The sequence below is a fragment of the Passer domesticus genome, chromosome 1 (assembly GCF_036417665.1).
Source record: "Passer domesticus isolate bPasDom1 chromosome 1, bPasDom1.hap1, whole genome shotgun sequence".
NCBI classification, from domain to species: Eukaryota; Metazoa; Chordata; class Aves; order Passeriformes; family Passeridae; genus Passer; species Passer domesticus.
Window position 1 is genome coordinate 116,545,759 of NC_087474.1, and position 72,089 is coordinate 116,617,847.

The 72,089-nt window shown below is 39.3% G+C and overlaps 2 long non-coding RNA genes across 4 annotated transcripts; one reads left to right on the plus strand and one right to left on the minus strand.

The window, feature by feature from the left end:
- The first annotated feature begins 2,178 nt into the window (after nt 1–2,178).
- Nucleotides 2,179–24,817, plus strand: LOC135289284 (uncharacterized). Its single transcript, XR_010352065.1, has 4 exons — nt 2,179–2,295; nt 17,206–17,549; nt 18,059–18,164; nt 22,252–24,817. It is a non-coding gene; the product is annotated as an uncharacterized LOC135289284 (long non-coding RNA).
- Nucleotides 24,818–44,751: 19,934 nt separating this feature from the next.
- On the minus strand, nt 44,752–53,372 carry LOC135289286 (uncharacterized). Of its 3 annotated transcripts, none has more exons than XR_010352070.1 (3): nt 53,332–53,372; nt 50,983–51,081; nt 44,752–47,301 (listed from the first exon to the last, which is right to left on the minus strand). It is a non-coding gene; the product is annotated as an uncharacterized LOC135289286 (long non-coding RNA). The 3 variants fall into 3 exon arrangements; XR_010352072.1 differs by lacking the exon at nt 53,332–53,372 and adding an exon at nt 53,164–53,301 and having other exon boundaries at nt 51,000–51,081; XR_010352067.1 differs by lacking the exon at nt 53,332–53,372 and adding an exon at nt 53,164–53,301.
- Nucleotides 53,373–72,089: the final 18,717 nt, after the last annotated feature.

Sequence of the window (72,089 nt, forward strand, 5' to 3'; positions counted from 1 at the left end):
CCTATTATTTTACCACTTGTCATTATACCACCTATCCCTAGGTGGTATGAATGAAGTTTGCTTTTTTTTCAGTAGAAATAAAATGAAATTTTGTTGTCCCAGAAATGTGATTATCCATACTGCATTTTTTGAAAATCATGCAGCTTGAGTGATAAGTCTCATATGGGAAAAGAGAACTAGCAATGGTACCTAGAGATTAGTAGGGCATAGATTTGCTGCAGTAAGGCCACTAGAATAAGTGCAGACCCTGACAGATTGTAATTTTAGAGGAATAACACAGCATGAGAAATGACAGTAGAAAAGTAAAAGAACTGGAAATAAATGGAGAAGAGAAAGTGCCAAGTGAATAGTGCCTCTAAATCCAGCAAAGAGTAGTAAAGGAAAAAAAAACAACCCAGATATCCAGAGGAGTGAATAAGCCTTTAGTTATCCATAAGTGGTCCCATTACCAATTTAGAATTCATTACAAGCATTAGCATGGCAGCCATCAGCATCGTTTCTGGAACCTCCCTAAATGCTTTCTTTCATCCTTGTGAAAACCTCCAAAGCATAGCAATACAGCACACCTGGCGCAGCGCCAGCTTGCAGCTTCTCAGCTGCATAGCAAAAACAGAATTATGCTACCAGAGAGGGGGGAAAGTGGGGCCAGGCCAACGTCCTCTCCTGTCACTGGGATGGGCAGAGATGGGACAAAGGCTGGCCACGGGGAGGGAGGCTCGTTGCTGCGATGGATGAGGGGACGAGCTGTGTTCTTCACCCCTGACCTCCCACTGGCGCCCACTCAGCAGCAGGAGTGACAGCAGTGGTCAGGAAGATCTCCAGGGCTTTGGCACAGCAGCCCAGTTTGCTGAAAATCTATTGTTATCCCAAATGCGTTGTGGCTGGATTCCCTCTGCTGCCAGCTGAAGAGAAAGGGACACTGACCAAATCTCTTGATATTTTGGGCATCTCTGGTTTCATAATAACTGATAATGCGTGAATTGGTGTTCCCAGTGATGCTAGTTCAGAAAGCAGCAATGGAGATATGTTGAGTTGAGAATGCTTATCAAATTTTGCTGGAAAATATTTTTTGAGAATGGCTAAACCCTTGCAGAAAGTTCTACCAAATTTGACTTATTATTTTATTTGATGAAGGCTAAAATATTTTAATGTGTGGTAAATGTTTATTTGGTCTTGCTTTAAATATTTTATTTTAAAACATAAGTAAAAAATAACAATGCAAAATGTGTTAGAGAACATCCAAACCAAAGTAAAAGATATCTTTTTAAGTCAGACAAAAGTTTCAGTTTTCAAGAAGCAACCTTTTGATTTTTTTTCTAATTTCAGCAGTGGGAGAAATTTTCGAAAAATAGATGGTAAAATGAGAACTATGCCTGTAGCTTCTCTGAGGACCGCTGATCTTTCTTGTGTCCTTGGAAGGCATTTCTGCAGTCCTCCAGTACCTGCAGCAATATTGTTGTGGCATTTTGTTTTACTTAGGCAGTAGTAAACATTACAAATAACTGAATATCTCTCTCTTAATCAAATATTGAATTTGCCTGGGACACTTAGAGATTCAAAAACGTTTACAAAGACAGTTGTATCAATATAACATCCTTCATGGTGACCCTCAGAGTGTCTTCAGGGAAACTATACTAACAGCATAATGTTTTCTGAGAAACATATTGTTTCCCTTGTAAAAAGAAGCAGACAAGTTTGTACTTAGCTGAGGTAAGCTGTTGTTACTCTAATGGTCTATTAGGAAGAATTTTTGAAAATTATGATAGTCTCTGAGGCATTTCTGGTGTAAGACCATATGGCAGCCTAACACTGATATCCTTGTTATTCACAATGAGAAAAGTGTTTTTGTCTGAATTCTGAATCTAAACTTTTTCATTTCAAGAAGTGTAACAGAATTGTTAGTGTTGGACATTTTACAGTACATCACAGAAAGATTGGTCTAATTTCTCTTCTAATCTCATGTTTTCACATCCCTGGGTCAAGCTAGATTCCTTTATTCTGTGAATATTTACATGTCTTATGCTCTGATTATGTTTCCTTCTCTTTCATCTAGATCTCCAAATAATTATGAAGAAATGTTTACTGCAGATTTTTTCAACTTTTATAGTGACAAGTGGCATTCAAAATGCAGCTTAAAATACAGTTTTCTTCCTGCTTACCCCTTCTCTATCCATTAGGCAACATTCTGTGACAGCGATGAATTGGATGAGAAATAATACAGGCTTGGTCTTCATTGGCATTTTCATTAAGACATTGCGCCTTTGAAAGTGTGGGAGAAATCAGCAGCTTATTTGGGTGAGTCTTACCTGCTGTCAAGGAGCAGCTGATGCAGGCTGGAACATTGGTCTTCTCTTTCTTTTTGCTTTTCGTTTCCTCTTGTTGAAGCAGAGCAACATTTTTCATAGAACCATAGAATGGTTTGTGTTGGAAGAAACCATGAAGATCATCCAGTTCCACCCTCCCTGCCCTGGGCAGGGACACTTTCCACTTAGACCAGGTTGCTCTAAGGCCCATCTGACCTGGCTTTGAATGCTTCCAGGTATGGGACATCCACGACTTCTCTGGACAACCAGTTCCAGTGGCTCACCAACCTTCCAGTAAAAAAAATCTTCCTACTATCTAATCTAAACCTACCTTCTTTCAGTTTGAAGCCATTCCCCCTTGTCCTATCACTGCATGCCCACTATATGCCACTCCAGCTCTCCTGCAGGTTCCCTTTAGGTACTGGAAGGCTGCTCTATGGTCTCTCCAGAGCCCTCCCTTCCCCAGGATGAGCAAGCCAAGTCCATGTTTTCACCTAAAAGAACATCTGGCAGAACTTAAATGAAAGAGGTAGTCTCTGAGAGAGCCCTGCCTGGACCTGGTCTGTGTTTGGAGCATTACAGCAAGCACAGTGAAAATAATGTGAGTTCTGGGTTTCCAAAGCTTATGTAAAGTACTCAGAGTAAATGGTGGCTAAATACTGAAGTCAGATAAAACTGTGGGAGGCAGACTTGGGGGTCAGTGTAGCAAAGAAATGGGAGGCAAATGCATTCAAGGGGGAATGTTTACAGTGCTGGTGTGAAACCAGTGTTTTATACCACTGGTGTAAAGAAGTATGATTTCAGCAGTAACATCCTTGTAAGCAAATAGAAGTAACATGGACTTGAGTGAGATCAGAAAAAGTATTAAGTCTTGACCTGGTAAATTTAATGGTGATTGTTGTTATTGCTGTGACCATTATTATTATTATTATTATTATTATTATTATTATTATTGTTTTTAGTGTTTGCCTGAGCAGGCAAAAGAGACCAGGTACTGTGTTGTGGGGAACAGAGCAGCAAGATCTGGATTTTACAAACAGGAGGCAAAAGAAACCAGCAAAATGTAGTGTCTAAGTACATTTTTAAATACCCCGGTATTATTTTTCTAGGATGGCATTAGTGTGTAATTGTATACCAAATGAATCTCTGAGGTGCTTCCTACTTGTGAGCTCATCATCATAGCATATTTCCAGCTTGTCCCATCAGTCCCCCATGGGTTTTACATCTGTTGTAGAAACTGAAAGCCTTATTTCAAGCCTGGCCTTATTCTTTTTAGATATTAAATTGCCCCAGTTCAATGTAGAGGCTTTAGTATTTTCCTTGTTTATGTGCAAAAGAGAGATTCTAGAGAAGGAAAAAAACAACACATAAAAATTTTGTTACTGCTTGAGAAAAGCTTATCATCCAACATGTGCAAATATCCTATGCAACAGCTCAAGTGACTGATAGTATAAGGTCTGTAAAGCATATGGAGGTATTTACCACCACCAGTCCAGGACTTTGACAGGTGTCTCCTGGGCAGAGCAAGGGGCAGTGATTTTGGAGAAAATGAGAATGTCTATGGTAATACAGAGCCTGTGAGGAGAGGCTCATCTGAGAAAGGGAGCACAGGGAAGAGAAATACGAAAGTTTCCTTTGAAGGAAGATTCATTAAGCTAACAGACAACCTGCTAGGTCAGCAGGCCTTGGTTCAAATGAAAGAACCAAAAGCTGAAGAGTCCCTCACTATGCCCCAGTTGGTGTTAAGGTGAAGATGTCCTGTGCCCTCAGGCAAGGATGCCGAGTCAGAGGGTGGCCAAAACCCAAGAGGATTGCTTTTTGAAAAATCTCAAGGTAGTTGAGATTGACAGGAGATGTTAGCACACACAAGATGGAAACATTCTGATAGTTATCACTGAAAGAATATGATTAATCCATTAGAGAGTGAAATAAGGCTTTTGTAGTGGAGTGACCTGCACAATACAGTGAGGAGGTGGGTCTGGCTCCGTGGATATGTGTAAAGGTATTGATCAGTGTGTCTCGTCCCCCTTAATGCAGCCATCAGCTCTTAGACAGGGGGTTCTTGCATGGGCAAACTGGGCCCTTGCTCATCTCTGCCTCCTCACCAGTTAATCTCATCAGCACCACAAACCCAGCATTGCTGCCGGTCCTCATCAACATTACTGTTTGTTACTTGTTGTCATGGGGCTCGTCCAGTGAGGAATCCATATCGAATGGAGTAGAGAAAAGGTAGAGCAGTACAGCATGGGAGAAGGGAAGCTGGCTGTCTTTTCCTTTTGTGTACTGCTTTTTACTCCAAATCTCTGTAATTGAACACAGCTCCTTCCCTCACAGGAATCCCATTATTTCACTTTGAAAATCTGGTCAGTCATCATTAGGTTAAATCAGGATTCCCTATCCTGTGCCTAATGTGTTATGTGGGGAATTAAGTAATGACACTTAAAATCCCTTCTAATTTTAGTTTAATTCTTCTCTACAATTAAATCTTGCTTTCTTGGCAAAATTATTCTAGATTATTTTGAACAATTAAATTTGCTGCAGACACATGCCCCTTGATACGCAGAGCTTCACCCTCCTCTCCCAATCCTGGAGTGATTTGGAGTCATGTGTGCTTCTTGCCCTCTGAGAGAATATCTGAAGGACAAAAAAAGCTGTCAAGTGACAAGAACAAAGCACAAGGAAGTGCTGCTTGTCCTTGCTCTCCCACCCAGTCCCTAATAAAAAAAACTAATAATGCCCATTTTAGGTAGCTGTTTGTACAACTCTACTCTCATTATTTCAGTAAAGCAGTGCAAGCTGCCAGCTGGATCTTTTGTACCTCCAGACACACTTTGCAGAAGAGCTCTTTGCTGCTATTTTGAATGTGAGTTTCCCCCCTCCTCCCTCCTTTCTTCATGTTGCTTCTCTAGATCCTGACTGAAAGGAGAGTAGGGAGAGCACTGCATGCACGGCTAAGGACGACAGGCAGGGCAGGGGGTGAGCTGCAGCAATCCCTTCTATTACTTGTGTCATTTTCTCACTTCCTTACTAATACCCTGATAATTAGAAGGGTTCTTATTAAGCTTATCTCAGTTCCTTGATTTAAATGCTAACTATTTGTAATATCCAGAGGTATCCTGCCAACTGCTGCTCTGAATAGGAGCATTTCTGCTTCCATCCCCAAGGCTTTTCAGCTGCAGAGCCCTTTGGGCAGCCATCTCCCAGCTCCCAGTGTAGTTCTGACAGGGGATGGATTCTGGGAATGTACAGAGTGCCTCTGTAGGGCTGCAGCATGAGTGCTGCATCCTATCTCCTTTAGTGCTGTCCCTACTGGCCTAAAGCCAAGTTTAGCCCTTGCTGAACACAAGAAAAGTCCAAGTGTTTTTTGGCAGAAATACAAACCTCTTGGAGCACTTTGGCGTATGGATGTGAAGTGTTTTACAAGCATCCTTAGAAGCCCAGCACAGCTCTTTGTATCATAAATTTCTGTACTGTGGACAAGCCTTGAGAAAATACCTAGGAGAGAAATGGGAGGCAACTGACAGCATAATTACTGGTTTGAGGGAAAAGGAGGCCAGAAAGGGAGGGGTGAAGAGATACTTGTTGATTGGCCAAAATTTTAATAGTGCAGTTTGACCAGGAATTGGAGCACATTTCCATTTTGAGGCTTGTTTTTCCTTATTGATAACAAAACCTAAAAATTTGCCAAAATCAGAAGAAATTAATTTTATTAAGTAAAGCATTTAAATTTACTAAGTTTTCCCAAATTTCATTTTGGATTTAGATTTATTATGCTACCCTTATTTTACTGTTACTTCCATACCATAAAATCCTCTGATCTCCCTTTAATTTGCATGGGGACAATAAGAGTTGTCTGCAGAGATTATATTGTATTCCTGTCTGTACAAAGTCTCTGCATCATTACATTCTTCAGCATGCTAATGTTGATGCTAGTATTTTCTGCATGAATTTCCACATTTTTATTCTTCAACCAATGCCTTGGATGCAACCACAATTTAATTCCATCATAAGTGATGACAAATGTTCTTTGGTGAATCTGAAAGATGATATCAGAATATACTTTGTGTGCAGCGCTCTCATAAGTACATCAACAATCTATTTCTCTTGGCCTGATGAAAAGGAAAAGTTCCTGCATTAGAAAAATATAAAAATAAAGTGACTACACTGAGTTAAATTCTTGTCTCAGTTTCACTATTATGAATCTGAAGAGATAAAAATAAAGTAATATGATTTTTTTTGTCTTGCTCATCTGTATCACTCAAAGACTCACTGGTTAAATTTCAGTAGCTATGAAACAGGACACATTTGTGAAGCTGCTTGATGGTTAGTGGGTAGCCAAGACAATAAAGCAGTGATAGAATGACCCCAGGTAACAGATTTTATCTTGACAAGGAACTTAGTCCCACCTGCCTTAACAAGTTTAAAAGTAAAATAAAGAGAAGCTGTCAAGGTCTAGGGAGATGTGGGCATCACTTTTGAGTGTTAGTAGGGCAGTTTCACATAGCTGAGGAGGCTCAGGAAAAAAGTTGGAGGTCTCTGCTTAGCTCTGGTTCTTCTATTGCATTCAGACCACGCCAAGGACATCCCACCACTAACTGACACAGCATAGGATATCAAGTAAAATTATAGCAAATGGTTAAGCAGCTTTATACCCACTTCTTGTCAAACAGAGCAAACTCTCAAACATGGGGCAGAGAGCACACAGAGGTGTTCTGCCTCCTGTGTAAACCTGTAGAGACTATATATGCTCTCCCTACATGCTGTTCTTTTACCACATGGGGGTTTTGTGGTGAGTGAACCTAATGATGCTCCCTACTTATTCTTGCTTTTTCTTTGTTGAGGGGACAGAGCAGTCCCTGTGTTGAAAGCTACAGCTATTTGCTGATTTTCTATGGCTTGCAAAGTATATCTCCTTGTTTCCTATAATTAACCATGTACTTGCAGTTGGAAAATGATCCTGTGATATCACTGGTTTATTAGAGGAAACTGGAAGCAGAAGGAAAATCTGTGAAACTATGGGAGGGAAAAGAAACTGAAACTATGGGAGGGAAGAAAAACTGGATGAGAAACAAGTATTCAAGAAGATTGGGCATTCCATGTGTTTTTCTGGCATGGTGGCACTTTGAAGAAAGTATGGATGGTTTTTTTTCTGAACAGAGGAGACAGGCCCCTTTAGTTCTGCATCTAGTTCTGCATATAGTTCTGTCAGTGAATCCTCAGAAAAAGAGAAGAGAAAAACATTGGACTTCAGAAACTTAGAACAACTTCCTGGAGGCTGGAAAGCAATGTGAATGAATGACTCCAGCATGGGGAGAAGCAGCACAGTGCAAACTGTGAAAGGGGGTGCACTGCCTGAGACTTCCCTCCTCTGCTCCTCCTTCTGATGGCTGCTCCTGAGTTCCAAGTTACTCTAGGGGCTGCTTTGTCACAGACCATCTGGCAGCTGCTCCAGGAAGTGCTGCTTACCCTCTGCAGCCAGAAGGAGGTGGGATATCTTGCTCATTTCACCAGGATTTACCAGTGTGGCATATTCAGACTGCATCTGGTTAAGGAAGACTTGCAGGAACATTTTGTCCCTGGAATTGAAGGGTTGTCAGTCTTCAAGGGGGCAGTGGGGCCTTTGAGGAAGGAAATGGTGGCACTGCTAGTATCGGAAGATGATCATGCATAGACTTAATTGCAATGTCTGTTTAAAAATACACTGCTAGAAACTTTAACAAGGTGCAAGAAAATTTTTAAGGCAGTAGCTAAAGACAAACCTTTGGGTTGGTCCCAAATGCTGCATGTGTGGGAGAAATTATTGATACACAAATTTAGGAACACTGAGATGTAGGATACAGGGTACGGTTGATAATGAAAAAACAGTGATATTGATTGCTTCACCTTCAACAAGTAGGGCAGGGAACAATAAGGCAAATGGGGACACTCCCCTGCATGGTGAACTGCCAAATATCAAACATCAGTAAAGATTAAAAATAATTGTCATATATGCTTAGTACTTGTGCTTTGATATAGGCTGAGAAGAAGGCAATTTAATCAATTTGTTATACTCTGTGTGATATGCATGTCTCAGAAGTTTGTTGTTTTGAAGCTGGTTTTGAAAAAAAAAAGAAAAAAGTCAAAGAGATTTCATTTACAGATAATATGCTAAAAGTCAGTATCAGAGGGGCCTAGAAAAATATATTTGTATGTAGATGGTAATAGAATTTAAAGTTATAGGACTAGAGAATAACATGGTAAGGAATTTTGGCCATACAGGTAGGCAGGATTCCTTTCAGTGTATAGCATCAGCATATACCATTCCTGACTCCTACAAAATATTGTCTATACACTCTCAGTTTTTCTTGTGAGGATATCTCGACTAGTATTACTTTGGGTTTGTTTATGTATCTGCAAATTCTCCTTCCTTACTGATGCTCGATTTATTTTAATTGTGGGGGTTTTTTTCTTTTTTTTTTTTTAAGATTATTAATACATAGCACGTCAAGCTTTGCATAAAATCCCTGTCAGAGAAATATATTAGACTATGGAATCTGCCATACAAAAATAAGATAAATACAGTAGTTTGCTATTATAAAAATGTGGCCAGTAACAATTCACAGCCCCAGCAAAAGAAAAACTGATGTTGAAAATTGGCACATTGAGACATTTTCACTGTTCAAGTCCAATTATCTCCTTGGTAACAAGTTCTTTCATTCATTACATATTGTGTTGTCAGAATAAACCATGTACTAGTGCTGTATCTGGGTTTGTACTGCTCCCAAAAATATGGAATATGGAAGCCTAAGTATGCAACCTGCTAAACATTTTCTTATGCTTGCTGGAAAATTAAAATACCCATATGAATCCAAATTTGTCAGACTATAGTGGTCTTCATTTTTCATGTGTAAGTTTCTTTTAAGATACAAGTCCTCAGAAGTTAATGGATTCTGAGTTATTTACTGTCTGATGAAAGAAAAAACTCTGCCTGGCTATGATTTAAAATACCCCTCTCACCAGTAAACTGTGATTTTGCCATGCTAATAACCTCATTCTAATAAACATGTTTTATACATTTCAAGCTTCTACAAAAGTTGAGTGGACTTTACCCAAAGCACAGGTGCAATACGCTGAGGTGATTTACACAGCACCCCAGACTCAAATTAAGTGGTTGCAGCTTTGTCTGCTGAAGGTATAACTTGATGATGTTGATTTTGTGGGATTTTTTTCTCCTGATTCCAGCTTGACTGTAATTAGGATAATGGTTGCTGGGGGCTGAGAGTGGAAGAGGCCATTCATTCAATAATTATCAGGTCTAGTGTCAAGGAAACTGCTATGTGTGAAAAAGAACAAGGCAAAGCTGCGCTATTATAGCCCTGTGTACTCTGCTATCTGTTTTGGGCCAAGATCCAAAAGCATTTTGTGGTCTAAAACAGCATCCAGAGATTTCAGCTGGGATAGGAGCCCATTTCTCTTTGCTGCACAAGCACATAGGAAGAAATATTCTGCCACCCAAGACTTTTCAGTCTTACTACAGCTACAGACTTTAGGAAGGGGATGGAAAGATGAAGGCAACTGGGACTGGAACACAGCATGTATGTGGCTTTGACGTGGCATCTCTCGTGAAGTCATGGCAGCATGGAAAGAGAATACCAGAATATTCATCTCTCAACTGGTTCCTTCTGGACAGACAAAAAAATCTAAACTATAGTTTTTGGAGTGAAGGAATAATATAATATAATGCCGGTACAATTAGAAACCAAGAAAGACACAATGTAGGAATGATGGGCGTGGCTCCCTTATGTAGGAGAGAGTATTACCATTTGCAGCAGGAGTTGTGTGCCTTTTAGGCTAGAGCCTGCCAGCCTGCTTATGTCCTGCTTCTAAGTTATTGGTATTAACTTGGCATGTTCTGTCAGTCATTACCTTCAATGTCAATCCCAAGCTTTTCTTGTTAGTAATAGAAGTGGGAGCATGAGGACAGACAGCACTGTTGTGCATGAAGTAAATAAGAAGTCTGCCCTCCTCTGATAAAAGCTACTCCCTGTTAAAGTGATGTTTGCTGCTGCAGCTGCTGATGGCACCCCATGCAGGGGTGAGTGAGTTGAAGGGAAAAAATTAGTGTAGGCATATACTTATCATAAAGTAATCAATTTTTAGGTTGGTTAGGGAGAAAGTAAATTGAGGAATGAGTCAAAGATGTGATACTAATATTAGTATTCATGTAATGTCTGAAAGACCAAATATCTGAATGTCCTAGAGAAAGCAGTGTCTCCCAAAGTCAGATGAAACATCGAAACCAGTGCATATGTGATTCAAAAATGCTGATGGGAATGCAACTGTATTGACACAGTTACATGTGTGTGAACCCATGAACTTGTGATGATTTTGTACATCACAGAGGTGATGCTTGCTTGAGTCCTGCTGTGTATGGTGCAGCTGACCCACATCTGGGCTTACCCTGGCATGTACAGTTGTGTAGTTTTATCCATAAGCACTCAACGTTCCTAGCCTGAAAGCTCTTCAGCTACACATGATATGTATATGTTGGCTGACAAATGCACACTCTGGAGTGTGTAAATGGTTACTTAGGAACAGTTGTACTTTCCTTTGCCAGCTTCATCTGGAAAGTTGACTGAACACAGACATCTTCTCAATTGCAAGGACTGCCATGATTGTGGGACAGCAGGTCCATGAAGAACATGACATTATTTTTATGCTGGACTTTTCAGAGGAAACTGCCACAATCAGAAATCTGATCTTGGACTCTGTCACTTGGGGTATTTCTGTTTTATCATCTGACAAAAGAGAAAAAAAATCACTTATAGCACTGCTTTTCTGCTCACCCTTTCCAAGTTTAACATCAATGAAACTTGCTATTTTTTTCCTGTGATGACTGAAAAGAGAAGAGTTTCTCATTGAGACATGCTGGGAAAATGTTTTAACACAGAGCAAAAAGCTGCAGCCTATGGAACAGATCTATAAAGGCCTGGGAAAGTCTTTCGCAACTGCATGTTGAAGCAATTTCTCATAAAATGATAAAAGAAAAAGGGGTTGGTTTTGTAATCTTGTTAGGTCCTGACTGCTGTTTCAGTATTACACATGCTGTCACATGGAAGAGAAGCATGACATCAGCATTTAAAAAAGCAACTTGAGTGATCGTTCAAATACTCCATGTAAAGTTAAGGGTACAAAGAATGCATAAGTTGACCATACACCACCCACTGGAGTCTCAGAGAGAGAGATAAGTTAGATATGAAATTAGATAAGCTACATAAGAATTTGGTTAGTCCAAAAAGAACAAAGGTTTCACTCCACAAGGCAGTCATAATGCCACGTAAAATACCACTGTATTTCTAAGCTAGCTGCTGTCCTCTGTAACATCAGATGTATTTTAGGATTACTAGTGTTGAATTTGTGAAGAACTTGAGGTTTAATACAAATATTAGAGTCAAAAGAGATTTACAGATATGCATATTGCAGGGTGCTTTCACAAGATTCTGATACTGGAAGCTAAACAGAAATTAAAGTACTTCCAAAAGGAATTTGAATAGGGAATAGGGATTTTCGCAGCCCTGTAACAAGTTTATGAAATCTGTTTGATGTGTGTTTTTGAGGAGGACAGAGAGCCCTATGTTTAAGTTTTGAAATCATTTAGAGATCCAAGTAGGCACTATTAACCTTCCACACTGGCTTTTCTAATTGCTGTGGATTTCAGTGACTTTCAACCATGAACTAACCCTGTCTTCCGTGATTAAACCGTGACAAAATTCTGACTCATAAAAATACTGCATATCCATGGTGGGATTTAATACTAGGGCTGTAAATTCTAGGCGGGTGGGAATTTATATCAGCTCCATAGAATTTATACAGGTGTCTTTTTCATTGTCTCAGCTAAACACTGATGTTCTCTGCTAAATTAAAGGCATTAAGGGAGTTGGTCCTGATGGGACTGAGGTTATACTCCTGCTGACAAGAAGGGATGATTTTCCCTTTGCAAGTGAAGTTGCTCCATTTTATGTGGTCTTGACTTCCTAAATTAGCCCTTTTCCTGTGCAATTGCTTTGACTTTGCTTTAGTTTCTCCAGCAATGATTTAAGTCTTAGTAGCTGACAGTGTTTTAAATACAACAGTGCTTGATCAAAGCAGATCTAGAATTTCAAAACCTACCTTTATTACTCACTCATATTTTTCCTATGCAGATTATTCTTCCTGCTGGTATGATAGGTCCTGCTGGTGAATGATAGGATTTACCTCAATGGGGTACATGACTCCAGGCTCTTCTCTTCTTTCAAGCCCTTTTCTATGTATTATGCATGTTTCTCTGTTTATTTACTTATGAATGCACTAAACTTTTTGACTGACCTTAGTTCCAAAGTGACTGTGGCATGTATCATCCTTTCCAAGTTAGAGGTATCACAAAAGACAGAGATTGCCCGGGGGCACCTGAAGTGAGATGGACATGAGGGCAAAAGAAGAGACTCATAGAAAATCTTCTTTTATAGGTTCTTCCTCTTATGGAATAAAATGTAACAACAACAACAACAACAACAACACTACTACTACTACTACTAATAATAATAAGTAGTAGTAGTAGTAGTGGTGGTGGTGGTGGTGGTAGAAGTAATCATCTCCTAAGGGCTGGAAATTCAGTGCTCTTTAAAGGAAAAATAAGTAAAAAAAAAAAAAAAAGGTGAGAGATTGTAACTCCTGAAGCTGGGGATATTTCTTATAGCATTTCTTCTTCCCAGCTCATTATCTGTATGTCTCATTGTCCCAGTGCTGTGTCTCCCACAGAGAGTTAAAAAGCGATAAACAAATAGATCTCAATTTAGCAGCAAATCCTTCTGGGAGGATATTGTAAAGCTGGATTTTTTCCATCTTCCAAATTTCCTGGTGATTTTGTATCTAAATGTTTTTCACATATGAAAGTCTTTTCATATCAGCTTGACAGGAAGCATTGCACATACCACACTACTGAAAGCACCTAGAGTTTAAAATGAGAGCTGAACAACCTGGCTTAGCAGGGGATGCAGTAAGAATTTGTTCAGTCATCAAGCCAAATCTCAAAATGACCCCAAACTAATTTGTGTCTGGCTGAATGTTGTCTTTGAATCTTATGTGTTCCAGGGTCTCCTGGAGAAAAAAGATAGAAGTTCATTCCCTCTTATGTAGGGAAGCCCCATAGCTCATGAGATTTGAAAAGAGCATCTGGTGAAAGCTCAGTAAAGGGTTGAAAAGGATGCATAAAAGAAAGAAATAGGGCCCCAGTTCCTCAGAAGCTGTTTATCCTGTCTGCTAAAATGTCTCTTTGGCTGTTTCTCTGAGTCATGCCATGATAGTAACAATGCTCTGTGCTATTACAAGAGAGGTTGGTGAGGGAATAGAAAAAGTAAGGTAGTTCCCTTTGCTCTAAGGCACCCTCAGTGAGTAATACATATGAGTCTTCACATTCAATTCCAGCTATCTTCAATAAAAGGATTGTTTATTTGCCACAGGGTAGAAAAACAAAGGTAAGCCAAAGAAGAAATGAACAAAAAATAAAAGTTAAGCAGACTGTAAACACAATAGACCAAATTACTTCAGGGATACGTTTGACCCAGCTAAATATATTATTAAAAAAAAAAAACCAAAATATTCAAGCTGGGCATGAAAGCTGACATCTTAAAACTTGTTTAGTCCAAAGTCAGACATCTAAATCTGGAATCTAGAATGAGAGTGCTTAAAAAAAAAAAAAAAAAAAAAAAGAAAAGAAAAAAGAAAGAAAAAAGGAATCTTTCCTAAGGCAGTCACATTTTTGCAGTTCTCAAAATGTGAGCAGCACCTGAGGGGAACTGTGTTTTGCACCTTTACAGTTCAAGCACTCCACTTGAAACAACCCAGCACAGAGCTGTAGTGAAACTTCAGGGCACAGTGTCGCTTTGGCATCTCTCCTCCCTGCCTTCCTGCCTCTGGAGATGCAATGAAAATTCAGTAAAATACACAAACGAGCAGTTTTGAATCTGGATTACAGCTTTGCCATAGGAAATGGGTATTTATAAGCACTTAACTGCTGTCCTCATTGTGTTTGTTCCTAATTTGCAGTATTTTTGCCTATGTTGTGGGCTTTCCAGTCTCTTCTAGCTTTTGCCATCTTGCTTGTTTAAACGCTCTCTGTTATCTGTGGAAACAGGGGAATGGGCTGCATTCAAGCAAGGATTGTGAAATATAAGCTGTCCTTTCCTTTCCTCTTGTGATATACTCTTAATTTCTGAGAAAAAGAAAACTTCCAACTCAAGACCATTTTTAAAGGGATTTAAGTCACATAGTTTGGATCTAAAAATTGTACATTATTCATACTTTCAGTTGATTTCAGTGGGAAATGAAGGAGGTAAATAAGAGTTATAAATACTTTTGTCAACCTAGAGCCCATGCTCAGTATTGCAATACATCTCTCCCAGTCAATCAAATGGATCTGTTTTTGCTATACCAGAAACCTCTTATTTTTACTGTGAAATTGCCTTAGCAGATACTGTGGAAACTGCATGATCTGATCTGTGCATTTTAAGCAATATAAAGCCCATTTTTCTCTCATTATTTCACATTCAGTTTAGGTTTACTCTCTTTTTGTATTGTTTATGACATTAATGGTTTGCATTTAATCAAATAATTCCGGTCCAGTTCCATTGTATAAATTTGTTCTCCAAGTGTTCATAAAATCCTATTAGTGTATTTTCTCTCAGCACATTTTGGGATACAATGGCCCATTACTATGAAAATGGGAATAACTGTACTCCCAGGCAGGTGAAGTGTTGCATGGCATAACTGCTGTGCTACTAAATTTTACACTCACATTTTGTTATACAGTATAATTCATATCAGAAATGCAGGATGGTGACTTGTCACACGTGGTATGTGCTGTGGGGTTTTTTTTAAGTTTTAGCAAAAATCAATCTAGCTGCATGAGCTGTGAGAGCAGGAGCTCCCTCCCCCACCTCTTCCATATGTTCTGAATTAACTGCTGCATTCACATGAGCAAAACAGAGCTGGAAATAGAAACTGGAGCCCAGATCCTCCTTTGGCATAAACTGCATAAACTAGTACAGTTACACTGCAGCTAAAATGCATGGGTTGATGTAAATAAGTAAAGATATGGCCCTTAAGATTTCACTTATTTGATCATCTTAGCCACTAAAAGAAAAGCATCTGTGCTTTGCAGACTACAAGCCCACTGTTGTAAAAGAGGATGTCCCTTTGAAAGTGCTGTGCTATACATCTTCTCAAAAAGTCGTGGTAGAAAATTTAAGAAATGTTAAGTCATTAAGTTTTATGAACTTTATATGCTTTCACAATACCATTAAAATTGCTCAGACTAGAATATTAACTATAGAAAATGAGGAATCTCAGCTGTTTTTTTCAATGTGTGGTTAAGTTAAGGACACCATACTAAAGCAACTGGGAAATCCTGAGAGAGCTCTGAAGCCAGGAAGGGTTTACTGAAAGCAATTTGTGCTTGAATAGCCTCAGTTCTTTCTGTGGTGAAATGGCAGGCTCTGTGGATAAGTGGAGAGCAGTGGATGTTTGCCTCAAATTTAGCAAGCCTTTTGACATACCCTGGAAAAACATCCACATAACTTCACTGAGGAGATAAGGTCTGGATGTGCAGTAGTAGTTAATGACAGGAAGTTGAATTGGCAGCAGTCTGATGTTCCTGGGAATGTGACCTTGGTGTTGATCCTGTTCATCATCTTCACTAAAAGCCTGGGTGATGGGCTGGCATGGATGATTCCTCTGCAAGTTATGGATGGTACAAGTCTGGGGGTTGCAGCTGGCATGCTGCAGGGCAGGGCTTGCCAGGGAGGAACCTCAACAAAGTGGATGAGTGGGGAGTAAGAACACTGTGAGGTTCAACAAAAGCAGAGGTAAATTCCTGTGCCTGGGATGGAATAAACACGTGAATGGACACCAGCTGCAGTTTACTGGGGTAGCAGCAGTTCTCCAGAAATGGGCCTTCCAATCCTGGCAGTGTTAAATGTGTCAACACTGTGTCTTTAAGGGAAAGAAAGCTAATCACATCCTGGGCTACATTAGCAAAAATATATTCAGCAGGCTAAACAAAGTGATTTTCCCTTCTGTTCGGTACTGACAAACCACACTTGAAGTGCTGGGTCCAGCTTAGCAGCACTTCAAAAGAATTGTTGACAAACTAGAAAGAGTCCAGAGGAGGGCTGCTAAGGCATTGAGGAGATTGGAGGATGTGACATACAAGGAAAGTCTACATTTGTGTCTGCGTGTATCTAATTGCAGTCTTTCATTACCTGAGGAAGCATTAGAGGCAGCACAGAGCCCAATTCTTCATGCACAAAAAGGGGATGAGAGATACAGCAATGAGTTGCAGAAAGAGAAATTCTGACTAAAACATTCTCAACACAAAGTGTGTTGAGACAGATTCACATGCATGGAGGTGTATCAGCAAGGTCCATCCATAGCTGCTTGTGTACAGAGTAATTTCTAGGGAAAAAGAAGAGGGTAAGAGAAGGAGAAAAGACAGGTGGAAAGAAGGTGGTGGGTAAACTTCTCATGGGTCAGCTGGGAAGAGAAGTGATGAGGATCCTCAGAGGAACACCTTCCTGCATCCTATGCAGCAGGGTTCCCTTATAGTAATTTTTCCACAGTAACTCTGTAGCTTCCACCATCCCTTGCTCAAACTCTCGGCTGGTGGCTCCTGCTGAGGAGCATTAGCACTGCCTGGAGAGTGCTCTGATGATCGGCAGGTACAATGCCCTGCTTGGTAGCTGAGCTTTGTGGATGTACTTTGTTGGTTCTCTAATGTAATCCAAATGGTACAGCTGGAGGGAAAAGGGGAGAAGGGGAGGAAGAAAAGGTGACTGTCACACCAGCAGAAACCACCTCCCTGCCACAACAACACTCTCACTGTTTGCAGGTGCTTGAGAGAAACAGCATGAAGCAGCTTGCGAGCAACAAAAGAAAGGCACCATGGCAGAGGCTCTGGAAAGCACTACCCTGGCAGCTGGTGTGAAGTGGAGTGAAGCTGGGCATGGAAAAGGAGAAAAGAAGGTCCATAACATTGCAGGCAGAAGGCACTTTGCAAGCCAGCCCGCTAAGGCATCTATGGCACTGTGCAGCAAGGCTTAAAGGGAGAGTCCTTTACTGAGACACTGGGACTGGATCCCAGAGAGACTGTGAAATCTCACTCCCCACGGACACCCAAAGCTTGACTGGACAAGGCCCTGAGCAGCCCCACCCAAAAGTAGCCTTGTTCTGAGTGTGAGTTTGGACTAGGTCATGCCCAGAGCCCTCCTCCAAGTCAATTCCCTATAATCCTCTGTAATTAGTGTTGTGTACCATAAGCAGTGTACATATATTTCAGTTGGTGACTAAAGGCTTAAAATCTTATCTAAAAATTCCTGTAAGAGGAGAAGACAGAGCTCATGCTCACATTGAACATATTTTGATCTTCCTAGCAAGATGATTAAAAAAAGATTACTTTAATTGACATAATTTTTATGGGGACTTAATCTTTTTTCACTTTCTTTGGATTGAGACTTATGAAAAATGTAAAAGATGATTCAAGCATAAGTACCAAAGACATTGAAGATTTTGCAGCTATATTTGACTCAATAGTGAATTCAAGGAAAACTATAATAATGAAGCTTTCTTAATATAATGAAATCTCCTTAATAATACTATTAATAAAAATAAAAGTGTTTACTGCTTGAACTAAATGCAAACTTTACAAAATCATCTACACGTATCAATTCTATTTTCTTTCCCAGGCTTTCCAATAGATATTCTTGGAGAGATCGTCTTTTCCTAGGTTTATGAAAAGGAACAAGAACAGGCGAGTAAATTTATGTAGAATATGCATCTTCAGGGAGTTATGTAAGTGAAACCTGAATTTTTCTATTTACTATAAATCAGAGTTCAGATAAATGAGGCGCTGGAATTCAGTCAATTCATGTTAGGTTCAAATTTAAAAACAGCTTCCAGTACAGTGACCAGACACTGTGCAACCTAGCCAGCTACATAACAAAAAAGTTTCATTAGAGTTACAGGTCCTAACTAGCACTTGAAAACTGCAGGAATTATTTTTATATGCTCTAGAAGGGAAAGTGAAACAGTCATGGAACTGATGTCATTCCTGTACAAGTGCGTGGACTACAACATTTTCGTGAGCAGGAATTTGGGATGGTGTTTTACTCTATATCAGGTCATGGAAAAATTCCTACACAGAGCTAGATCCAGTTTATAAGAAAACTAAATGCATATTTTGCCTATTTAGTGTAATATTTCCATCTTGGTGGCCTTTTAGAAAACGTGGGGATTTGGTTGGGGTTTTTCCCCACTTTATCTGATTAACTACATGAATATGACTGATGGATGTACACCACTATAAAAATTATCAGAACTGTACTTTTCAGGAGAGAATTATTCTGTCCATTTATTTATTTATTTATTTGCATAGGGAGGCACTAGTGGTCCCTACAAATAAACACAAGAAATCAAGAGCAAAGCATGGGATATCAGGGTTATGCTCTCTCCGTGTTTAAAGCTAGCCAAGGGCACAGTGCCATTTACTCTGGTGGAAATCCAGCTGCATACCTTTGCCTGGGATGAAGAAGAAATTCTCTGAAAGTGCTATTTGATATGTGCAGGCTCATTCTTAGCTTACAAGAGTAAAGTGTCTACTTTTTTGAGATAACTAAGAACACCATCTTTTTGTCCTTTACGTTTTGGTTGTACTTATTCTATTTTCGAACCACTAGTGCTTTATGGAGAGATAAACTAAAAGAGGAACCTCTGAATGTCTAATCCTAGATTTAGAGAAGGGAAGGAGGTAGTAAGGATATCCTAAGGCTGTTTTGCTTTGCCATTTTGTCTCCTGGTTTATTGTAAATGAAACTAGTATGAATAAGACTGTTTGGCCACCACTTGCTCAGATAATGGTTGGAGGGCAGCTGAAAAGACCAGCTGGTTTTAGTCCATCTCCTTGATCTGAATCTTATTCTTGTTTTGAATATTAGAAATCTATTCCGACTAACAAATTTTTACTGTCAAATAATGGAAAACTTTGGGGTGCTGTACTTACCAGAGTGATCTCTTGCTTTCTGCTCAGTCTGCCATCAACCATTCACTGCAGCATCTGCTGAAATAAGTTTGATGGAAGAACTGAAAATGGAGGAACAACACAACACACAGTTTTCCTTGCTTTCTTCTTCATTGCAGAGATCAAGAGACGACTGACTAATGTATTCTATTGTTAATTTGCCTTTGTAAGATATTACTCCCTGAGCCTTAAGATAGAAGGATATATCTTCTGCTAATCCAACCCTCTCGAGGCATTTTAGCAGCTAATCTGGTTGAATCAAATCAGTCCTGCTGCATATGATTAATTTTGGGCCAATTTAATTTTTATTAGTCATGGGTTTCCGTCACCTACAGTTGCGTGACTATAATTGCCCTTGAGCACACAGAATTCCTTTGTAAATTTGATTTGAAAACACTTCAGGGTAGCCCTGCCTCCTCTTCATCTATTTGTGCACTGCTGATCTTATCATGCCTAGATTCGTGCCCTCTTAAATATAGGTTGGCAAAATAAGACCTTTACAGGCAAAATTGGTGAGTCAATTTGCCTTCTAATTGTGGGATTTCTCAAGTGAATTTAGTGCTTTAGAATGTGGTGCCTATGGCACCCATGAAAGGATTAGTTTATGAGGGCCAGCTCTTAGAAACAGCCCAACAATAGTGCCTTATCCTCAGGATCACTTATCAGTCAATGGGAGTTTGTTCTCAGGAGGGCCAGAGCCAATGGGTAAACTCCTGTTTATGCTAGCTGAGGAACTCTGTCTTCAATGTTTGGATAAATTATCACTTTGTATCCTGTCGAGGTAGAGTAGTATGGGGAGCTTAGAGGAGTCTTCAGCTTTTACTCAGGCAGCTTTGAGTAGCTTCACTCCTGTCTGTGCAACAGAATAAATTTACTTTCACATGGATATATGTTGCCTGATCTTATGCTTCCCCTTTCCCACCCATAAATCCCCTCCAGTTGAACCAATGAAGCTGGAGCATTCCCAAGAACTGCATGGGTCTTATGGGATCTGGACAACCTGGGAATTCATAACAAGGAAGGTAACAGTGCCTCTAATGAGTTCCAGAAAGAATAATGATTTTTCTGCCATGGTTAGTGAAGAGGAAGTGACAACTCACTTAGTAACAACAGTGTTGGTTTTGAGAGCTGGTTTGGAACTAATGTTCCTGCTACCCCATTACACCACTCCCAGGCACCCATCTGGCTTTGTATGGACTGGATTTCTGCATCTGATGATGAACATTAGGTCCTAGATGCTTGTGTTTGATTGGTGTGACTTGAAAAACTGCTTCTGGTTTAACAAATATAGGGTAAGAAAAAATGAAGGCAAAGCCACACTATCTCTTCTAATAACATTCTCTTTTCACTAAAATCCCATGCAGATGAAGCAGACATCAGTGGTATTAATATTATGGGACTTAGCTGATGCTAAGCAGCATTTGGGAAAACCTTGACTGACTGGCTCAGGCAGTTGCTAATGAGGATATATCACTTACAGGGATATGGCAGAGCAAAGAGGTTTATTTCTCAGTGTGCTACTGCCCCATCTAAGAGATGAGAAAAACATTCAAGCAAATGGGAAACATGAGGAGTTGTAAACCTCTGCCCTGCCTCAGCCCTGATGACATGAAGCAGTTAAGAAAGGTTTCCTCCCTACCTTATCACAGCATAGAGACACTATGATGCTGTGGGCTGCAGGAGGGACCTTTTTTTCATGGAGATCAACACCCAGGGGCAACGGCCTGGAGAGAATACAGCCAAGAGCTGCTATCCTAGGCAGAGCCTGATGAGAAGTGGCTTGAGGCACCCAGGGGGCTTCCCTGTTCAAAACACTCCCCCCGGATGAAAGAACAGAAATGTTGCTGATTTCAGACACACCAAAAGTTTCAGGATGTAGCTCTGCCTGCCTCTGCGGAAGCAACTCATCATCCTTGTTACCCTTGAGACTTCTGGCTGATGTATCCTTCTTCCATTAGCCACCTAATTCTCTGAGGCTTCTCTGGGAAGGAATCATTCTGCTTTTCTCAAAGAACAGGAAAAGAGATTTATTTATTTGTTTAGGTGTTTTTCTGGGCTGTGCTTTTCCCTTCTGACAGTAGAGGTGGTTGGAATGTGTGAATAGAGATAATGTGGACAGATTGATCTGCACTAAATGAATCTCAAGACAGTTTCTGTGAGAAACCTATTTGAAATGTCTTTATTATTTTAAAAGAGAAAACTTCAGCCACAAGATTTTACCAATGACTTATTGTGTTATGGACTCCCATAAACCTTGGATTCCAAAATAGATACAGTCACTATGAAATTATGTGCATGAAATTTTCAGATTTATTCCCAACCTTGGAGTGTATTTGCAAGTATACAATTCTTAATAGTGTGTTTCACCTAATACAACTGAATTCTCGTGCTGTCATTGTGGGAAGTAATGTGGCATTAGGTTTAGTCCCGCTGAAGCTAATGAAGTTCTCTGGGGACTACTCAACGTAGCCAAAATTGTTTCAACCCTAGTGTAATGCAGAATAACAATAATTGTTCAGGATATATGCATTTCACTGTACAACTCCCTCAACTGTTTCAAAAAACCAGTGTTATACACGGTCTTTAAGTATCTGTATTTTTCCATACAGATGGAAAAAAAACCAATAACAAAACCTCAGCTGTAAACTTCGGGGTTAAAACATTTCTACATTTCTGCTCATGCCCTTCATGGTATCTTTCAGAAGGAGGGTAAGCATAACTGGAAACCCGTAAGCACAATTTATATGCATTTTAAATGGGCTGAGCTAACGTTCAGTTTAATTGGAAAGAGTCCTGAATGCAAAGCGAAGCCTTCCCACACTGTAGAAATCCATATGTTAAAATGCTTCTTTTTTTTTTCAGACTTTCACAGCTCTGTAGCCAAGAGTTGCTAGAACAAAGACCCTGTGCCGTCCTGTTTTGAAAATAAAGAAATCGACAAATCTGTTCTTTGGGCCACAGTCACCAGTTCCTCGGTACATTTGCAAATGCAGAAACATAAAGTTGAATAATCTGCTTCTCTCAAGACTGCACATTAGGCAATTAAGGGGGTATGTTTGCAGGCAGACACGCTGGGCATTAGGCACACAACTATTAACAATAGTAAGAATTGGGCATTTAATTCCCTTCATAGGGATGAAAATGTATCTCTGCTGTTTAATGCAAGCCAGTGTAGTATTATGTGATAAACATGGATCAATAGCAAAGGATTTTTAAATTTAGAATGCTGTTCCTATACCACAGAATTGGCAATAGAGAGTGTTTCCCAGTAATAGAACCAGTCTACCTTTGCTGAGACAGGAGCAAAGTTATCTGAGGAAGTAGCAACACTGTCATTTATTTTAATGAGGCTCCAACAAATGCTGTTTCCGCACTCTTGGGAAGGTTCCAGTAATGCTATAAAAAATGAAAAAGCCCTAACAAATGCTTGAACATGTCTGTGTTTATATAACCTCAGATGATGGCATATATACTCTCAGATCAGGGCCCTGTGTTCATGCAGTAGCAGAATTATTTAACTGTGTGTGCCTGCCCTTGTTGAATATTCAGCTTTTTAGTCCAGCTGATAAACTGATTGTCACGTATCCTTAGGTGATTCATCTGTTTGTTGAGCACTAAAACCTCAGATTCAAACTTCCCCAGATGGATATTGAAAAACCTGTTGCTTTTGGGACATTAGGGATTCATTATCTTCATTTCTTTCTATGGCATTTTTATACAACCTTTTGGTTTGCCAGTCCCATCCCAGTTGGTTGGATGAAAAAATCCCCCGATAAATCAATTTTGTTGTGGGGTTTGCCAGTGTGAGTCTGGGGAGAAAGCCATGCCAAAAGTGATGCACAGGCTCCATTTACTTTAAGTTTCTATTTCATCAGTTTAGCAAACCCAATGGGAAATTTAATTTCTAAACATGAACATTGTTAAATTGCAGAAGTTGTATTTAGATCAATGCCAAAACTATTAGACTTCACTGCGAAAAAATAATTTTTTGACTAGAAATATCAGCAGACTTATCAGCACTACTTGTGTTAAATGTAATAACTGTACTTTAATGCACTCTTACCTGATGCTGAAGACCCAGCGTCTACTTCTGACATTTTGAAAAACCTGAGATATTTGTACCTGGATTTTTACAAATATTTTCTTTGTCAGGTAATCACAAAGTCTGGGTTAGACAGATATTTCTGTTAGGGGAGTGCACTTGACCATTTTTTTCCCCTGTCTGTGCCTCTTTTTCTTCATGCTAGTGCAAATTTATGATTAGGGAGAGCTTGTTCAAAAAGCCAGTCTGGGAAAATTAAGATCTAGAAAAGGAGGAGGGAAATTTAGAGAATATAAACAGAAGAAGCAGCAAAAGGAAAATTATGCAATGGTATAGAACCAGTATAAGCATGTGGTGAAAACCTAATGTTCTTTTAGCAGGCATGTTTTTTTGAGTGTGCTAGTTCAGAGTTTCTTTTACAGCAATGAGTTGTCATGCCTTGTCACATACAAAGCTGTGGTTTTATTATAGATTAACTTGTGACATTTTTAACTTTCCCGAAGCAATTTTGAAATGAAAGTTAGAATAAAAGCTTACACAATGTTTGTTCCACGAAGCAGTAATTGATGAAAAAATGTTTGATGAGTAAAAGTTATGGACCTCTCGTTGGCAATTAAACATTATTCATGGACAAATTTCACGCTAAGAAACTGGGGTTGTCGTGTTTTATGATTCAGAAAGAGTGGGCAATGCTTGTAGCAGTGTGAAATGGAGCTTGAGCTCAGCAACAAAATAATTTCTTCTCGTATACCAGCAACAACTTATTCCTGATTCCTCTAAGGAAAAACCAGCTTAAACTGGAAAAGAAAAATCAGAAAAACACAGACTTTCTCTGCAATGTATAGTAAATGACACTTGTTAACACTTGCATTTAAGGTAGCAGTCAGTTTACTGTAGTCCACAGTAAGGTTTATAATCTTCATGGTAGTCTTTGATACTTCTCTTTTACAAGAAACCACCAAAGATAAAGCATAATTGAAGAATTCTGTGGTAAAGATGGTGATCAGTTGCCCTTTCACCTTGTCATTTCTCTATTGTGAGCTTCAAGAGAGGGTGATAAAATATCTTGCTGGCAAAAATGCTACATTGTGTGGGATTTTTTCACTGTTAAACTCTATTTTATAAATAAAAGCCAAATTCCACATGTGATGAATCCTTTTTATTCTGTTGTAGTACAGGCTTGTAAAAGGTTAAACTAAAGTGGTCTGATTCTATTTTCAATGTATATTCTATGGACAAAAAGGAAAAAAAAGCAGATACAATGCCTTTTTTTTATAATCATGTCTTTGTTTGGCAAGTTCAGCCTGTAAAATTGTATAAATTGGAATATCATTCAAGGTTAATCCAAGGTTATCCATGAAATAGTGGCAGATTTATGCGATGTCACCCTTCCCTGTGCTTCTTAGATAAACCCAGTCGTATGCAATACATGACTTTAAATATGTAGGGAAAAAAAACACCAATCCCTTTGAAACCAGCAGAAGATTTACCAGAGAAAACACCCAGGCAGTAAAAATGCTACAAGGGATAAGCAAAACCCACTTGACTGTTTAGATGTTTATTAGGGGTCAATGGCTTAATGCAGAAGCTACTCCTGTTTGCCATAGCAGCATAACAGAGTTGTTTTCTGTCAGAGGCAGTGCCACCCAGCTGAGGTGTCTGGCCAGGTGTATCAGGGGATAGATACAGTGCAAAACGTGGATCCATGCTTTACAAATACCTGTGTCTCACTACTGACAATGTATCTGCTACTATGACATTTCTCAGAGGAATTAAGGAGCCCAGGCTGCTGTCCTGAGCAGACACTGAGGAACTGATTGGTGTAAGCTAGTTAATGCCACAAAATGAAGGGAATTATCTTTCAGAAATAAAGTAGCGATCAGATTCTTCAAATGCTGTGAGTCTAAAAATGAATGACTTAGCCCAATCCTAGAAATAGTCCTGCCTAATTTTATAATTCCTCCAAATTAGACTAGCCACATGCTTACTGCTAAGCTCAAATCTGTCTGCAGGATCTAACATATGTTAAATCATGTGTCTGAGTCCCTGCAACCTATTCTGTTATTCAAAAATGCACCAAAAAGCTGTCCTGTAATTTGCATGATCTACCGGTGACTGAAAACAAATTGTGACTGTGTTGCTGAAATTTTCTTGACCCAGGAACATTTTGTGATAAGTGTGTTTGTACAAAAACCCATCAAGCCCAAAAAGGAGGAGAAATCTGTGTTTCCAGGGAATATTTTACTTTCTTGCAAAAAGAAAAAGCTGCAATGGAAATCACTTTTCTCACTACAGAAATACAGTCACCTCCAAATAACTATTTTTGGAAGTTTCTTGTTATAGCTATAATGACAATCTGTGAAGAGTTACTTCTTTTGAATATGTTGAACATTAGTAATTCCTTTTCTGATTTTGTGAAAATGCAAAATTAAGTGTGATTTTTTAAGTATGTACTCTATTTGGAAGGGAAGTGGTTTATGGTACATTGAAGCTAAGAAATAAAATTCAGGTCACACTTGCGAAGGACTGCCCTGATTTCTTTACAGACAACTGATTTCAGCATGTAATATTAGGCACTCGGATAATTTTCAACCTGAATTTTTACTCATGGCTTCTTGACTTAAGCAGCCTTGTTTCTCCTAGATACAATTGCCTGATGCTTGGTTTTTATACAAGTGAGTGGGGAAAGCTCTTTTATGATGCTGGTGCAAAACCCGATTGAAATCCCTTATAAACTCTCTGGCTTGGGCAGGCCAACCTGTTCCTTGTTTTCTTTCCTAAGAATTACCATCTGCATCAGGCTAAAATGACTGGTAACTCAGGAAAACCTCAGACCCTGATTAATTTCAAGGTTAGCCATCGCACAGCCCTTGGCTTGGTGAGTGTTACTTCCGACACTGCCCCGTAATTGACCTGGACACTGGGCTTGTGGAGGGAGCACTGATAAGGGGTGAATGACAGTTCAGCTGCATGCAAGCTCTGAGCCAGGTGACTGAGTCGCCCAGACCTTATGAATCACCTTCTCTACGTGGGTGATGCTGCAGGCTGTGACCTTTATGCTGAGGGTGCTGAGCTGAAAGCACCGAACCTGTCCCTTTCAGTGCCCGGTTTGCTTCCAAATGTCACTGGTTTTATAAGGTAGCAGAATCACTCTTTTGACAGGTCCAGAAGGCAAAAGAGTAAAAAAAACAAAAACCGAAAAAAACCAAAAAACAAAACAAAACAATAAAATCAAAAAACCCCAAAAACCCCAAACTAAACAAAACCAGACCAAACCAAAAAAACCCCAAACCAAAAAAACCCCAAGCCTGGGAAAAAAGCTTCTGCTTTTTAAAACAGAGAAAAGTTCCACCTAGTGACTGCAGAGTCACGCAGTGTCAATGCTTACCCTCCCATAATCAGTTGTTAGCTATCATCTCCCCACTCTGATAGTAACCTCTCACCTTCTTAATCAAATTGTCATAAATAGGTCAGGAATTCTTGCTACTTTTTTATTTGATAACACCTCTTTATCTCTTACTTGTCCTAAGTCCCATCTAATTTTCTCCTACTTTTCCATGTGCTCTGTTCTCATGACAATCACTTCTGTTTGATTGCTACTACAAGGCCCTGATTGCAATTCTTCACTGATGAAAGAGTGCTGGGAATTGGGGATTAGGGTTGTATTCCAAATTCTGCCACAAACATCCTGACTTCAGGCAGTGCGTTCTGGATACATGTTTGGTTATACAGAATATTTGTTTACTCCAGAAGAAAAGAATAAACGAGAATCAGAAAAATGAATCCCAAAATGATTTTATATATTTCCTGGCAGCATTCATGGGCTATAGCTTACAATTATTTTAAATCCATTTTACCTCTAATAAGGTAGTGCTTCTCTTGTGGGAGTCTGGAGGTGTATCCCTGTTAATGATTGTGAGATTGTCCCTAACAAGCTTTCCCAGAACAGGGCTGCTCTCTGACACCAGCCTGGTAAGTGTGAATAAACGATTAACAACCTTAGTTCATTAACAATGGACCAGGTTGGTTTGGCTTCCTTATTTCATTGTGGCTTCGTTTTTGCCGATTCCGTGTATTACAATAGGATTTATCTTAGTAAAAGTATTTAATTGTAGGATTATACTGAGTAATTCCCAGCTCCCCATGGGAATTCAGCTGTTTTTCCCCAATGACTATAAGGAGATGAGTTTTCTACTGGTTATTGCACAAGCCTGGGAACTGGGGAGTCCAGCTTTTATTCCCAGTTGTGTCTGTGATTTACTTTGGGATTTCCCAGCACCTCAGTTTTACCCAAATAATAGCGTTACTTACCTTTTGATAGGAGTGCTAGGAAAATCCCTGGGTTGTTTGCTGCTTCACTGAACATGAAGTTGCTCTGCACTTACTGAGGGCAGATCAGTCATTCAACTAATTCAAGCAATAGCTGCAGACACTGTGATTCTACAGAAGGTTACAGCCTGTGTGTCGGTGTGTAATGTTGTGCATAAACTGAGTATCACTGTTGTCCCAGCTCTATTGGGTGCTCTCTCCATGGTTTAAATGGGAGCATTGGATGATGCTGCGGCAATCTGAGCAACTGAATCTTATGAGGCTCTCTGCAGCATCTGAACTTCTTTGAATCTTTCCTAATTAAGTTTCCAATCTGTTTAAAATATTCCCATTGTTTTTATCTACCCCTCCACCCCACCTACATGAGTAAATATACAAACATACATTCACACATACTCTTTAGACAGTCACCTTCTTAGTCTTCTTTGTCCAGGCTGACAAAAGTATGCACCAGAAATACAATTGCCAAAAAATCCCCAACAACTGAGAAGCAAGGGAAGATTTTAAATAGCTGTTCCTTTCACATAAATTGTTCTAAGGGATTAGAAATGAAAAGACACCTTTGTTTTTATTCAGGGGTGATATTGTGAAGCTAATTAATTATTAATTTTTTTCCAACACCCTCCTGTATATTATCATTATGCCAAGAGTAGGTGTACAATGTTTCCTCCTCTATAGTGAAATTACTTAGTTATATAATCATATCAAGATGACTAAGGAGAGAAAATAATATTTGGAAAATGCTTTTAGATTTCAGGAGATTTTAGTCCCACATATATATGTATGAATATATCAATATACATGCATAATGTGCATGCATACATATATTCTCTCATACACACACACATATATATATATATACACACACACATGCATATAGCTATAGCTCATTTGCCTCTCCACTGTGCACCAAAAAGACTTTCATAATGTCCCTTTCACAGGCTATTTGATGTCACAAAACTTTCTTCTCTCCAATTGACCAGTTTTAATTACTATTACCTAAAAAGGTACAATAAAATAAGTATCAGAAACCAATCACTTAATCAAGCCAATAACAGGTTATACCTACACTGCTCCACTGTGCCTATTCATAGCACCAGCAGAAGCTTCTGCTGTTCCATCTTTGTTATTTTTTTTTTTATTTTCTACCCTGCAGCAGAAGCAGCAGCAGCAGCAGCAGCTCTGACTGCGACAACCAATAGACATGGTTGGCAGGATGAAATGTAAAATAACAAAACCTACAGTCTGCCTTGCTTTGTGGATAATATGCTGCAACAACCAGCCATTTCCTGCCTGTGGCTGTGTCAGCTGAGCCATCCACAGTCCATTTTTTCATTGGTATTATTTTTTTTTCAGTGTCTATGCAATCTGGAATGGGACACAGCATGCTTGGAATGTGGCCAGTATCCTGTTGAGTTAGTAGAATGGAGAGAAAATAAAAAGTACACTGACCCAATTTCTTTGACTAAATATACTGGGCCATAACAGCAAAAGCTAGGAATGTGTTTATTCTTTGAATCATTTTTAAGATGAAGTGGTTTAGGACAATAGATTACAAACAGATATGGAGATCAGGTAGTCAAACATACTCATCAGGCTCTCCATTGGCTTCAAACATTTCTTTACATTCCAGGTCTCAAAGATTTGAAAGTAAGCTTCATATTTCTTTTTTTTGTTGTTTTTCTACCTAATTTAATTTGCCTGAAAGTTTCTGTCCACCTTTTCTTTTTTTTTCCTTTTTTTCCCCTTTACCTGTTTCAATTTAAGTAGTGAAGCAAAAAGCAAACAAACAAAAAAAATCTGTCAGTGTATTTTTCCTTTCTGTGACAAGTACCAACACTTAGGATTTGTGGAGATTGTGTTCCTGACTCTCTGGTGTGAGCAGAAATGCAGCTGGATGCATCTGGAAGTGAAGAGAAACATAATAGCACAATCAGTTAGTTTTTCAAATGCAAAGTGGAGGGTGCACTTAAAACCTGATGATAATCTACACTGAACAGCTTGTGCCTACCTTTGGCTCCCCACACCTGTGCCATTCATGCTGCCATGCCAGGCAACAGTGCTGCCCCAGCGAAGAGCGTGCCAAGGGGTCGCCTGCTCTGTTCTGGGAGCTGTGTCCCAAGAAGGACCAGGCAAACCCTGTGACCTCTTTCTCAGTTTCCTCATTCATAAAACGGGGACAATGATTTGCCTCCATCTTTTCAGAACACCTGGGTGTATCTGATTGCAAAGTGGTAGGGCACAATGCGAGCCAAACAGAACTGTTCTCCAATGCCATATGGCCAGACAGGTTGCCAGCATTCAGGGATAAAAAAGCCAGATTAAATTATAAAAAGGCCAAACCCAACAAAAACAACAAGAAAGCCAAAAGCCCCAAGAACAAACAGCAATTAAAGGCTTAATTTAGCACTAATAATCAAAATGGATTTCAGAAATGCCTGGCCAAATAAACATTCCCTTGCAGCACCCCACCTGCTGGTACTGGCAGAATAATCATAGTACCTGCAGTACTACTCTAGTTTATCCCTGCTTTTGTTGTCTTCTTCAGACCTACAACATAAGGTCTTACTGCTCTCCTGCTTTTTAGCTTTCCCTTCCAGAGATCCCTCCCAGAATGCTTAAAAACTCTTGAAAGAATTATGCATTAGGTGAGAATGAGAGAAAAATATCAGCAGCCATGTGAATTTGGATTTGACTTGTCCTGAGCTCTTGCCTAAATCAGAGATCATTCAAGGTGAATCTGAGTTTGTTTTTGGCAGCGTCTGTCCTCAGCATTGAACTCCTCTGTCATGGGACAGAGGGGCCAAGACCTGAAGAGAGAGAAGGGAGGGATCAAACAGCTGAGTGAGGGCAAAAAAGACATTTTGATGAAACTTGTAGATATTTCTGTCCAGGTGAGTTTTCCTTTCCCTTATGACCAGGGATGAAGATGAGCCAAAGTGCTTTAAGGTATCCTGCTTGACTTGGCAGAGGAGTGAAGAGTGGTCTGTCCAAAATGATGGCTTGGGGAGTTCTGAAGACAAAAGCCTAGGCTAAAGCATGCACTGGTATTACTCCAAACAGCCCAAAAAACAAAAGCAGGAATCCCAGGGTCCCAGCAATTTATGGGTCGGACTGTAGTTGTTTTTCAGGGTAAGAGCTTTCCATGCAAGAGTTTCAGAGGCAACAGCTGTTTTATAGAACATTCCTGTTAGCAGGGCTGGGTGAGCAGAGCTAGCAGGGTGGTCATACAAGGTCTGGGCAACAATTTCAGGGAAACACTATTATTTGGTCCATTTTTATTTCAAACAAGAGGTTTCTTTGCATGTGAATCCCCAACCAAAATCTATTCATTGTAAGAACTGACAGAAGTGAAACTAAGTGAAGGAAAGCAGATGGCTGAAACATGCTGAAAAGAATCAATAGCCCCAGTTCTGATGCATCGATATTTTGGTGTGTACACATCCAGAATTGATGTTTAAATGTCAGCTGGGCCCAATTTGCAGCATTTCAAAGCTGCCTTTGTGTTTCGAATTCAGCAGGACTGAAGGTCAGAAGTTTTGCTAAGTATTTGAATCCAATGGTACATTTTGCAAACATTCATTTTTATTTGAAAGTATATTCTTTTATCTTGTTCCACTGGTAAAGTCAAGGTGGAAGAACATAGAGCAAGCATAAGTTCAGAGCTTGGTCAAAGGATGACAGTTGCTTATGCTATCTTGACTCTAACACTCCCATTATAGCTCCTGAAAAACTAGATAGCTTCAAGTCTGATTTTTTTCCAGTGTAGAATTATATTACATTAATAAGTTCCTTTCTGTCCGAATGCATAAAGATACTGTGGAAAATAAAACTCTTCACTGAGTTGGTTGGTTTTGATGTGCACATCTTTTGTAGTAGAAAGAAGACTGTGTGGTTATTTAATAGGCAGTGTTGATAGTGCAGAAAAGAAGAACATAAAAGATATGTATTCCCTTTTTAATGCTATACATTTAAATTACCAGATTTTCAATTAGTGCAATGTAGCGGAGTCTCTTTAGAACTAATAGAAATGTGAATTTAAACCATCTGAAGAGTTAGTTATGAACCTTAAAATGCATTAGAAAAAAGAGCTACATGAAATTATATTGAAAAATATTAAGTGTATCAACATTCAGTAGAATAGATTTTTTTCAAAACTGATTTAAAGATGTTTTTAGGCTTGTCAGGGTTACAAAACAATATTTTGGACCTGGAGAAATCATAGTTCAGTTGTCCATTTCACAAATGTGAGCAAAGTCCTCCCTTCTTTAAACACAGTAGGGACTTTGGGAAGTAATTGAAATTTAGGTAAAAAGGACATTATGAACAGCATTTTGCTAAGTAAATTCAAAGGGACAGTTTTAAACCCACTCTATCTGAAGCACATGTCGCTTAGTGTGTGCCACTGTGGTGGCATTCATATGTGCTTTGCAGGGGAGCAAAGGACTGCAGGAACAAAACTAGTTTTCAGACCTGTTAATAGGCTACAGTCCCTTGGAATTAGTAGGACTGGAGGGTGTTCAGAGTTTTCCAAGAGAGTTGCATTTATTTTCATCTCAGCTACATTACATTCTATGAGTGACAGATGTGTGGCAAAATAGAGTACTGAAATTTTACTTTCAGTTCTGAACTGTAAAGAGAGAACAATACTTGTCACATTTCAAAAAGGCTACAAAGGAATTATCCTAAATAGTTAACAGAGACACTAGAAGGAAACAAAATAGAAGAACTTAAAAAAAAAAGAGAGACAGAGAAATCCACCTATATTGATATCTGTAAAACAAGGAATCTTCAGAAGTTTTATGAGTAACAGAGGAAAAGAATTATCTCAAAATCCCAGGCAGAAAAATGAATTTGAAACTGTTTTTTATTTTGAAGAAAATCTTGGATGTACTTCTGTTGAGCAGAAGATTCTGTTTGTGAGGAGGGTGCTAGGAGAGGCACAAGAGGAAAACATTCCCAGTTTGCATGACACAGTCAGGATGCATTGTCTGAAGGATCAGAATAGGATGCAGTTATGAAATCATCCAGACATGAAGGTCAGCTTGTCCAAAAGTCATGTTAGGAGGATTGTGGTTAGGAATCAAGCAGGCAGGCAGTTAAATAGACCACCAAAACCAAAATCAAACCCAAAATCATCTTTAATCCCCTTGTAACAGAAAAAAAAAAGGGCAGAATTTAAAATTAATGTAAGATTTGGTACTTTGATATTTGAATATTACAGTAAAATTTGGAGATTCAGCATGCTCTGAATAATATCTCATTGAATCAAAGGTGCAGGAATGGAAACATACCATGAGATACCCTCTCTGGATGAAAGCTGAGTCCTTGAAAGAGGTCTTTCAGTGCTACTGTGAATCCTTTACTGAAGAAGATGTACTTTTATTTAGGAGCCTTTAAAAGTTGAAAGAAATTACATGCCATGTTTCCTTGTCTATCTTACAATTACTTAGAAAACACAAAGGTCTCTTTTGTCCTCATTTATTCTGTATAAGAGGAAAGAATAATTAAGTAGAGCTCTGAAAATCCAAAACAAAAGAAAACAGGATCAACTTCACTGCCATGTGCACCATTCAGACCTTAGAGGCATGTTATGTCTTTAATATTGTGAAAGAAAACTTTATTCACAAAGACCCTTTCGACTTTCTTGGAATGACATTTTACTTGCGGTGATTTTTAGTGGCTGGCTTGTTGGCTTGTTTGTTTGTTTTCATTAGAGGAGTCTGCTAAAGCATATTGACTTAACACAAAGTCACCTTGGTATCAGTTGCAATAGCCCCCAAAGCAGTGCTTGGATTTGCAGCCCTTACTGGCATTGTGTTCTGATGCTTTTTGAAGACTTTTGAAAGTTAGGGTTGCATCACTCCTTAACACCACTAACCATGCACCTGCTTCTTGACCCTAACTATTTGAGACATAACCTTCTTTATCATTGCTCCCCAAGTCTTAAAAAAAAAAAAAAATTAAAAAAAATAAAAGGTCTTATTCCCTATGCTCACATTCCTGTAAGATTTTGTGATTAACAGTCCACATCATTGAATTTCTGACTGTAGAGATCCCCCCACAGCATGGGAGTCTCAAAAATTTCACTTACTCCATGCGTGCTCTCTGCACTGTGAGCAACGGGGAGATTTCATCCCTCAGGGTTATCTCAGCAGTATCTTCCACAAACACATCCCTTCTCTAAAAGAAGAAAGGATCTACCTTTTCATCCAGCTTAACTTTGTCTAGACAACAAATGCAGCCAGGTTTTGTACAGCTGATTTATCTTCCCCAGCTGACTAAGCTAGAGTGAATGTGATTCACAAAGATTTTCTTTTTATCCCATGTTTGTCTTTCAAACTTCTCTGTCTGCTTATCTATGCTTGTACCTGGGAAACCTGGGAAACTCTAAGCAGCTATCCCACTCCACAGGCTAAATGTCAGTCACCTCAGCAGGGATACACTAGTGGTAAAATGAGAGTTTGGAGAGTCTTATGGGTAACATGCAGTGCAGATGATGCAGATTTCTTTGTTTTCCATTTCAGAAGTTCTTAGTGTTTCTTCATGCGGTACAGTTTCATCTGTAGTTCTCTTATACAACACAAGTGTCTTTACAGCTCAGGATATGTGTTTTGCTGCATTCTTATTAATTTAAAGAAATAAATATCTTGATGAGAATGACCTTCATTATACTTCAGACCTGATCATTGCTCCCTGTGGGCTCCATTACCTCAGTGAAAGCCAAAGACAAAGTTCACTCAATAATTAGAGGGACTGGAGTTGTTCTGGTCTGAGAACCTGACACCCCTGCTGTGCTGAATGGCACTGTACAGATGAGAGATTCGAGAGCTAAGAGACCAAACTAAATTAAAGCTTCCCAAGGTCTCCCTTGTGCATTAACTTGCAAATAAGGTGGGGGCACAACAAAAAGTGAGTGATCCTTCTCCTAAGCAGCCTTAAATCATTCCAATTTAGGATATGCTTGAACAGGTTGATGTTAGCTTTTGTTTGCGATTCAAACCTACAGTAAGATAAGATGAATGTATAATAAAAAATATTGTTGTGTGTCAACTGACAAGTCTAGTACTTATCCAACAAAACTTGCTGCATCTTTCTGTGCAACCATCTGTTTAGAAAAGACATAATACATAAGAAATTGTTATAATATAAAATGTGTATAAATGTATATTTGCATAGACATGTGCATGTACATACATATGTGCGCACATATCTGAACTAACCAGTGCATAGCAGGAGCATTTATTACAAAAAGCAGATTTATTCATGTTAAATTAATGGACAAAATTTGTGTGTTCAATGGCATATCCCTTCTATGTTACCTACACCTACACCTGCTCTGAAGGACTATCTGGAAGCGTGACCCACAGACAGCCTGTCCTATAACTGTCCTGTGCACCAGGTCAGGGCCCAGGACAGCTCCTGTGATACAGAGTGGACACAGAGTTTGTCTGAGTACCTCTCAGAAAGGCTGCATCCAGCTTGGTTTTTTGGAAAAACCTGAAGCCATATATAGATATAACTGAGATTTGGGGGCCAACAATGAATGAAGGTGCTTAAAATGGGACTTTGTGCAATGTAGAACTGCTAGTGGGTAACACAGCACATGTCTAGCTATGGCAGGGCCGTCCATTTCAGGTGGGATAGAGTTAATTTTCTTCCTAAGAGCTGGTATAATGCTATGTTTTGGGTTCTGTATGAGAATAATGTGGATCACATGCTGATGTTTTACTTGTGGCTAAGCAGAGCTTACTCTAAGTCCTAGATTTTTTGGTTTCCCCTGTTCTGCCAGAAAGCAGGTGCACAAGAAGCTGCGAGGGAGCATGGCCAGGACTGCTGCCCTGAACTGGCCCAAGGAACTGGCCACACCGTGAAATCGTGAAATGCCATGCCCAGTACATAAATTTGGAAAGTTGGCTGGAATGGACTGATCACTTTTCAGGGATGGGCTGGACATCTCTCAGCAGGTGGTAAGAATGGTATTGTGCATCACTTTTTTTGGGTTTTGCTCCTCTCTCTCCTTTTAATAGCTATTATCATTAGTAGTAGGTTTTCTATATTATTATTATTATTATTGCTGCTGCTATTGTTGTATTTTATTTTGCTGCAATTTCTAAGCTGTTCCTATCACAACCCACAAAGTTTACCTTTTCTTCCTGATTTTTCTCTCCACCGGGGGTTGGGGTGGGAGTGAATGAATGGCTATGTGGTACTTGTTTGCCAGCTGGGGTTAAGCCATGATGTGTGTTGGGAGATAGGAGTGAACTTTGTGGCTTCTGTGGTCTTTCTCAATGTGTTATTTCTCTGGAACAAGTTTGTTTGCTTTTCAACTTCCAGCATCTGTTTTTGTAGGAATCTAGTTAAGGCATCTGGCCCACCTGCAATCCCAAAACCAGGAACAGATACTGCATTGTATTTGAATGTGCTCTTGATGCACACCAATCTGTATTAGCTGTAGAGGGCACTTTCCAAAATGTGAATCAGGCCATTTCATTTTTAATGTGTATTTTTAAAGACCCCAGTTTTCCAAAGAGTATAACAACTAACCCCTTGGTTAGGTGCTGCTGGGGAGGGAAGCAGGAAGGTGAGGCTGCCTTTCATCTCTGCTTTTGAAGCCAAGGGAAAGGCAATGTCAGGCTGTTCCATCGACTTTTCCAGTTTGTCCTTTTGAATCAAGATTCTGACTGAGGGGAAGCAATGAGCAGAGCTGGTCTCAGATGCCTGGATGGTGGATGTCTGTCTCTCTGGGCTTCCTGAGGAGCCCAGCCTGCCCTCATTTGAGGGTATGGGGGTCCTGGGCAGGCAGGAGGGGTGAGTAATTTGATTATACCCTTCTTTTTTAGCTTTTCAAGGGATTGGAGCAGAGCATAGCAGTACTGGGGAAAGAAGTGTGAATGTGATGGCACACAGCACAGAATGGCTAAATTCACATTCCAATAGTGTGGTCTTCAGCAATCATCACCTCTTCATTTGTTTCTTTCCATAACAGCCTTTCTTTTCACTGTCATTTATGCTAGTTAAGTTTTCAAGTGGAAGCAACTCCTCTATTCAGGGCTTAAGAAGGAACAGTGCCCGGAAAAGTAAGGGTGTGGTGTGGAAAAATGGCAGTAGGAAAGGAATGTAGATGGGAATTCTCAAAATCATTTTAAACCTCACTGTTGCTGAGCAAAAAGCTATTAGCAGAGTGTGCCGTTAATTGTTGACATCATGACAGCAAAAGTCTTCTTGATTCTCCACCTATTTTTTGCCATCTTTCTTGGATGCAGCTCCTTGGCTTTTTTCCTTTCTTTGTCACTTTGCCAGACTCTTTTTAGATCCTCTGCTCACAGATGTGTTTCATGCTATGGTCACCAAGAGCGTGGGATTCTTCCTGCTGTTCTCTGACACCTAGATGTGTTATACCAGCTGAAGGAGTCCTCTCCTGCATTTGTTTCTTCCTGGTGATGATTATCCCTCTGTTGTGGGGTCTCTGACACACACTCAATGCTGTTGGGTGTCTAAGAGCCACCTGTGGGCCCTGCCTGGGGACTGAGCTGTCACCAGCCTCCACCCACTCCTGTTTGCATGGCCGTGGGTGAGGCAAGAGGAGCAGAATGTACAATGTGTTAATAAGAAATTTATACCATATTTGACAGCATTGCTCTATTGATGGCTGCCAAGAATATGACTGGCATAACTTTCTTGGGTCTTTCTGTGATCTCAGATATAAATCTGATATGTGTTCAGGCAAACACATATTTCAGGATAATTTTAAAGAAAAATTTATTCCATATATAGCTGCATTACAAGTATTTACTCTGCTGAACTGAATTCTAGCCATCTTCACCATTTCTCTTCATTTAATGTGAGTAATCACCTATAACTGTGCAAGTAATTTTCGGAATCAGACATTTTAAAATCCCAACTGTGAACTTCCAAGAAATTTACTCTTGCTCTTGTTTGGGTTTTTTTTCTTTGTTTGTTTTGTTTTGTTTTGTTTTGTTTTGACACATGGCACTGAGATCCTATTGCAATGGACAATTAAAACCAAACACCTGCCCAGCCCTCTTTTATAGAGAACATTGTGCCTTCTTCATGTCACATTTTAGAAATGTTGCCTTACAGGAGTGTTACACCACCACCCCAGATAATTCTAAAAGTAGTGTGTGTTAATACTCTTGGATGGTGCTTTCAGTTTTGAAAGAGGAAGTTTTTGAAGGAAACAAAGGCAGCTAAGTAGGTTGACAGGAATTACATATCTCTATTTGCTTTTATAAACACCTTACTGTAACATATTGTGGCATCAAATGTGCACATATTCTCTATTTGCAATTTTTCATACTTGATATATACTTTGTCTAGGCAAATTTCTGTACTCCTTCTTGATGGAGGACAGAGTACTGACTTAGTTTAAGTAAATATGTGATATATTAGTGTCCATCATTGCTCTTACAGCTGAAGAACATACAAATTGCCTCACTTCTATGTGTTCTACAGGAAACATGAAAACTTAAAAATAATTCTTAGATAGCAGAGAAGGAAAGTCACAAAAATAATGTTTGGATTTTAAAAAATATATATTAGAAAATTTCTTTGCACAGGATGAGTGAAAATTAAAAAGAGAGAGCAAAGTAGCAGTGAAATGGAGAAGCCAAGGTTTAATGGAGTCCTGAGCCCCTTTGCTACCATGTGTCCAGGTAAAGCACTGTTTTATTTTCTGAGATGAGGTCAGCTTCATTATTCGTTTGCTCCAAGTCAGAGATCAGCAGTAGAAATACTGGTGTGTCTGGCAGAAAGGAGTCAAAGGAGCACCAAGCAGCAGGGTGACAAAGTGGCCTACTGGCTCCTGGACTGACTTAATGTCACAGAGGGCTGCATGACAGCATGTAAAAAAGGAAATGCAGGAACTGCAGGGAGCAGGGAACTCTTCAGAGGACTGAGGGTCCAGTTCCTCTGAGCTTTCCCTAAAAAAATTAAACAATGAAGAAAAAAGGTACAGTAGCAGATAGCAATGGAAGTTGAAGAATTGCTTAACTCCAAAGCTGTATCATATGAAAACAGATTGAGAGAAAGGAGAAACATCAAGGGCTAGAAAAGGAAGGCTGGGAAAGGGGGAGAGGGAAGACAGACTATTTGTGGATGACATCTTGCAGCCTGAGAAGAAACAAAAAAATTATTGTTGCTTCCCAGTCAGTCACCAGGACAACAGCAGATTGAATTTGGAGCTGTCTGTAATAATTTATAACTACTTTGTCTTGGTTGGATTATTGTGTTGCTTTTCCTGCTTTTGTTGGATTCATTAGCTTGGCAGAGCTTCAACCAGAAAGGCAAGGTAAGAGGAGAAGAAAGGGGAATTTTTTGAAAAATTAGTCTCTACAAAACTATGCTATGAAAATACTGGTGAACTCAGCACTCTTGTTGCTTTGGTCACATTTTGTGCTATGATCTCTTCCCAGGGTTAAGAGAGGTGCACACAAAGAGAAGTGGCAATGAGATCCTTCATTGCTGTACAAGGACCTTCTGCTCCCTGTGTCCACTGCCAATCTTAAGCACCCAAAAAGAAAGTTCAAGAATGTGCTGGGATCTGGTAGGACCCCTTGGGCCTGACAGCCCACTGGAAGGAAAATTGTGGTGTTTGCACTACTGGAAAGGAGGGTAGCAGGCCTGGAGCCTGTGGAGGTGGGAGGTGTTAATGGAGCTGAAGCATGGTCCTGCAGAAGTTGTGTCTGGTACGTTTTGAAGACAGGAATGATAGGGATGATGGGGAAGCTGCAAACAGCTGTCTGAAAAGACCAGGTTAAAAAGTAACCTAGTGGTGGCATAGAAGAGATAGGCAAGCATCAGGCAGCATGCTGCACTTTGCCATTCAGCTGTCTGGAGGACAGAGTGATGGAGACTGGTAGTGAGGGAGGGTGCCCTTTCACAGCAGGCAAACAGCTGAGTGACAAAAATCCCATTAGTCCATTCCTGCTGTGATATCCACACCTGTTAGGGGCAAAGCTGGTAAACTGCGCACATGGGCAAATTGCTCACCATATGGTCTAAATTCTTTTGGAACCAGTGTGTGGTGAAATGCAGAAGAAACCATCTTAGAGCATGCAAATAAATTGTAGTGCTATGACACTGGATCTTTTAGGTTTGCTTTTTCAAAAGCCAAAGGTTTTACTAGGAATTGGCTGTCCTGCAGACTTAAATTTCTGGGATATGTCAGAGGCATATCAAAACTTTCAAGCAACAATAGTAAGAGGGTATAAATGATTGCAGGGAAAACTCTTTTACAGCTCTGAATTCTATCCTAATATCCAACTCTTGAATAACCTAAAAGGGTGGAGATCTCTCTGTTCTGCTCCACCTATAAACCTATCCAGCCTCATGACAAAATAGCCACATTCCACCCAAGTATTAAAAAAAGCCCCAAACACCACTGATTCCTTTGTCCTCACTCTAGGCCCAAGACTTATGGCTTCATTAAAGTGACAAATGTGAGGAAGAAGAAGTTTGGTATGTGTCATGCTTTGCGCATTGCACTGATTTTATTGCCTCTAACATTTTAAGGTGTCAGGGTAGAAAACAACCTGTCCATATGCATACAAAGGACTTGTTCAATATGGCGGTTTCTGAACAGTTGGAATTAGGGCACATCCCACACAAACATATTTGTGTAAATTATTCAGTATTGTAGCCTGTTTGGGTTGAAACATCCATTTATTTGCCTGTATTTTTCTTGACTTGTAGCTTTCCCTTCCAAAGATATTACTGCAGACCTCCCTTTCCCCTGAGGCTGGGGTCAGATTATTGTGCTGTTTTAGGATTACAGTAAATAAACTTACAGAAAACATAAACAAGAAAAAGAAATGGCAACTCTGAGATGCACATAATTTTTCCTTCACTTTTTCTTTCACCCTATAGCTATTACTTTAGTCCTTTATGAACCCCAAAGACTCCTTGCTCTACTGTGGCAAGCACTTTGTGAATTGTTTATTAGCTTGGAAAACTGTTCCTGTCTCTCAGGACAGGTGTCAGTAGAAACTATCCGGGACAAATACTCTGTGAAGAAAGTACCTTTGCCTTTGGAATCAATGAACTATTCCAAAAGAAACAGTGCTGTGAACCACGCTGAACTGAAGACCAGCAAATGTTACCTTCCATCTCTTCCAGTGACTTTAGTGCTGTCTTCATTATCATCTTCTGTTCTCCCTAGCCAATTCACTCAGCAGTTTGCCTCCTCTGCTACACACCAGCTGACAGATGTATCCTTTTCATTTCACATACTCTTAAAGCCTTGGGCACTGCTTTCTGGAGATATTTATACAGCTCTGGGACCCAGTTGCTGGAAAAGTAGTTTGTACTGAATATTTGTTACATGTTCTACAAGATCCCACACACTATTACTTTGCATAGAGTAAAACAACAACAAAAAATGCTGATGCCTTTGCATCTATTTTGGATGAAACTTAAACAGTGCACCTTGCTGACAGTACACTTCATACCAACAGTCTTTCAGTTTCCCTCTGTAACAGCCTGAATTACGTGACTAAAAATTTTCATATGTGCCAGTGCCTTCAGAACCTACCTACCACCAAGTTTCTTCATCTCCCACCAGCAAATAGAGTAGGAGAATATCTTCCTTCTGCTCATCACAGGACATTTCTTGTGTCCCTAACTCAAACAGTGGTAGAGGAAGGACATCTGCAACCAAACACACCACTGAGTCTGTCCCCCAACATTAGTCAGGAAGAGCAATCTGTTTTGTGCTAATTCTGCTGTTGTAATTTCTTCCCCTTATTTTAGTCAACACTGGGCAAAGTGTGGAACTGATAAGGGAATCAGTTGGTTTTATGTTGGATTTCTCTTTATGTGTGTTTCACTTTCAGCATACCTTATAGATATGTTAGCTGTCTATTGAATAACCATTTCATGGCTCTGCCAGAGGAAGGTGTCAGAATCTGAAGGTTTTTTTGCCATGTGTTTTGCCACTGTTTTCTCATTTAGATGGTCTGCTAGAAAAAGCGATAAACACAGAATATTTGAAAAATGCCACAGCAGAACCCTTAAGGTAAACCAGCTGGCCTTTGCTTCAGTTTCTAGGGCAGCATTTTAATAAACATTAGTCATGGTGATTATGGAACATTTTTATCAAGGATACATCATTTCCATCATTATCCCATTTTTGAGTCTATATTAGCATAATAACTTGCATTATTAGTATAATTTGAGACATTTTAAGGACATGGCTGGAGAATAAGAAGCTCAGGATGGAAAGCCTCTGATTGCCAATTGCTTGTCTTGCTTGCCAGGGCCAATTAACATATTTCTTCCATTTTCGCTTTTGTTTGACTTATCAAAACACGAATGTGCAGCAGACTTTCAGAATCACTTAGGCTCCTTGTTCAGGCTTTAGAAGCACATAGCAACACGAAGCACATTCATGCAGATTAAGTGCTCTTTGGAGTATTAGAAACCACTTAATCTGTATAAATATGCTTCAGGTTGTTCAGTTTTTACAACACCTTGAGAAGAAACTGCAGTGGTTCATAAAAGTGTGTGATGCATTATTTAAAAGATATATAATCCATTATAATTTTATCTTCCAAGTGGCTATTGTCAGAATCATAGTTTATATTTTTATATTTTGGACTTCATTGCACTGTGTTAATGCAAGTGACAAAGAGAATTTCCTATTATATACTCTATTACTTTCAAAATTCTGGCTTTATCACTGTTGATTTAGAAGATAAGCATGAGAAATGTATAAGTACTGAGCAATTTTACTTTACAAATTTGTGCAGCAGGAAGAATTTGCATTTTTAAACAGAAAAAGGTAAACAGTATTTATTTTCTCACTGAGTTGATATGTTATTCCATGCATAAAATACCTTTTTAGTTTTCATTGACTCTAATTTTCATTTGCAGTAGAGCTGAAAAGAATGAGGTATAAGACAGAACTAAGAACATCATATTGTGATGTTAGATATTTTGCTTTTGGGGTTTACAGTGTCATTTAGTCTAATAACTCTTCATAGTACAGTTTAATTATTGCCAAAAATAGAAAGCATGGTTGCATTGTGCAGCTTCCCCAGAGGATGTCTTATGTGTCCTGAGATAAATTTAAGCTCTTTATTTTAACATATGTGCAACTGTAACTGTGTTGCATTCTGAAATCCCTTGTTAGACAAAAGCTTGCAGCAGCCATTAATAATTGGAAAGTAATATGGACAAGACGGTGTTCATCTTAAAATACTGACTCCAAAAAAGTAAATAAGACTTTTCTAGACTGGATGCCCTCATGAAGAGCTGATATATTTTCATATTTCAATATATTGAATTCCATTTTTTTGGTGAAAACGTTGGACTTTTACCATCAATAGATACCTATTGTAGGAAAGAGTCTCTGTGGTTGATCTCAAAGGATGATTTAGTAACTGCCTCTCTTCCATGCTTGTACCTGTGGGGCTATTTGCCCCCTGAGTTGGTGGGCAGCATCCTTCCCAGCTGTGGCAAATAAATGCCAGCCACTGGAGATGACTGCCAAGTGTTCTACCCTTCACCAGAGAGCTTCTTCATTTGCTGAGGAGATACCACTGCAAGCCAACCCATGCAGGTTCACCTCCTGGAGAGTATCCTAGATGGGCCACAATCTCCACAGTGGTTTATATTCAGGTCCCAGAGGAGCACTTCCCTTGGCAATATGATCTTAACCTCACTGTGGCTGTAAGAGCAGCTGCCAGGGCTGATGTTTCTGGCCCTGATACCTGTGCAGAGGTTGGGAGCAGGGGAATTCTGGTTTGTATAAAAGAGCAGGGGGAAGACTCCTTTGAAAGATGTTTAGTAACACAAATAGGAGTTGCAAAGGGCAGAAGAAGGCCTGCTTTTGGAGACAGTTGAATTTTAACCTTCCTTTTCTCCTTTTACATAAAATAACTAAGGACATGTCTTAAGCTGTGAAAGAAACTGGTCATTTCATTGTCCCTGTAATGAAGCTATTTATTTTACAGTTATTTGCAATTTTTTTTTCTTTTGGTAAGAATTACAAATATTCTCTTTTGTAAAAATAAATCTAAAGAAATTATAAAGAAACTTTGGAAATTATAATATTATGCTGTGATATTAACATCCAACTGCAGTAAACTAAACTATGTGAAAAAGGTTTCTCACATTCAAAATGGATTAAAAAATTCAATTAAATAATTAAATTATTGGATTCAAAAAGAAGACTAGGTAATTAAGGAAAATTTCCTAATTTTAATCCAATTTAAGGTGCAGGTTGCATTGTTTATGAAGCACACAAAAATACCAAGATTTTTTCCACTGTAAACTTGGAATTAATTCCCTGGGTTATATCCAGTGCCAACACTGAAACGTTATATGACCTCTATTGCACAGAGGTCTTTTGCCAAAAGCTCATTGCAGTAATGGGCTTTAATATTTTTTGCATTGGATTTTACTCTACTGTTGGTTTTATCATTTTTGATCTCGGCAAATGTGCTTTATTGTCTGGATCATTTAATTTTGTTAGGCAAACGTGCTTCATTTTTTAATGGTAAAATGTTAGCATACTCTTCAATAATAACTGTTTTTCCTTTCAGAGCTACTCATGCATAAAGTCTAATCTTTTGTAGTTGAAGGAAGATGTTCTTTAAGAACTGATTTAGGGTCTGCCTTTGTTTTACTAATTTTTAATTACATGCAGTCAGACCTGATTAATCTGAATTAGCATGCAAAGCCCCTTTTTAGAACTAAATAAAATCAGATTAACAAGTAAAGGATACATACAAGGATGTGTTCTAAGGTGGGTTAAAAGTTAAATCCTTCTTATTCTTAAACATACAGACATTTCTGTCTGAACAATTTATGTATTCTAATTGGGTACACAGTTTTGCTGTGTAACAGAGCTTTAATTCCTTTTGACTTTTGAGCAAAGCATCTAGGCATCATAATAATATTATGCAAGGAAATGCCTTTGCAGGGTTTTATAACTGGAACTGGACCTAACAAGATCAGTTCATCCAATGCCCTTACGAACACAAATGCATTTAAAGAGGTGGGATTATGTTGCAATTTCAGAAGTCACATTACTTTTTTAGAGGTACCTATTGCAACCTGATATGAACTAAGAGCAGCTTCTATGATGATGAAGCCCCTACCTTTCCTCCAAGCTCTCTTGTGCTCTTGCTCCTGGTTACCCACTTATTTTGTACTGGCTTTGGTGATGGAGCTCAGCAAAGCATCTCAATGAAATAAAATGGCAGAACATTACCTGGAAAAAAAGTGTATATGGAATTTTTCTGTTTGTAAAGCAAATGGAAGGAATTTTCCTAGGGGTCAGCCAATCACTGAATCTGATGAGATGGAGGGGAGAGGGTAAATCTCTAGTGAAGCAGCATGAAGGGGAATAGAAGGAAGGAAGGAACAGAAAAGATAGGGCAAAATCTCTCAGGCATTGTGGACCATTTGTCACTTCACTCCCAGTGTGGGCCTGTGCTCTGAGGCCAAAGTCTTCAGATCAGCTGTGCTTTAGCACCCTGGTTACCTCACAGGAGCAGTGTCAGTAAATTCAGCTGGATTTAAGTATGTGCTTAAAGCAGAGATAGATTTGACAATCCATTGTGAGCATTTAATTAAAATGTTTTTCTGGCTATGGTTCACATATGTGCCCCTGCCTTGGTGTGAGCACACAACTCTCCTGGTGCGTCACTAATAGGAGCAAACCTGCTTTTCTCTGGGCAGAGGCCACAGGTATGCAGAAACCTCCTTGGAGACAATTGCCTTTTGAAATTGATTGCAGACTATTATACTACTACTAAACAATTACTTCTAGTTGTAAGAACTGCACACTGTATTAACTCTACATCTCATCTCCATGTTTTTAAACTAAAACATGGCAAATTGATCACACTGTTAGCATTTTGATGGGGAAAATATTTTCAAACACAATGGAAAAGGTTACTGTAGCAAGATGTTGGTTATTTTAATTTGAAATTATAAATACACATCTAGTAGAGGACAAAAAAGCCTTTATACTTGACTAACCCATGCCCTATTTATACTACATTTTGCCGTGATGAATTTCCGTACTGTGTACAATAAAATACAAATGACTCAAATTCATCAAGAGGGGATTAATTGGCATATAATAGGGGATCTGGCTACTATACTGGCAAGATGCCAAAAGGATAGATGAAAGAAACTTGTGGAGAAGGGGGCACAAAAATGCATGTGATTGCAAAAAGCCGGCAACTATAGGAATAAGTTTATGTGCAAGCTAAGTCCAACTATGTGACCTGGCTTGTATCAAAAAACAGTAGTGACATTATGAGATTCCCAACATGGAATTATTTCTGTGAGTCATTCATATATTTAATTTTATTTAGGCTGAAACTGAATTGCTTGAGCAGACAAGTGGAGTTTTGATATGGCTGTTTGGAAGCTGTAGGAACCCAGATGAGCAGAAACCACAACCATGCTAGCATGCTGATCACATCTTTTCAAGCTGAGAGGCCAAACACTGCAAATCCTTAGCTCTCTGATTAGACATTTTGCTTAGCTGGGGCCGAAGTCAGGAAAACTCATTACTCTTTTCTTCTTTTTTTACTTTTCTATTTTCCTTTTTCTTAAGACTAAATTCTCCATTCATTTCTTGTACTGCTGTAGATTTTCAACAATGATCACATTATTGGTCAAATCCAGACCCTCTTTCCCATCCCCCATCTGGAAAGAACAAACAGTTTCTTACAGTTTCTTAAAAATCTGCTCTTGCACTTATGAACTTTAGCTGTCAGGCACTTAGATGCAATGTTTTTCAGGAGGGAATACAAATCTGTCCATTTCAGTGCTATTCCGCTTACCCTTAATTCTCCTCCTTCATTCTGGATAAATAAAAAGATTAATTCCCACACATTCTTGGAGCTCTGCTTGGCTCTAAATTAGATCTAGTTGGGAGTTTTGCTCATTACAGCTCTTCTTCCCTGCTGGCAGAGAGACTCTTGTATTTGTCACTTGTATTCTTCCTGTCCTCCTGTCCTTACAATTCAATTGTAAATCCCACATGACTATCATTCAAGCAAAGAACAGACTGTCGGGGCTTTTGAACATGTTTCTTTCTGTAAAAAGTGTACAAATAAACACACGTTACTCCCAGACAAACCCTTACACCGTTAATAAAGTTTTAGATGAACAGAAAATAATGCAGTTGAAAATACAGTGGAGAACAAATTCTAAATGCTGCTTATCTCATTCGAATGGCATTTCAGCATTTCAGAGTGCCAGCGTGTTGCTTCTGTTCTGTGGGTTCTCCCCTTCAAGAAGAATTACTGTGTCTCTTTAGGCAGGCATATTCTGCAACAACAGTTCCCACCATGTTTTTAATGCATATGCATATATATCTCAGGCGCAGAAAAAGCTATACATAGGATGAATCATCTGTTTCATAAACTCAACTGTGCTGTTGTCAGAACCTATAAAAATAATGTGACAGGCAGGCCTCAGCAGAGTGTCTATCCACCAGCTATTGTGAAGACAATCTTCCACCTTCAATCTTCATCATGTTGGCTGGAAACCTGCCCCTGGAAGCCCGAGGGAATACAGACAGTCAGGAAGCCAAAAGTTTGACAGATCTGATTTTTCAATAACCAGGAATATGTGTTCCCTAGCAGAGGGTTTTGAAAACACCTTGTCAGTCCCACCTTCCTGTTTATAGTGAAAGAGTTCCAGGCTGAGCAATTTTGTTGATTACAGCACCAGTGTGACTGGCCAATATGATACCATCTAGAAGCACCTCTACTTTATAAACCTTGCAACATTTTTAATAGCACACTGAAAGTTCATGCAGACCCGTGAGGTATGGCATGCTCCTGAACATGAGCACACACACAGGAGTTCTCTTTCCTGCTTGTCATTCTAGATGGCCACTGACAAGCACCACTGAAAAGATTTTTCAATAGCTTAATATGTTTGTATTATACTCAGCAAGGTCAGGTTGAGATTGCTAATGTTTGCTTTTTCTCACAAAGCCAAATGACAAAATGCAGTGGCAAAAGATGGCAGTAGATTCTGGTCTTCTTTCACCAGAAAAAAAAAATCAACACACTTCAATCCTAATTCACAGGAGTTTTTTTCTTATAAAGGTGCTAAAACACCAGGACTGATCAACACAAAGTGGCGAAATCATACAACAAATTGGCTTACAAAACTATTAGTTCTGTGGACAAGGAGCCAAGGAAATTATCTTGGCACTTTTATCCCTTTGTAATCTCTAAGACAATTTGAGTGGCTGGTGTGGACATGGGGATTTTGATTATCACTACATCAGTGAGACCATATTACTTTTGTCATCATCCAAAAGTGTAGGAAAAATAGTAAAATAACCCCCAAAACAACTTTGGAAATTCAACAAATTCAAATTTTGTTTTAAAATAACAAAAGAAGCCAAAATAATGTTGAGTTCAGCGATCAGAAAGTAAGAGTAGTGCCTACTATGCAATTATGTGAAATTCTATGTGATTTTTTTTTACGAGGTTTATGATTATGGGCTTCATAATAAATCCTTCTATATTTGCACAGTTGAGCTGAATTCCATGGAAGGAACTTGGATTTAGAGGAAATTAGTAGGTTTTTGTACTGAAAAGTATTAATGAATGAGAACAAGAAATTGTACATATTTTTCTATTTTTCTTGAACTATCATGTTCCTTAAGGACGTTAAACAACAGTTTAATTCATGCTTGACCATGAGCCCTTATCTGGGCTTGACTTTAATTATATGCAATTTCTCATTTGATCTAGAGCATAGATTGAAGCCTCTTCAAAAGTGACGATAAATTTCCATAATGCAGATTTGTCTGAAATTCAGATAAGACACAGACAGGTGAAATGTTACATCATGTTGATATACCATACATGGCTTTTTCTTCAAAGTTTTCACCTGTCAACCCCTATATCCTGGTTACCATATTCAGAGACATGGAAAAGTTCAGAAAATAATAATTCTCTTTTCCTAAATTTCAGTAACCTCAATTCTGCCTAAATATGAGACACAAAGCTGTCTTAAAGAAAATAAAGTTTTAATTTAAATTAAGATGTAATTGTAGCAAACATTTGGCTAGTACAGAGGCATTTCTGAAAGTGAAAAATGTGTATTTAATAATAACACTTGTGAAAGTAGAGAGCATATAAGGGGTGACTGTCTGGTGAGATGAACTCAGCCACATTTCTGTTTCCCTGGTTCAGCACTGGAAGTCCCCTTGCTTCTTTGAGAAACTGCTTGAACAAAACACTAATGAATATACATAGACGATGCAACAAATCCTGTGCTGGCAGAGGTACAGATTTTATGACCTAATAGGTCTTTTTTCTCTCCAAAGGCTATAATTCTCTGAAAAATGAATTCCTTTTCCATGGAAATGTGCACAACACAATATTATTTTACAGAGTGATGTGACTTGGTTATACTATGTGGAGATCACCTGCACTTTGAGAAAGGTAGAAAATGAAGAGATAACCAGTCTGTTAACAATAAAAGCCCCAGGAGTGTAAATGACTTCTTTTTTTAACTACCTTAAACAATTACCCCATTTCTAGGCAACCCAGCCTGCTGCCTCAACAGTTTTGTTTTCCATAATCCCACTAAAGTCTTACAGAGTCTTGCTGAATTTAATTTCTTCAGTTTCCTACTTGTATCCCTGTACTTTCTCAAATCAGCCATTATTCCAGTGATGTTGAATTATACAGAACCTTTTGATTATAGTGCTACAAAACACAAGGAACCTTCAATGTAATTGAGGCTTCTACAGTGGTCAAACCAGCCTCATCTACTTCTTTATGCAAAATTATAGAAACCGTGTGACGTGGCACACATTCCTCACCACTTTGGCAACCCAAAACATTGTTTAAACAAGAAGGTACTCTGGCACTGCATATAATTCCCAGAAATACAAAGAAGAAAATTTCAGAAGAGTATGACTCAACAAACAGCCTTAAAAGAAAGATCTGCTTTCATTTCCTGCTGGAATCAGTAAAAATAAATTTCAGGCTCCCCCCCTTCCCCCACCCCCACCATCCTTCTTATTTTTTGACCAGCATTAAAATCAGCTCTTTCCAATGTGGGCCAAACTCTGCTGCTGTTCATTTGGTACTGCTTTCCTTTGTGCTCTAGGCTAGAGTATGCAATTAATTTTTACCAAGGTCTGTTGTATAATTTTACTGAAGATCACTAATTTTTACCAAAGTCCTCTGGATAATTTTATTCAGATCTTCTCAGCAGGAAGCTGCTCTGGCTTCTGCTCTGATGGTCTAGCCAAATGTTGGATGCTGCCCTCATATCTGGAACAGGAGCAGTGCCCTGCAAGGGCTTCTGAAAAGAGCAGGGCATGTTACAGATACAGTGGCAGGAATGTGCCTGCAGTCTGGGCGAGGTCTGCTCAAAAATGCTTTTATTCCTAATCCACCTGGAATCTCTTGTTTGAGCTGATGCAGTGTGCATTTTATTAATCTGATGTTTTCTTATCCCATAGTGGTGTAATTCCATGAACTTTCAGAATTATTTTTATTTATAGTATTGTTAGGAGGGAAGAAACAGATCCTTTACTCAGGAGTTTTTTCTCAAATTTAGAGCTCACTGTCTGCTATTTGTGACAGTTTATATGACAACCTCTTTTTGATGTGATGATTATATTATTTGTGAATGCATTTTGTCCTCCTTTTCCATAATAGGTTAAACTGTAGCTATTTCAGTGCCTTGACTTAATGAGGTCTTTCCTAACCTAGTAAGCATAGTTTTCTACCTTCTATGTATGAAATAAAAGGTGAACAGACAAAGGGATTTTTTTCTTCCTTTTCATGTGAATAACATTTTTTCTCCACACACATACATAACTTACCAACAATAATAAAATTGTTGGTAAGTTATGTATGTCTGTGGAGAATAAAGACAATGGAGTCATGTATCTAAAAGCCATTTTGAAATCCACAGGGACTGGAAGTTCTTCAGGGAGGGAACATCAATTCTTCCTAAAGTATGAAAACTTCAGAAAATATTTCAATTGTCCATCTTATTTCAATAGTAACATCTACTTTTGCTTCAAACCATTGCCTGACATATTGATGTGTGTATTTTCCATATGCTCCCTTGAATGAACTGAGGAATCAGATGATGAAGGCTTTGCTTCTGAAAGCACACATTCCTTTTTGAAAAGCAGGAGAAATTGTTTCAAAACCCCAACAACCCCTACATTACTTAGGAGATATAACCTTAGTGCTATGGATACCAGAAATCTCAGCATGGAAAGGTTTCCTCTTGTCCCCTTGATATTCTGCAATCAATGTTGTCTTCTACCTGTAACAAGGAGTCTAGAAGAAGCAGAAACTTCTGTCATTTACATACGAGCTGAATCCACAAAGCCATTTAAACTCTTTTTCTCATTGATTTTTATTGAGCAATGGCTCCTAAATGCTTTTGTGGATCTAACAAGTAATATTTTCATCTCTTTATTGAGAAAAATGGTAATTTTATGGCCAAATTCCTTCAAAAACCAAGAATATCCATGTCACTGTAATGCATGATTTTGAAAACTTGTCAGTGATTTTACTGCTGTGCTCAGAAACATAATTGCATATTTTATAAAGCATAATTCATATTAGCAGGCTAAGGTAGAGAACAACCTAGATCTCCTATTTTGTGTGGTTTCCATATTATTACATTTTGCAATATGTTTGGCAACATTAGCGCTTAAGTACCATCATGACTTTGAGAGGGAATTAGAAATAGCCTGGGTCTGGGCTTCCAGCTCCTCTTGTGGTTCTTTAGAAATATGAAACTATCTCAAATGGTGTTTGTCTGACCTATTAGACTAGTTTTATATCTTCTTTCTATAGCTGGGGCTGTGCAGAATGGCCAGAACATGCTGATGACTTTGGCTCATTAATTTTAGTGAGGCACTGGGTCTGAAGGTTGTTTCATACTTCTGGACTGATGCTTTCTCTGCCTCTTTGGAGGCCTGATGAATGGAGTTGGCAGTGCCATGTCTAGAGCACCAGTCTTCTGACTAACACTTGGAGCCACACTGAAACATAGCAATGAATACAGCTATCCAACAATTAAAAAATGCTTCCTTCTATTTCCTTGCTGCACTTTATGGCCAGCTTGTTTCCACAGGAAAAAATGCTCCCTTTTTAGGAGGCAAAAGGGCAATGGTGGAGGAGCAAGTCTGCTCTGCTCTGCCAACTTGCAGTGGTCCCATAGGGCAGTTACCACCCATTTGAATCACTGAAAGAAGTTGCTCTATTTACCTCATTCTTACTATACAAGAGCAGTGCATGAAAGAACTTGTGTGGAAATCCTAAGCTGCTGTTACAAGGCTTTTTTTAAGTATCTTACAATGTCAAGAGTCAGTTTGGCCCTAGTATACCTTAACTTCATACTTAAGATCAATGGGGCAACCCTAACATAAAAATGAGGAATGCATAACACTATTAATCTGAAAAGGTACTACATTTAATGACACATTAGCTAAAATATATTGTCTACTCGTTTCAAAGTTAACACAAAAATATAACACGCAGGTGGCTCAGTCTGTGAGATAAGGTTTATGTCTAGAGGTTGTCCTGGTTGTTACTGGAACACCATCAAACTCTCTTCCCCCCATAAATATCAGACTTTGGAATGCTCCAGAGCAGGGACAGCTATAAAAAATGTTGTTTGCTATTAAGAAACTCTGTGCACTATCCAAACAACATTATGGAATTCTAGAAGCTGGCCATGAATATGTAATTAGACAAACTAAACAATTCTATGATTCTATGATTTCAGCAGAAACACTGTAAGGTCTAATATTAAGAAACTAACTAATTAGTTAGTTAGTTTCTTAATATTAGACCTTACAGTGTTTAGTCTAACTAAGAAACTAATTAACTAACCTCTTAACAACCTCAGAAAGAAAATCAGATTTCAATATTAGACTTACTTACAGAAGTTAGCTGATACCACTAATCATTAAATTGCGCTACTGAGATACAAGCCAAACCCATATATTTGTCAGTCCAGGGAAAATCTTGAGTTACTTAAAAAAAAAACAAAACAAAACAAAACCACACACACAAAAAAAACCCCCAAAAAAACCCAAAAAAACCCCAAAACAAAAAAACACCCCAACAACAACAAAAAAAACAAACCCAAACCCCCCCCCCCAAAAAAACAAACCCAAAACCAAACCCAAACAAGCAAAGAAACCGAACCATTTTTTCCAATATTGAACCATCATGGGATGCCATAGGGGTATGATCTCTGACCCTGCACCAAGTCCAGCCACCTCAAAATTCTATAAGTATATGTTTACCCAAATCCTTCCTTCTGACTAAAACTCTACATTTATTTTTCAAAATGGATCTTTTGTGCTCCTTCCCCATTATCTGCTCTTACTAACTGAAAATTACCAGAGGTGCCAACCAGTCCACAGACAGGATGAGGCAAAACTCCAACACTTCAAGGTTCAAGTGCTTCTGACCCAGCAGCAGCCCTAACCAGCCTCCCAAAAGAGCCCCACCAGTCAATAGTCAATAGCCACCTGTCAGCCCACTCCTCCCAACCTCACCCCTTCCTACCTGCCGGCTAATGAGGGAGCTCACTGCAGGGGCAGAGTTGCTGTGCCCAGAGGCAGCTGCTTTGAATAATGCCCATTTACATTGGTATTCTAGTCCTGCTTTCTCTTAAAGCCGAAAATGTAGGGGCTTAAGCAGTTAACTGTCCTTATGCATCCTTATGAGGATGTGAAGTTGAGCCTATAGGGCTTCCCTTTATGGGTGTTCTTCAAGGAAGGAAAGGGGAAAATCGATGAGTACAGAAAGTAGCATAAAATTAAATCTCGTGAAACACAGAATCCTACATTTATTTATGCTCGTTTAACATGGTAAATGGGCTATTAGGAGGCCATAACTTTTCCAAGTGTCTCCGAATAATCCAGGCCTTACATTGCTTCCTCTTTAACACTTCTAGAAAAAGTGAGACAGCAAAGAGATTTAAAGTTCATTTGTAACTGGTTTCTGTGAACAGCAGTGCGCTGGCTGCATGTTTATCAATGTGCCTTCCAGTTTTGGAAGCAGAAAAATAGGTGTTTTCCTCTCAGCACTTGCACCCTGTTAACAGAGTAGTGCACAGTTGTCAGCTCCTCTGAACTGTTTCAGCAGCTAGGGCTGAAAACTGAACAGAAGAGGAAAACACAATCCAAACAAAATTGGCAGCTGTGAAGCAGCACAAATATCTGTCTGTTCACAGAGACCCTGCACCTTGTCACCTTTCTGTCGTGATACGATATGAGGAAAAATGAGGGAGACATCTGGAAGAACACTTAGAAATGCACAGGAAAGAAAAGTAAAAGAGCCAGCAGCAGACAAAGTAGCTTACTAAGCAGTTACATCTTGGAGGGACTCTCCGAGGCCACTTTGCTTGGTGTTTGTACAAACTTGAATTGCCTTCCTGAGCCATAGTCCCATTTCTCTCTCGATGTTTGCATCTCTGTTGTCCTTATATACCCCAGCTCATCAGTTTTGTCTAGCTTTCTTACAAAAAAAATGAAATGAAACTTAAAGCAAAAGAAAGGAGAACATCTATCAGTACATAAAATGCTTCAGGCAGATTTTCATCTGGAAAAATATTAAGGAATGAAAAGGAATGTATAAGTGAGCTGCTATGAACAACAATGAAATGTAGTGATAAAAAGTACATGTAAAATGGAGCCAAGCCATCGGCAGGTTGCTCCTGCAGCACACAAATGTCCACCCTGACATTTGAATGCCCAAAAGGTCTGTATCATTTGCTTCCTCTGTGTGCTGTGAACAGTGTTCTTTAACAGTCATTCTAATAAATGGTTTGAGGGAAGCACCCTCGTATTTTCCATTGATATGCAAAATGTTTCCTTAGAGAAAATAAATAAACCAAGCATGAATAAATTTAGGCTGTTAGATTGTGACATTCTTTACAAGTGAAAATCTGGGCCAAGAGTCAGCTAAATGCAACAAATATATCTCCTGGAAAAAAAAAAAAACCAGCCCAATCAAAACTTAACAACTCTGGAAGAAAAGGTATGATACAGAAAACAATTTTAGAAATTATAATTATAATTATTATTATTATTATTAGTAGTAGTAGTAGTAGTATTTCATTGTATAACTGTCTCCAAAAGAGGCTCATCAGAGCTGAACCTTCACTGTATTTATCTATTAGTGGCTGCTCAAAACATCCCTCCAGGTTAGTGTTACTGATTCTGTTCCACAAATGGTGTTTGAGAAGAACATAAGATGTATAAAAGAACATAAGGAGTGCCTTTCCCCTTTGTATTGCTTATCTGCATCAACAATCCATTTAAAGAATGAGCAGGGAGAAAAAAAAAAAAGAAACAGAAAGAGCAGGTTGTTCTAAAACCTCTAACTCCTTTCAAAGTTGAGAAACAAGTCAGGAGGCAATAGGGACCAGGGTAGAAAGGAAGTCTTGCTGTGATTACTTTCTTCATGGAGATAAAAAGGACCAATGTGGGGCACTTGTGCCTCTTCATTGCTTTGGGCAAAGAATTTGCTCAGCAGTTGTGTTAGGTTGCAGGGCTAAGCCAGGCTCAGACCTCTTGACCATGGCTTCCTGCCTGTGGCGAAGCTGCAAGCAAGTTTGTATTTATTTACTTTGAACTTGGTAGCCTGCACATGTGGTTTCACTGTAAATGAAGGCTCTCTCTGCGATTCCTGATGTGGTCTTTCCCTTCCTCCTTCTGTGGCCCTTCCTTTGTGGAGGGATTTGGGCAGAACAGTCCTCATTTGGCAGTAGTTGCTGTGGGACCTCACCCTATGCATGGGGCACACCTTCTGCCCTAATAAAAGGGTCATATTGCAGAAGAGTATGTGTCCTTCTGTGGGATCACCTGCAGTCTGCTGAGTCCTTGCTCTCTGGTGCTGTGGTGTTGGGAACCTTTCTGTGGGATATGGGTGGTCTTGTGAAGTTTGGCCTCTGATTTCTTGGGGGCCAAATATCTGCTACAGGGCAGCCAGTGAGGGGCACTGGACTCAGTAATGCCAATGTACACCTTGACACTACCCTTGGAGAAACATGGAAAATCCTATCCTTTACATATCAAGAAACAATCTTACTTGTATCAAGGTTAATGGCAAATTTGCAGTTTATTTAAGTGGAAACAAGATCAGGTCACAGGTTGCTAGAATTAGAGCTTGGAGCAGGAAAAGACATTGAAAGTTAAGAAGGTGGTTGTGGTTACATGGACATTTTTTCATTGTTGTGCTGAGTGGAACAGCCCTGCAGTCACTTGTACTTGCCCTATTTGTTACACTGACCCTGGAGTTTGTACATGGAGCTAAATTACTTTTCTGGGTGGAAAACAAGGAGTATTGGTGGGGTTAATTTGCAAATGCATGTAATCCCTTATGTTGTTCATTCTGTGCTCCCACTTATGCTTTGCAGTTGCAACTGCGAGTGACAGGGAACAAGGACAAGTTGCCAGAGAAGTTGGGAGCTGCTTAAACTACTTTTAACACCACCTCCATTTACCTTTTTCCTATTTCCATTTTCAGACATGAAATATAAAAAGAAAATGATATTTCATCTCGTCTCATCATTGCCATTGCTGCCTGGGTGGCCCTGGCATTATCTGTCTTTTAGAGATGGTTCTGGCTGGAAGTGCTGAGGGCAAGTCTGTGTAGATGAGGTCCAGCTTCTTACCCTAACTGGAAGACAGAAAGTTGGCCAACACCCTCACAAGACTTTGTGTTCACTAGATACTAAGAGTGTGTGAATTAACAGCCCACAGCTTATCAGTCGGAGTACAATAGGTGAAAACCTGTGTGTCCTCAAGCAAAAATAAAGTGAGCTGCCTGCCTTATTTAAGGCTCTCTTGTAGTACCCTGAACTAGGACAAATTGCCTCAAATTTCCTGGGTCAGACCATAGTGCTGATGCATGGTGACCTGCATCTGAGTCCTTAGTCCAATAGGAAGAAAATTAATATTTTAAAGGACCAACTCCTAAATATTAAGGCATTAGTCTATATGTCATCATGCAACTGTAGTATGACATTCCCTTCTGGGAAATAATACACTGTAACTTACCCTGCCTTACAGTTTATTTGCCTTCTAGTTTTGCACCTTTTGCCCATGAACATTCTTGTTTCTTAACCTTCTTTTAGAAGTGCCATTAATGCCATGGGCCCGTATCCAGCTGCCGTTGCTGATGTTGGTTCCTCCCCCAAGCTCCTCTGACTCAGCATTTTGTGAAACCACACTTGGCAGGAAACACACTTTTAGAGGGACCAACTGTAATTTAGACAAAAAAGACCATTAGCTGCACTCAGCAGCAATGGCAAGGCTGCTATTTTGCTGCTGTGTTAAACCAGACCAAGGCCAGAAAGAAATATATTATTTATGTTCACTAAGTTTTGGATAGACAGTTTTTCAAAACTTACCCTGCTTCTTTTGCAGTATTTTGTTCAAACAGATGACAGGCTCTGCTGAGAGATCCTGCTCTGTGGCATAAAGTAGTTAACATTTAACAAGGATCAACCCACAAGTCCACAGATGTTTCTGTGAGTGCTTCAAAGGAATGTGGAATTTTCTAAAATGGGAAGACCATAGCATGTGGCAACCAACAACATCATGGTCTTTGAATTTGATTCCTTCTCCCTGTAGATTGGATTCCCTCCAGAATTGCCTGTTATCCTCATTAGGACAGAATTACCATTTCTTCCACAGCCAACCAGTCACACACCCTGGTTCTCCTTTTGGATGTCAAACACAGAAGAAAAGAAGAGGAGCTTTAGGTGATATATTTACTTCTTGTCAAGGCTAGGGGATATTTCTTTTAAAAGAGCAGAACTCTTTGCTGGTACAGCCAAGGTCTCTTGGAATTGTCAAGGTAGACACTTAAAAAAAAACCTGTATGGCTTTTGACAGAAAAAAACCAGAAGTTTTCTGTGATAACAGGGCAGTCAAAAAGTCTCTTCAGCCCTTACTACAGCATTAAGGGCAGGTCAAGGATAATGAGCTGTGATTGTAAGAGTCATGTGTAACAGAAAGATGTAGCAATGTGTCATTTGAATCACGGGAGAGTGAGTGGGAAGGGTATTTGTCCTGTGCCTTCTCATGGAGAAGTCTGTTTCCTCCTGCAGCACCGTCATTGCCTCACAGCAGTTATTGGTCTGAACTGGCAGGTTCTGCTCTTGTTTCTTGACCTCTGGAGAGGGGTAAGAGCCCCTGTATCTTTTGATCTGTTGCAGTGCCTGGCTGCAAGACAGCAGACTGGGTATTGCAATGCGGTGAAAAAAGCCATCAGCAATTAAGCAGAATATTCATGACAGTGATTGAAGATGACTTTATTTCCTGCTGCCTTTGTTTAAAGAATGTCCTTTCCATATACTCATAATGTACACGACAAATGGCTCTGTAGCTGTGGGGGAAATACATAATGCTCTCTGTCTCTACTCCAAGGTTGACCACCAAATGATTAAAGCAGTGTTTTTTAAGGTTATTCCCAGGAAGGACTTGCTAACTTCTTTGTTGTTGATGCTTATTTGGGCAATTTTACCAATGTATGTTATGTCTGCAATTGAAAAACATTTTAACCTCGTATCTGAACTCATGTGTGTCTGCATGTGTAAACATATCTATGTGTAAGTAATTTAAAATATTAATTATATTTTAATGTCTTTCTGAGAAAGAAATTATTGTGGAGACAAGCATGAGCAAAGGTAAGTGAACACACATTTGTTTTAGCATGAAATCCATTCTCTTTCATTGGAAAATTTGAACCTTTTGGCTAAATAAATTCTGAGAAAGATTAGGGTATTTATTTTTTATTTCTTTTTTTTTTTTTTTTTCTTTTTTTGGCATGGGAAGGAGGCAGGTGTGATGTGTCAGCACAAATGGAAAACAAACAAACCAAACAAAAACCCAACCATAACCCTCTGAATGCCACAGGTTGGAAGACATTGATCTCAATGGAAAAGAGATGCTCACTGGTTGAAATCTCTCCCAGGAATATTCTGATGTGGATTTTGTAAAGAATTAATTTAAAAAGAAATTTTTAAGAAATTATCTGACAGTCTGAGAATTTAGCTTTTTCAAGCAGTTTTCCAGGACTGCTAGCCTGCTTGAGGTATATGCTCTCTTTTTAAATAAAATTCCAGTTATTTTAAAACAGAGCAGAACTAAAAGCACTAGAGACAATCAGCAGATCTGATTACAAATTTAATGGCCTGATTCACCCCTGCTCTCCTTCAATTTTGGAGCAGTGTGAATCCAGTGCTTTTTATCTTCTCACCCCAGACACAATCTGGACTAGCACAGCAAGAAACAAGTTTCTGGGAGCTTAAGCTTGTTCCGCTTTATTTGTTTGGGGTTTTTTTTTTTTTTTTTTTTTTTTTTTTTTTTTTTTTTTTTTTTTGAGAGCAGCTGTCTTTGAGATTTGTGATCTTTTCTAAAAGCATGACCGTAGTGATCATAAGGGCTTGGTGAATTTATTAACTCTACTTGACTAAATCCTCCTTTGACTCCATTTTGAAAGAATTAGTTCCGGAACACAGATTTAGATCTCCTCTACCGTGTATTTGCCAGATGTAGGATGGACTTTATAAGCACTTTTATTGCTTTGGACCCAAACAAGAAATATCACAATATGTGGTGTAAACCACTAAATTCAGAAGTTAAAGATCATTAATGTTTCTTATGCCAGGCCCTGAACTCTGGAAATGGATTATCCAATGGTACCCACTTTCCCTTGCAGTCCAGGGATGAAGGTGTGACCCTGGCTTGACAGGTAAGTGGTATTTTGAGGGATCCATAAGTGGTTATGTGTTATCCCTGAACAGTGTTTTCCTGACCAAAAAAAAACTTTGTTGAAGGAGGTTGTATTTTAATCATAGCATTAGGTATTTCTGAAAAGAGATTAAGCTTATTAGATCTCCAATGCAAAGACATCTAAAGGCTGAACATTTCGCTCAGGAAAAAAACAACCTGAACTTCTAAGTTGTGGAAATTATATTTTCATCACATCTACTTAGATATTAGCAATGATTTCTTTTGTTTAAATATGATGATAACCATCCTCTCCTTCTCTCTTTCCTTTTATGAGGATTTTTTTTCCCACAGAAATCATTAAGTTAATCCTTGATAATCCAAGAGAAAAAAAACAGAGGCAGTAGTTCATGCTCTTCTCTGTGTGTGTGTGTGTGTTCAGTAAAATGTGATACAACTCCACCATTAAAACTCTTGGATTTCTATCCAAATTCTAATAAATTCTATATGATGTATAAACTCATAAATGTTCACAGCACACGAATGGGCTGCCTCTAGAAATTATATGGCTTGAGCACAGTATGATTAGATGTAAAGGAAAGGAAAGAATTTGTTATGACATTTTAAAGCTTCTTATAGCACAGTACCCTCACCTACACTTGCCAGCCTGTGACCTCAGGGCTGTGGATTGTTATTTAAAAGGCTTATAAAGGTTTTTATTTCTTAAAAATAATCATGAAATTAAACATTGTCATTTAAAAATCTTTTTAAAACAGGGTTCATCTCCCATTCAGTAGCAGTGCATGACGTAGGGAAGTGAAGAGGATGTGCATGATTAGCTAATGTCAGATGATGTCCTAAATGACACTGTGTAGTGATTAAGACACTTGGATTTTTCTTAACTTATATTTTAGTGCTATATAGAGGTGTTAAAATGACAGCTCTGGAAGCTGAAGTCTCCTCTTTCCTCAGCAGTGGTCAGAAGACAGGATAATCCTGTCTTTGCTGCATTCAGGTTGGTTTTCCTCTGTCTTCTACAGCTGCTGTTTGTTTTCCAATCAACCAAAGTTTGCAGGAAGGATTTCTCAGGACAACTTAAAAATTAGATTAAATGTGGAAGACCACTGGTATCTTTTTACCTAGGAATCCATTGTCTGTAGCTTTTCTTTCTTGAATTCATGGGTGAGTGATCTAGAGGCAGAGACTCATTTTATAATAATCTTTGACTTCATTTTTTACCTGCTTTCTATGCACCTTATAACATGCAAAGCCTTGCAGACTGGTTTTTGGGGTGAAAGTGTATTTGAGAAGAGACTGGAAGCTGTTTCCACAAGTGAAAAACCTGATTTACACTTAAACAGACTGTTTATTCAGAAAGGAAGTTTACCTAGGGTAAATGCTGGGTGGGAATGTTCTTTGAAAGGATGTTAATTGTACCTTGGTTCAAAGAACTCCTTGAAATTCCTGTAATGCAATTATGCTAAGTTAGAGGAAGTTAAAGGATTGTGTATTGGCAAAAATGCAGTTAAAATCCCAGCTGAAGTCATGTGTCAGAAGTGCTATTGATGATAACATTGACACCTGCCTCAGATAACTTCAAAGCCTGTGCTCTCTGTATGAACCTAAGTTCACTAAGCTCAGCTAGCAAAAGGACAAACCCAGACAGAGAAACCGGTCCAGACCTCCAAGAAGTGCAAATGGAGCTATGGCACTTAACAACAGCACATCAAACCCCAGCTCAGCACCTTTTAACACAGAGCATACAATGGTGAGCTCCACCAAATGAAACCCAACATCTGTGGGCCTGCAGCTGCTCATCACAGACAGAAAGGGATCTCTGTGACTATCTGCTTTCTCCATGCTGGTGGGAAAAATGAGAATGCTCTGTGTGAGTTTCTGAGGAAAGACAGAGTGCAAAAGACGAATTGTTCCACAGTGGTTTCTGAAAGCACTGAGGTTCTAAGGTTTCTGATGTTTTCTGGGCGTGAGTTCCACCCTTGTAGGGGGCCTTCTTCAGACAGAATGGTGACAGGCTTTCTTTCTGTCCCACAAAGTACTTCAGAAATAATGAAGTCTGAACTGATGAATGCACCCAGAACTTTATCTTTGGCAGTAAAACTCATTGTTCTGTATATCACCCAGAGTTTTGTAAACTACTGTTTTACAAAAATGTTTGTGCATTTTGAGTCTGCCTTGATAATTTCCCTCCTTTCAAACATAAATCCCATATTTTATTAATTGCTGCTGTATTTGCCCAGTTCTGTGAAATGACAAGCTAGAGGTGAGAAGCCCTAGGATCACACACCCTGTTGGGATTTGGCTATATATTTGAAATAAGAGTGTCTTAGCAGAAGTCCAAATAATGGAAATATTAATAAATGCATTATTATCTTTTTTAGGTTAATAATCCCTTTTTAGAGAACTTCAGATTTTAAGAATAAGGTGGGAAAGGGCTAGATTTTTCTGCCCAAAGCATATCTAATGATTTGGTTCAATGTCCACCCTGTCACAGATGCTCTACCTTTGGTTTCTGGTCCTTTGATTTCCCCCTCTGCACACAAACTGAAACATTCAGTAGTTCCCACCTCCGTCACAACCATATTTTCCTTTTTTGAGGAAGTTGCAGAGCAGTCTGGGTCTTCCCCAGTCTGCAGTTCCCATGCAGGTGAGGAACATAACAAGATCTAGGACTACAGAGCTCTTCCAACTTGTTTAGCAGAGATGCATCCAGCCCAGACCCTCAGATGTTAAGGGACCCAGGTCCTCACTCTCTAGATTCAGTCTCTTTTTGCTACTCTCCTCAGCACTCAGTTCTGTCCATAGGATAACTTAAAGAGTAAGAGCCATGGACTTCATGTGAGGAAATAATGGAGAATTTCAGAATTTAGAATTTTTCAAGGGAAAATACTCCTTCTTAGTCATACTGTCTTGTGTGTCTGCACACGCCAGAGGTGCTTCTGATCTGTTATTGAAATGAATTCTCAGTGAAAAATCATGTATGTGTAGTGAAGAGAAGAAAAAAATGTTCCTATAGTGGAACTGAAAAATATGGAATCATAGAATTCAGATGGCAAAAATAGATTAATATTTTATGTAGTGCACTGTGGTTAATCCTTGTGCTCACAGTATACTTTATTTAGAATCACTGTAGAATTCCTCCTCTGATTTTTCTCCCTGAAATTAGACTGTAATGATATGCTTCAGACTTCACAGGAGCCTAAAGGTATTTGATTTAATTTATATCTATGAGTTTTGTTCTTTGTTCATTTATTTTAATCACTGTTGGTTTTCTCTCCCTTTGACTATCCTAGATTTTTGCTCTGATACATCAGTGGTTATTCAGATCTAAACAGCTCTCCATTGAATTCAGGTTCCCCAAAATTTCCAAGTACAGGAATCTCATTTTAGAATGAGCATCATTAAAAGGAACTGTGGGATTAAACTATCTCAGAAGCAGAATGTGCAGTTATAATGTTCCTATAATGTTTATAGTGGTAAGTCCAATCCCCATGCTAGCACCTGAGTTTTTAATGAGATTTTGAACTTAGTATTTTTAGATACAATTATTATTTTAAAAATATGTAAATATTTACAAATATTACAATGTGTTAGGATGCTGCATTGTTTGGGTTTTTTTGCTGTTTTTAAGTATTCAGATGCATTATTTCATAAGGTATTCAAAGTTAAACCAAAATATTTCACTGTTGTATGAAAAAATATTTGGATACTGAATCTTAAAAAATTAAAGTGATTGATGCCAATTGCAAGAAAAAATAGAATAGCATGTTCCACAATTTGAAGCTGACATCCATTTGTATTTACTTACTCAGTTATCACTTTTCAGCATGCAATTACATTAATATTTTTAGATGTTGGATGGTTTGACATTTTGTTCCAACCCTAGACAGCCAACTATGCCTTCAGATGGGTCTCTGCCAGCTAAAAATACAGTCCTAGACAAGAACATACAACTTCCACATTAATATTAGTGACATTCAGAAACAGATTGCTGAGCTGAAATAATTAACGCCAAAGGATTCGGTGGCTTGTCCATTACTGTGCTAGGTCCTAGCAAGAATATGTGCAAGAGTAGAAAGCTGAGCAGCCTGCATATCTGGGGGGTTAATGGCTACTTTCATTGGAGAACTGTGGTCTGGTACAACCCTGCAGCTCCTAGCAATTTAGGAGTACAGGATACAGGGGAAAAAGGAGTGTCTGGGTCATGGAAACAGATTGTCACACCATGGTGCTTTCCACAGACATTGCTATAAATCAATACCTTTATTTACTGTTTGCAACTGTTCATTTGCTTGGAGCCTACACTATCAGAAGGCTGCTCCAGACTGTGACTTGTACAAAGTGAGAAAATTTTTCATTTAAAAATTAATTTGTCATCAGTGAGCCACAGCTTTGTCTTAAACTCTGTGCTGATGTGTCTAGCAAGGCAATGCAAGTTGATTCACCTCTTCACAAAAAACTTCTTAGTCTTGCTAGAATATGGTGAATACAAACTATGGTCACTGCCAGATAATCTCTGTAATCCAAGTTTTGAATCTCACTCTGCATGAGATGAATTAGTTCTTTGATGACAAATAATAACCTTTTCTGCATTGTTTGGATTTATGATTTCCTTTTCAATAAGCAGAGGAATGTTTTATTCTTTTGCATACCAAACTCTGAACATGAGACTGTTCTAGATGCCTTTCTGTTTAAGAGTTCAAAGACCACAGGGGACATTGCTTCCTTGCAGAAAAGAGATTTAGAAAAAGAAAGTTTAAGATTTTAAGTGTTTTGCTCCTTACATTACATTTGCCAGTTCCACACATATAAGTCAAAAAATTTCAGGAGTATATTTTAGCCACAACAGATAGCTTGCTGTAGGTTTTTCCATCTCCCTCTGTCTGTGCTTAAACCATTACTCCTGAGACAGGTGAATCTGTATTTGTTGTGCCAATATTGGTGAACCAGTATTGCCAATATTTTTGTACTCTGCACACAGAGAGTAACGTCCTGTGAGCAGAAGATGCTTTTGGGAATACTTCAGCCCTGGCAGTCAAAGATTTCACCAACATTGCTTCACTGAGGACAGAAAATTCAACAGTAGCTGAATTACAGAGTTCCCAGAAGACCATTTTATTCTAAATCTAGGATGTGAGAACTTTTGCTTTTAAATCACTGTGCCATGTACTTAGAGAAAAGATGTTATAAAAGCAGCATTTACTTATCTGAATTCCTTGAATTTCCCTTCCACTGTTTATAATGGACTTATCTTGTGCTCAGAAAAATGTGAAAAAGCCTTTTACAGAAAGCAGTAGAAAGACATTTTATGTTCCTTTTTACTGATTACTTTTCCTTGATGCTAGGAAACAATTATTTTAAGTGGATTACTTCCAAAGAATAACTTAATTTGATAATAAAACAAATACTACTTTCCCATTTATTGATGAATCAAGCAAGGTAATTGGATTTATTACTTCTGAATCTATGAGTAATCCTGTTTCCAAATCACATATGTGTTTCCTCCTCTGCTTTTATGTTTGTCAGGAGATGACAATTATTTATTCATTCTCTTTCAGGCAGATTTTTTTTTTTTAATCTGGACAACAACAGTCTTATGCACAGTTTCTGAACTCAAATTTATACTTACACAATATACATCCTTGGTGGAGAAAAGTGAGTTTCAGTCATTCTGAGTAGCTAAAAATACTAGTTGATTAAAACAGATCTTGCATTAATATCTACAGTATGCACACTAACTGGGGAATAGGTATAGCATTGTTATCATGCTGTTTGGTACTATTGAATGTCAGGGTCCTGGAAGCTGAGAGGCCCTTGGGACATATATCCCAGGATGTATTACATATATCCTGGCTGTATGTAGGAAATGCCTTTTCTAGGCATATACAGCTAATCTGGGGAGTGGCCATGCCGAGTGTTATTGACATTTCTCCTTCCTCTGCTTTTCAGCTTTATACTACAAATCCACTATGCTGAGTCTTTAGAAGATTATAGATTATTTTAGACATAATAAAATGGAAGATTTTTCAAATAACTGAATTAATCAAATATTCTTTTTTTAGTAAATCTAACAGCATTTAAGAATTCCTTTCACTTGGAGATCTCACATCAGTTTGCAAACATTAAGTAAACTTCTTAGAATCTGTACTTAAATTCTTAATTTGTTTTATAGAGATTGTTTACATCTACAATGGTCTACCAGCATAGCTATACCCATTGACACCAGCATGTTTCTGAAGTGGAAATGCAGCTTCCATTAGAAAAACTGTTCCTCTTTCAGTAGAGAATAAAATCTGTTTTTTGAGGAACTAAGTCTCCATATTCTGGTTTAAAGTGTGATTTCTTTTCATACTCCTCTTCTGCTCAGTAATGCTAGCAAAACTTTTAAGAGTAGATCAAATAATGAACTGGAAATGCTGAAGAAGTGTGTTCAAACTCAGATTATTTTCTTCTGTAAAGGACAAACGACCCTTGTGCACTAAATACGTTACTGTATTGATGGGATTCATTGATCAGCATAGGCCTTTGGTCCCCTTGATAAAGATGGAAATCTGTTGCATTCCCCAGCTCCATCACCTTTTCTCTCTGCATTAGTGTTGTACTCCTGCCTGAAAAAGTGTTGCTTAAAAAGGGACTTCCAGAGCTGAACGAACCCATCTGTAGAGCTTGAATTGAAGAGCCAGCTTCTGTCATGTGGAGCCATAACAAAATTGCATCTGCTGTAAAGCACACTCTTCTGTTAGCTATCATGGTTTTACTATGCATCTGATAATATTTAGACATTTCTCCCGGTCATGTTCTTTAATGGTGGTCAGCAGTGAAGGATAATAATTCCCCTGGGAGTTTCCAGAATTTCCAGGCTAGCAAGCCCCATTGTGGTTTTCAGTTGAAATATTTCAATCCAGCTTTTCCATTTGTAGATGTAATTTGAAGCTTTCTGTGCTGCACTTTATTTATTTTTTTTTTCAAATGAGAACAGAATGTGGTGTTTGAACTGAAATACATTATTGGGTGGAATAGAAGAAGGGAGAAGGAAAGACATGTTATTTGCTATAAAAAAACATGCTATGGGCTTTGTGGTGCTGTGGCAAAGTTTGCTCCTGCTGAGTCTTCTAAAAGACCCAAAGCCTGTGTCCACATTTCCCTCATTCCTACCACATTTTTTTCTGTGCCTCCTTCTATGAAGTGACAGAAAAAGCCAGATCTTTTGGACTAATGTAATATACTCTTTCCTCCTCAGTTACTTCTGTCTCCCCTCATTGCTCCCAGAAAGGGAGGGACTGTTACAGACCATTTCAGGGCATCCTAGGGCTTTCTCACATCACTTCCAATGCATTCCTTGCCTCCGGTCACCCAGGAAGAATCGGCTGTGTTTGATTTCTGTCTCAGGTCACTTGTCTCACAGCTACGTGCCAGGTCAGTGCCAGTGAATTGTCCTGCATGGCAGAGCTTTGGTATACAGGCTGGTGGGTCAAGTTTCACACGCTCAGAAGGAGTTGGTGTAAAGACAAAGAGACACAGCATGTGTTTCAGAGCCAGTAATGAATAAACTACCACATCAACTACACAGCATGAACATCTTTATCCAGCTGCGCTTATAAATTATTTTCATTAATTATGGTTCCTATCACTTGACACAAACAAGGACTTTTTTTTAAGTGGCTGTTTTATTAATCCATTATTCTTCTGAAGAATAATATCTGGCCTCCCCTCCCTGCCTTTAACTGGCCAGAGATACATCACTTTCAAAACTAAATCTCAAAATGCAGCCCTGCAAACTACTGCTCTTTGAATCATCACTTATGAGAGAAGATACTTTTTTCTTCTGTCCACCATGAATTAAAATAAAATTGCTTATAATCTATCTTTTAAAACCCAGTGGTCAAATTTATGCCTGGCATCACAGTGCAGGAAACAGCATAATTGCACAGCAGATGAACTCAGTCTCAAGAGTTTAGTTGTGCTTTGAAAGCTTTTTGATGTATTGTTGTACTTTATTTATATTTTGATTTTTTTTTTTAAATTTGTTTTACTTTTTTAATACTAAGGCTGTTTAGGAGCTGTGTTAGTAACCTGAACTTTGTAAAACTTACTCTAACTGGAGCAGAACCCTAATAAAGCTAAAGGAATTTTTGGCTTTGAATGAAAGACTACAGTGAAAAATCAGCAAAAAATAGTTATTTTTCAGATATGCATTTTGAGATAATGGAAATACTTCTGTATTTTTTTGACTACAGAGAAGCTTTTTGAATTCAGACAAATGTATTTCACACAATTCATTTCAGGGCTGATTCATTTTATCTGTGTGTCTCCTGTGCCAAGTGGAAACATTAAGCCTCTTTAAAAAATGATGGGGGATAATAAATGCTCCAGGCATTTGTTTTGCTGAAATGAAGTAATGGCAGAGAAGCATATGGTGAAATATATTTTTAATTACTTTTCAACAATGTTAAATGTTTTCTTCTTATTTTCATATTTAATGTTGTTGATCAAGCTTGCTAAATAGGCAGTTCTTATGGAACACACCACTTTGTGCAATAACACATGACTAATATTATGGGCAGTACTGTATATCTCTGCATATCAGCACTGTATTAGCTGTAGAGCTTTGTTGATGAGGTTTTGTGCCATCCAAGGGAGCTGGGATTGTGAGGGGGGCTGTTTTGCTCCTTCCTGTTTCATTTTTTCCCCACTAAGCCCACAACTCTCAATACCTTTGTTCAGAGGTTTTGTTTTCTTATATTTTTGTTAGTGCATGCAGAGCAGGAAATATGATTCTCCTCTGTTAGACTAAACAAAAGGATATCCACCTGAGACTGAGAGGAGACACCGGTCTCCCTTTTAATAACTTCACTTCTAAAGCACCCTTCCATCCCCTTGCTTCATCTCCCTCCCTGCAGCACAGGTTCCCAACCAAAGCAAAGTGAACAAAGGACACCTGTTCCCAGCCCTGCTAGAGACAAAAGCTGCTAGTGCCTAAAGGCTAAAGCTGAGCTGAAAGTATTATGGCTACAGGTGGTGTCTAGGCTGTAGATATACCTGCCCAAGGGAAACATGAGCCTATTGCACAATTCCAGTAAATGACAACTGAAAAGTAAGTGACATCACAGGAGGGTGGCAGGGGGAAATCAAGGCACAACAGTCACCACTTGTCTGCACATATATGTCACCTTTTTGGGATGTACACAAAGGTCCTTTCAATACAAAATATAAAGACAAAGTAAGAAAACCTGGCAATTTGCTGTCAACACTTACAGCAGGCGACCACATTCTCCCTTCGCTTGTTACAGAGCTGGCACAAATTCTTTTTCTAAAGATGTCATGGTCATCACTGGTATGAGCTTCCTGTAGCACGCCCTGGAGATCGACAATCCCAGGCTCAGACCAGTGAGTCCTTTCCAGAGATGAGAACTCCTCACAGAGACTTCTCTGTAATCACCACCCTCTTTTTCAGCTTGAGTGGCTTTTCTTCCCGCAGCCATGGCAGTGTGGCAGAAAGGAGTTGGGATGGCTCTCTCACACGTCCAGTACTTCCTTTCTCACTGCTAGTGATTCAGGGGATTAAAGCAGTAGGATATAAAGCAACAGATGGGGATTTCATTCATTCTCTGTGCTTTGAAAACAGACTTGAGGAATACATCCATTGTTATTATTGTGACCTTCAGTATGCTGCATGCAGGTTTGAGTTTGAGGTGGGAGAGGGATGTCTATGGGTCTGAGGCCACCACTGTGGAGAGAAACACTGTGCTGATAGCTTATCCACATTATTCGAGCACAAAAACCAGCTTGTAGCAAAGGTCAGAGCACTGAACATGTAAAAGATACTCTTTTTTTCTCCATGCCTTCCCCTTCTCACTGGGAACCAGGGCAGAGGAGCAGAAGCAGACCGGGAGGGAGTAGGAGAAGTGAAGCCTGATATTTCTCTTGTGATAAGTTGCTGACAACTCAGACCTGCCCCTGGTACTGGGAAAAAAGCCAACAAACAAACCGAAAAGAGAAGCACGAAGTTGCCTGAGGGAGGAGCAAGGCCATGGCAGTAGGTGCCTGGTCTCCCACGCTGCCTGAAGCTGCGGAGGAGGAACCAGCCAGCTCTGGGACTGCTGGTGTGACTTTTGGGACACACTTCTGTGGGAGAAGAGGGAACCACAGCCTTTCAACCTGAGATCAGTGGGGCAACCTTGTGTGGGTGGTCTCCCAGAGGGAGGAGAGAATTTCCCATAGTTCTTTCTCTTCCCAGGTTGCATGCTGGAGGGCTCCCTGGGCAAACCCAGGGCTTCAGCCTCGGGATACAGAATGAAAGAAACAGCCTCCAGAAATGGTCTCATTCTTCTTTTAACAGATACCAAAGGGAAAGATTTGTCCCAGGGAAGCTTTGGCTTCTGGGACTCATAACTTGGGAGTGCTGTGAAGCTTTCAGAACCCGAATGTGGGGGTCAACATTATCTTTTCCAGAGTCTTTGCTTTTAATCTCCGCATGTAAAGAATTGGGTCAGTTGTGCATGGCCAGAGACAGCAGTTCCCCTTGCACTGTAGCTTGCATACTGGAGGTAACACTTCCTATAAATCAAGACAGCCTGTAAAAAAATTACAAAAACTGTGAAGTTCAGCTTGCCAGGAAACTGTTATCATGCATGCGTATTTTTTTTAGGAAAAAAAAAAATCCACATCCCGTTTTGTCAATCTTTTAAAACCCCTGACAGGGATGTGAATGTTGTTCAAGAGCTATTACATGTCATGTTGATAATTTGTTCCTTTTGAAGAGTGTGATCTCTAAGTCGTTTTTGATGATTACATTTCCTTGGTCTGTATTTATACAAAAGGCACATTTCAGACCTGAGAATTGTTTCCAAACAGTATGCATAAATGATTAGTAGTGCTTTCAGTTCTGCGGTTTGATACCTTCTGCCTTTAGATGTTTGTCTAGATGTGAAGACTATGCCCTACCTGGTGAATAAAGAACAGATCTTAGCTGCTTCAGCAGCTGAAAGATTTGGAATGACTTAATTGTAAAACCAGTCACTTGCCACAGAATCATCATAAAATCATAGAATGGTTTGAGTTGGAAGGGATCTTAAAGATCATCTAGTTCCAGCCTCCCTGCTATAGGCAGGGACACTTTCCACTAGACCAGGTTGCTCAGAGTTCCATCCAACCTGGACTTGAACCCTTCTGGGGATGAAACATTCACAATTTCTCTGTAAGGTAATCTTCTCTTTTCCAGGCTGAATAGCCCCAGAACTCTCAGCCTGTTATTACAGGAGAGGTGTTCTAATCCTGTGATCATATTCATGGCCCTACTCTGGACTCGTTCCAACAGGTCCACATCCTTCTTTGTTGGGGACCCCAGAGCTGGACACAGTACTATAGGTGGGGTCTCACTAGAGCAGGGTACAAGGACAGAATTTTCTCCCTTGAGCTGCTGGTCACACTGTGCTCTTTCAGGTTCCTTAGATATTCTTGAGCCTGATCTTCTCCTACAGCTGAAAGTTCTTCATTCTCTCAGTCCCTGCCTTTTTCTTCTCAACTTGGGCAGTGTAGCTGCGACACTTTCCAGTGAAGACTGAGTAAAAAAAAAAAAAATCAGAGTACCTCAGACTTCTGCATATTCCATGTCTCCCATTTCCTTCTGGAGACAAGCAGCATTTTCCCTAATCTTTTTTTTATCACTGACATATCTGTAGAAGCTTTTATTTTTGCCCTTGACATTCCTGGCTTTAGCTTTATCATGGCTTTAGCTCTCCCAACATGATCTCTGATAGCTCAGACAATTTCATTTTGTTCCTCTTAGGCTACTTGTTTTGGCTTCCACCCTCTCTAAACTATCTTTTTGTGTTTGAATTTGTCCAGGAGCAACTTGTTCATCCACAGAGGCCTCCTAGTAATTTTGGCTGACTTCCTCTTTGTTTGGATACACTGCTCCTGAGTTTGGACAAGGTGATTCTTGAGTATTAACCAGCTTTTTGTGGCCTCTCCTTCCTCCAGGGATTTATTCCCTGGTATCTTACCAAGCAAATCCCTGAAGAGACCCAAGTCTGCTTTCCTGAAGTCCAGGATAGGGAGCTTTGTGTGAGCCCTCCTCACTGCTGTAAAGGTCTCAAATGCCACCAGTTCATGGTCACTGCAACCAAAACTGTCCTTGAGCTTCACCTTCCTCACCAGTCCCTCTCCTTGTTGGTGAGAACAAGGTCCAGCACAGCACCTCTCCTCTTTGGTTCCTCTGTCACTTGGAGAAGAAGTTAGCATCATTGTGTTTCAAGAACCTCCTGGATTTACTGACCTTCTGTACTGACCCACCAACAGAAATTCCCCCTCAGGACCACAGCCTGTAAATGTGAGGCTGCTCTTATCTGTCTGTAGAGCGCCTCAGGCACTCAATCTTCCCGGCTGGCAGCCTGTAGCAAATGCCCAGTATAAAGTCACCTGCCCCTGCCCTCCCTTTGATCCTGATGCACTAGTTCTCTGTTGTCTTCCCATCCATCCCAAGGCAGAACTCTATGCACTCCAGCTGATCACTGATGTAGAGGGCGACACTCCTTCATCGTTTCTCCTGCCTGTCCCTCC